Source organism: Pezoporus occidentalis, unplaced genomic scaffold (genome assembly GCF_034315485.1).
Source record: "Pezoporus occidentalis ecotype Australia unplaced genomic scaffold, CSIRO_AGI_Poc_V1 ctg4, whole genome shotgun sequence".
NCBI classification, from domain to species: Eukaryota; Metazoa; Chordata; class Aves; order Psittaciformes; family Psittacidae; genus Pezoporus; species Pezoporus occidentalis.
Genome location: NW_026915724.1, coordinates 8,080,304 through 8,149,958, shown reverse-complemented (window position 1 = coordinate 8,149,958; position 69,655 = coordinate 8,080,304). Strand labels below are relative to the sequence as shown.

The 69,655-nt window shown below is 40.8% G+C and overlaps 2 long non-coding RNA genes across 2 annotated transcripts; one reads left to right on the top strand and one right to left on the bottom strand.

Moving 5' to 3' along the window:
- Window positions 1-24,903: 24,903 nt before the first annotated feature.
- Window positions 24,904-30,801, top strand: LOC134171140 (uncharacterized). The gene is made up of 2 exons (XR_009967505.1): window positions 24,904-25,071; window positions 28,744-30,801. It is a non-coding gene; the product is annotated as an uncharacterized LOC134171140 (long non-coding RNA).
- A 2,660-nt stretch (window positions 30,802-33,461) lies between these two features.
- Window positions 33,462-40,296, bottom strand: LOC134171139 (uncharacterized). Its single transcript, XR_009967504.1, has 3 exons — window positions 40,253-40,296; window positions 33,785-33,865; window positions 33,462-33,692 (listed from the first exon to the last, which is right to left on the bottom strand). It is a non-coding gene; the product is annotated as an uncharacterized LOC134171139 (long non-coding RNA).
- Between the last annotated feature and the right edge of the window lie 29,359 nt (window positions 40,297-69,655).

Genomic DNA, 69,655 nt, shown 5'->3' with positions numbered 1-69,655 from the left:
GAAAAAAGGAGCACAGGGTTGGAACTTTGAGAACAGCTGTGTGTGCAGATGCTTTCAGACAAGATGTGGAGGTGGGTGGATAGTTTTGCTTTTTAAGAAATGAAGCTTTTAAAAGATCTTGTAATAAATTACCTACTTTTCAAGTATATTAATATTTTATGCATTCAGTCTTGCCATTCTGAACTGTAAAAGCTTTGCTACTCTCAGTACAGAGCATTTAGGAACGTGCTGGCAGTGATTGGGAGTGGCTTAACTAGCAGGATAAAAGGGTGCTTAGCTGAACGTGAACTTTATTTCACTAAAGTTTTGGAGGATGGTGGGTGTGTTCTTTATTCTGAATATGGAGGGGAGAGCAACAGAAAATTAACATAGTCTTATTTATTAGTGTTGGCCTGGAAATAAGACTGGGAAGTACAGGTTCTGTACTTGAAAATTACAGTGTTGGGTTTTGGCAAAGGCTTGATTTTCTTAATGTTTTGTATATCTTGGAGTGTATCAGCTTACATGTATCTGGCACAAATCTCACTCGTCCCATCTGAAAACACTTTTCTGCGAGCTTATGGGTTTGAATGCATCTGCTGAATTTTCTACAAGAGAGATATTGAGGTGCTGGAGCAGGTCCAGAGAAGAGCAACGAAGCTGGTGCAGGGTCTGGAGAAGAAGGCTCATGAGCAGCTGAGGGAACTGGGGGTGTTCAGCCTGGAGAGAAGGAGGCTCAGGGGTGACCTTGTCACTCTGCAGTTGCCTGTACTTCATACAGTTGAAGGGAGGTTGGAGTGAGGTGGGTTGGTTTGTTCCCCCAAGTAATAAGCAGTGGGACAAGAGGAAATGGCCTCAAGTTGCACCGGGGTAGCGGGGCAGGGGGGTAGATTGGATATGAAGAAAAATTTCTTCACCAAAAGGGTTGTCAGGCATGGATGAGGCTGCCCAGGGCAGTGGTGGAGTCCCCATCCCTGGAGGTATTTAAAAGACATACAGATATGGCATTTAGGGACATGGTTTAGTGGTGGACTTGGCTGTGCTGGAGTAATGGTAGGACTGGCTGATCTCAAAGGACTTTTCCAAGCTAAACGATTTGGTGATTCTGTGATCCTTTTGTGTGGAAGGACTCTGAACAAATAGCTGTCATAATGCTTTCCATTTCCTTCAGGTTTGTTTCTAGCATATTTAACCAATGAGACCTCTCAAACCTTCTCCTACGGACCAAGGGAAAATTTTGAGCGGGGCGGGCAGGATTTCACACACTGTCAGAGCTTAATACTTTACTCATTTGTGTGTAAGGCTCTTTAAGGTATTGTAGATCTCATGCTTTAGTTTTCTACTGCTTCCTGACCTATTCTTCTGTCTCCTCAGGATGCACAGGGGAGAAATCCCTCCAGGCACCACAGGTAGGAGCCTTGGGAGCAGTGAAACCTCACACAGGTGTGCAGTGATCCCTCCTTGCTTTCAGACACCCACAGCAGCATGGGTGGAACACCCCCTGTTTGCAGCCTGGCTTGGTTCAGGGGTTAAAAGACAGCATTTCTCTGACCTTGTTTATCTTCCTGGCTTGCAGGTGTGTCCCGTGGCAGACTCACACTTTTAGAAGTGCATTGGTCTCACCAAGATTGTGTCTAGTGAAGTGAGTCTCCGAAAGAGGCTGTTTCAGACCTTTGAGACCTTGCTGAAATGGGTGCCAGAGGACACAGCCCTGATCTAAACAGGGAAGCAGCTGCAAGGTCACTATCTCATCACTAAGTTTTCAATTACCTTTGCTGTGTTTACCCCCGGAAGAGTTGTGCAGTGTTCTACACTGAACTATCTTAATGCAAAACGTTTTTTTCTGCAGAATGTAGATCTGTGACCTGAGGCAAAGAAGAGGTTTGGGGAAACACAAAATACTATTACTGGTATGAGGAGAAGGTCAGGACCTACCTGTCCAGCACAGGATGTATCTCTTTACACATAGGTAGCACGCATTATAATTCGTTCTCGGGATTTTTATTGAACTGCTAATGAGCAGCTTATGGAAGACCTGGAAATGAATGAGCCATCAAGAATATTCTCATCAAGCCTTAGGAGTGCCCTTTCACTCATCTCTAATCATCAATGAGGTGTTTCAGGAGCAACATAACTGGTGTTATTTTAAAACAAATCTATCCTATCCCAAACTACAGTTATGTAATAAACTGCAAAGTGGTCAGATGTGGTATCAAAAGTCTTCATGGGAGGTTATTCAAGAGATCATTTCTGAGCTGTTCAGAGCGGACCCTGCTCCCTGGAGGTCACCGCTGATAGGTTTATACTTCTGCGGTTATCCTACTTCCAGCTCTGCTACAGAAGAGGGAGCAAGGGGAACACTTTGGGGCCCTATTTTGTCATATCCCCACCATGGACAAGACACTCCTGTGCTGTCAAGGCTGGGGGTTTAATACCATTTAAAAGTCAGCTTGGTTTAATACCCAAAGGCAGCTGTGGTGTGGAATTAGAGATTTCTCTAATGGGCTCATTCCCACGCAAGTACCACACAGATCTGCTGCTCAGGGATACGCTGGGTTTTCAGGTGGCTGCTGGGGGAACAGATGTGTAACACTGTGAAATTGAGAATGGGTTAAAAGTGTATGGAAAGGGGCTTCCTGGTGGTGTGTTCCACTGAATGAAAACCAGCATTTCACAATGGTGGAAATCATGGCAGAGCGCTCAGGTTTGGTAGATACAGGGCAAAAATCAGCAGATACCACATCGGTGGCACAGGGCCTCTCTCCCCTATCTGAAAAGGTTGTGCCAAGTACAGCTCCAAACTAGATTTAGATTAGATATTAGGAATAAATTCAACTAATTAAAACCAAAACACACTGAGGTTGTTCCTGACTGATGCTGGCTATAGCACGTCTTTCCCAACAGCTACAAGGAAGTTTTTAAACTCCAAAAATGTTACAGACTTGCTGTCTTTACAACCAATAAACAAGGAAGCAGGAGAGAGCATGACTTTTTAGAGCAACCTTGATGTTACTGTATCCTGCCCATGTCCTGTCTGGTGCGGGGGAGGGACAGCTGGGGGGACTGCTGCTTTAGCACATGGCCTGCAGGAGACCAGAAGGGGGGAGCAGAAATGTGACCTGAAAACAGTGTTAGCCGTGGTGGTGTGACCATGAGATCTTCCTCAGGAGCAGAGTGTTTAAATGAACAAGATTTTCAGAGTAGGGATGTGGGACAGCTTCACCGCTCAGTGCTTCCAAAACATCTGACCGACCACTGCCCTCAGTGCCAGCTCTTTAGTTTTTATTGCTGCTCTCACAGTACATCCCCACAGACTCATTTGTAATGCTTCTCTCATTCCCTTAAGTGGGGAATGCCAAGATAAGAACACTGGAGGTCTTTGTACTCACAGCAGAGACGAGAGCGATACGAAAGGTCCAGGAGTCCAGGAAATGGTCCTCTGCTGGTTCCCTTCAGAAACCACCCATCTAGGGGAGGCAATGCTGTGCAATAGCAGAGGAGGAGCTGCATCTTTAAAACATCTTGGAAAGGGATTACCAGGCTCTTTGAACAAGATGCTGATCCCAGGCTCCCTCGGAGCTTTTGAAAACAAATTGCCACTCTTTTCAGTCCTGCCCTGCATGACACCTCAAATATTTTTGTTGCTGTAAATAAGCAGTTTTCTACAGTGTTTTAGTAGGTGTGGGGGGAAATGGCACAAGAGCTGTGTCCTCATGTGTCCCTTCCCAGCGAGCTGCAGGAAGGTGCACTTCTGCAGAGCAAGGCTTCTTGCCTCAGTGTTTCCTCTGTGCTTCACCACTACTGCTTCTCTCCCAGACCCATGTTTCTGCATCAGCTGCTCAAGAGCTGAAGATCCTTTGCACTGGACCTCATCATGCTGATGTTGAGTGGTAAAGCCAGAAATCGGATCTGTAGCTGTTTGCAGCTTGGCTCATCCTTGAAATTTTTAGGAAACAGCCTGGGTCTCCATTTATGAGCAGCCACATGAAACTCCTTCCTGAACAATATCACTAAAATTTGAGTTTTCCTGGTGCTTTTTCATCCTGTAAGCTGAGGCCATTTATCTTTATTCCTTGATATTTTTAGTTTTGAGTTCCCCCCGTTTGAAGCATTTATTTCTCTAAGCAGTGGTTTCTGTATACTTTGAAATACAGGCTATTATTTGCTAACGGTATGGTACATGCAACCCTACTAAGCTATCTGTATGTATGTATTCATCCCATTGGATAAATATGCATTAGTGACCATGATGAAGGAACAGTAAATGCATGGGAAATTTTAGAACTAAACTTTTGAGAAGTAGTTTGGAGCAGTTCCAGTCTATCTGAGCACTGCAGATGTAATGTAACACGAGCTGCCTGCATTTGCAATGCACAGTAAAAATTATCAGAAGATTCTGATTAAGTAAATGGAATGTGTAATGTGCTCCCAGCAGACTCTTTTCCCATAAGAAATAACTCATTGTGAACCCTGTTTATTTTTCAAAAGTGCATAATAAAAGTGACGCTGAGGAAATTTTCTGTGGCACAGGGGAAATAAAAAGCAACATCCTTCAAGTTAGAGGAACTTCAAATAATTCAGCTGAAGCACTTCTGCATTATTTCTAGCAAAGAGTTTGATTGACAAGTGAGGTGTGAAAGAGCAGTAAATCTCTGCTTCCAGGGACCTGTGGTTTCTAAGGAGCTCAGGTCAGAAGGGCCCTACTGCTGCCTGCAGCCCATCCCCTCCTGCCCCAGCCACCACGCAAAGGCTGCTGCTCACAAGCAGAAGTAGCTCTGTCTTGAAAACAAGTAGGTATTTTGTACAAGTCACTGCTTTATGGTGGCTGCTGCTTTACCAAGTTCTCTTTGCCCTGCTTCCAAAAGACAAGTCTCCTTCAGAAAACACGAGCAGCTGCATGGTTGTCTCTCTTGGTGCAGCAATGTTTGGTTACATCCTGTTACCTTAGGAATATATTTCACTCCATCTTGGCAGCCCCTGTACCATCTCAAATTGCTTACATGGTCTATAAAAGCACATACTTTGCACAGTTTTGGGGTATTTTTACAATAGGATATCACAGCTGGGGATGGACAGTGAAACAGCTGGTATCCCCTGATGTACCAGTGTGCATCTGGCATGGAGTGCCTTGTGTCTGAGCTGGGTGGATAGTTGGAGACTGGAGAATTCATAGAATCACAGCACAGCACAGTTGAGGTCAGAAGGGACCACATGAGGTCATCTAATCCAACCTACCTGCTCAAGCACGCTCACCCAGAACACCTTGCTCAGGATTGTGTCCAGATGGCTCTGGAATTCATAGCCATGAAAATCAACATGTCCCATGGCCAGGTCACCTTGATGGGAAACACTGCGCTGAGGCCCTGCTTGCCTGCACCACAAACACTGGGGCTTTCTACTCTCTGCGAGCTTTCAAGATTTTTGTAAATTGAGTTTTGAGATCTCAGCCTTTTCTGGAGAGGATTCTTTCCTGGTTCAGGCTTGCGTTTGTCAGAATAGCTGCCAGCTGTTGATCTGGGCTAATCCATAAACTCAAACAGCCATTTGCAGCGGCTACAATCCCTTCTTTTTTTTCCATTTTTTTTTCCCAAGAAAAATCTGCAAAACCTGGAGATGTGTTCTCTGTAGCAAAATCTAGGAATAGACTATGGAAAATAATTAGGGAAAGTAACTATTTTGCTCCCTTCTTTTGGCTCTCCAGGAGTGCTCACCCCACCAAAAATGTGTCTATGTAAAATATGTACGTTTGTTACATGTAATTCACTGAAAGCTCTAAATGAAGGGAGACAACTGGTTTTTCTTTTCTCGGATTAGGCTTTCGGTTGCAGAACAGCTGCATGTGGGCAACCTCAGAGAGGTGGGATTGGACTGACTGCCTTCCCAAACGAAGTGCCACCTCAAAATGTGAGCGTGAGCATGAGCATCGAAATGCTGCATTTCAGCTTGGCAGTCAGCCCTGCTCAGGATTTGAACAGGACACTTCTCTGGTGTCCTTGGATACTGAGGGAAATGTCTCTGACAACTCTATGGGCACTGGAGTAACACATCAGTGTATCAAAATGCTGCAGGCTTTGTGGTATTTAGGACCCCATATTTTTCCGGCTGCTTCTGCACAGTAAGCATGCTGTAACTTTGCTATGAAGAAGGTTGTCTTTGCTTTGGAAACTTTATCCATTGTCTCTTTCACTTCACCTATTTTCTTTCATTTTATTAAAACCTCATCATGTTCCTTTTCATCAGTAGTTATATTTATGGGCTGGTAACAGTGATTCTTCACACATACTCTGCATTTTCATCCTGATTTTGAGTCCTTCTCAGAGATAGGCTATAAAAAACACCAAATCATTACTACTGAGGAATGCAAGTCTCTGATGTAACTCTGTACTGAAAAAGATCAGTGGCATTTCACTGTTTGTCTCACCCCTGACTTCAAGACGTCATCAGGTCTCAACCACTCAGCCAGTGTGTGCTGGGTTTTCTTCATTTCCAAAGAAATACCACAACTTGCAGAGCAGAAAATCTCCTGTATCCTTCTGTAAAACCCTGCAGAATGAGACACGCCTGTGGCTGAGAAAGGAGGAGAAAGCAGGTAAAGTTCTGACCCCCTGTAGCAGTGAAATTTCTGTCATTTCTGTCACTGAGGCTCTGATTTTGTCCAAGAATTGCACCTACTACTTCCTTTACAAAGTAGTTTGACTCCTTAAACAGTGTTTTTGAGAAATGCGGCACTATCACCCCAGGTATGAATTAGTGTCAGTGGAAAGTGATATGCCATTGTGAAACTCAATCCAGCAATTAATTCCTCCTGAGTGAGCTTTGTTATGTTGGGTTTTTTTTCCTTCTCCTTTTAAATAGACTCATTGATTTTTAGGCCAGATGAGATCACTGTAATGTTTTGTCTGACTTTCTCCATAACACCAATTATAACCAGGCATGAATTATTTCCCCTTCAAATTGCAGACTGTATTTCAGTAGAAAAATCCTATTTTGATTTGAACAAAGGCGGTGATGGAGAACCTATCACAGCATTTACTAAATCATTTCAGTGGCTAATAACCCCCTGCTTGGATAAATTGTAATCTCCTTTGCAGTCTGAATTTGTCCAGCTTCAAACAGCATCGCCGAGTTACTGATGTACATCTGCTTGACAGGCTGAAGGGCCCACTACCGCAGTTTTGCTTGCTGTGTAGGTGCAGAGACCGTGGTTGTGTTTGCCCTTAACTTTGTCTTGGGCAAACTAAACAGCTGTCAGGTGAACAGTTTTTCATCCTACCTGCTCCAACGTGTTCTAGCAGAACTGACTGGCATGATCAAGATGTTATCCATGCATACAACTTTGAGGTAGTGCTTATGATATTTGCTTGTTTAAGCAGTCTTCTCACATGCTGGAGCAATGGTTGAGCTTTACAATCTGTACCTGAAGTCACCCCCTGGCAGCCCAACTAGAGCTTCTTGTCCTTTCCTGCCACTGGCAAGGCAGTATCCCCAGATCTGTCAGTGCACCACCACACACCATCCCTCCATAACCCACTTCAGTCACAAGGATCCATGCTAAAAAAAAACAACCTAGAAAACAACAGAAAAACAGCAACACATTGTTCAGAGTGTTAAGGATAACCCAGATCATGGTGACAGAACGGGGCTGGAGAGTGGTGGTGGGGGCAGCTCCATTGGGTCACCTGCAGTCAGGACATGGTGTGCAAGCTCAGCCAAAAATTCCCTTTGCTTTATCCAAGGCTACCCATTCAGCACACGTTTCCATTAAACAGTCGTTATTAGGAACCTCTTTCTCCTAAATGTTTACACCTAACTTAGTACCCAACTGCGTGTTAGTCAAGGCCTCCCTCAAATGTGCATGGCCTTGGATTAATAGATGGTAATCTCACTGAACATCATTCGCCCCCCTCACCTTGCTGTGTGAGAGCCTGCAGCATTCATCAGGCTCTTTGCTTTCTCCAGAGGAAACAAAATCATTTTGCTTCATCTTTAGCTTTAGTTAATTCTTTTATTTGTTAAAAAGCCAAAGCTTCTTCAGAGTTCTTAAGCAACTGCCATTCTTAAGACTGATGATCTATTACTCATAATCTTGTAGAAGCTTCGCTTGCCATGTATTATTTTACAGTAAGTCCTGGTCAAATTGTTTGAGGGACACTAGTGGTACATGTGGTGGTAGAGCTGTGGCTGCCTCATGCCTGCAGGTGTTCAAGGCCAGGTTGGATGTAGCTTTGAGCAACTGCCCATGGCAGGGGAGTCGGAACTAGATGATCTTTAAGGTTCTTTCCAATCCAAACCATTCTATGATCTGTGGGAACAGTCGCATCTGTAGGCCTTGATGTTGTCTTCAGAGATCATTTCAGGATGACTAAAGTGTTCATCTCGACTCACCAATGGAATAGTTACTTTCTTCTCATACCTTCGTTTTCTTTTCAGTTCCCTCAGAAATGGAGCCCTGATGTCATGGTGCCTTGAACACAAGCTTTCAGAAGAGGTTAGGTCCTCTCTATGAACTGCCTCTTATAAAGAGCACCATAAAGTGTGGCGAAAATGTCAGCATAGTTGTGTCTTCCCTATCCTTTTGCCATCACATTTTAAACTTCCTCTGAGGTTCCTTGGGAATATATTAACTTTAAAAAAAAAGTGGTTTTCCACATAAAGGAGACAAAACATAGTGTTATATGTGCACAAGTATCTGGTTACTGTGGATGGGGCTCCCATCACCTCAAACAGCCTGATGTCTGCATGTCAGCTTTTTCCTGTTGAACTTTATTTGACTTGAAAGAGAGAAATTCATTTTTTTGCCTCTTACCTGTCTGGCTCATGTATCAGCCAAGAGCTGTCAGCTTTGCCAAGAGCAACTCATGCTCTGTTAACCCACAAACTTGTTCTCTAGAGTTCTTCCCATGTGGACTCACCACAATATACCAGCTTCTGGATGTGCTCAGGATTTCTCACCCCCACACAGCACAGAAGTAATATTAACAGCATCCACTTAAATCAACAGGACAGCTTTGGGACTCTGCTTACAACTGTTAGGCCAAAACATAAATGTTTCTGGAAACCTCAAGAATGTGTGTTTAAAGTGGGAGAAGACTTGAAAATTCACCTGATGCAGGCGCTATTGCACTTTCAGTGTCACGTAAGCATAAAGTAACCTTCGTTTTGACTTAGTGGGCTTCCTAATGGAATACCTTGTGACTGCTTTTGGTTTTATATTTACTACACTTTAATTCAGTAATTGGTTTATGACTGTAATTACCAGTCTTTCAGGCAACACTTACTAAAAACAAATTAGTTTGTTCCAAACTCTGGTGATTTTATGGTCACATAGATCAATATAAATCACAGATAATTAAGCTCCTTATCACTTAGCTTTTCCTTGTGTAATGTATTACAGCATTGCAATAACAAGCAATATTCCTAACTTTCCATGCCAATTTAGTCATATTAAACCAGAATTTGGTTTATAATTACTGAGGCTGAAAACCAGACTTAAGTTGCCTGCTGCACAGTAACAATGGTGTATGATGGTTTAAGTTGATCATGTTTACCTACAGAGAGAAGGAAAAAAAACCAGAAATGTGAGCAGAATCTGAAAAATGTTTTTTAAACAAAGCAAACCAAGTTAAAACTGCATTTGAATCTTTGTTTTCTTTCCAAATCTTATCAGAGTTGTTACAGGGTGTAATTCTGGCTGCACTATAATAAACAACAACAAAACCCCTTTAGCTAGTTAAGATTGCGAATATTCCTTAACATGTCCAAGCCAAAACATGCAAAACAAATATAGTCTGATCTTGTTTTCTTTCTTACAAGAACTGCTTGTAGTTTTCTCCTTAATTGTAGATTTCTCCTTAAATGTAGATTTCTCCTTAATGTCCACTAACACCCCAATTAAAGATTTCAGTATTAAACCAGGGTAAAATTTATCAGCAAGCAATGGTTTGAAATTTACCTCAGTGACCTCTAATTATCGTAGCATCATAGAATAGTTAGGGTTGCTATAGCGACCTTGCACTATAGAGCAATGCGGCGCTTGTTTCTAAGTAAATATAATGAACTGCAGGTTCTTTCAAATGCGTTTGACCAGCCTGAGTTCAGAGAGGTGCCTTCTATCCATCCCAGGGAGCATGTTGCTTCTTCTAAAGTCACTGAAGCTATGCTGCTGGTTTCAGTGGAGCTGGGGTTTCTCTCTCAATTTTGATGATACAGCCAGTGCATTGCGGTTTGTTGCTAGTCTCGTTTGCTGTTTATACCAGGCTGTATAACTTGTGTCCCTGCCCTAGGTTCTCCTTCTCAAATGTCCTTAGCCTCTGCCCTGTAGTGTCTGGACTACACTCAGTTTCATGCATGTCTATAAAATGTCTTCTGGGAGTAATACAATCAACAGGAGTTCAGGGAAACCTCTTCATATGTTATTTTATAATGCTGTAACACTTCTTACTACATTTTTCTTTACACCATTTACTTTCTCCCTAGCATGGGCTGGCAGGCTGGATACCGTTTGCAGCCCAGCCTCTGTTAGCCCAACCTCTCTTCTTGTTTTTCTCAAGGGGATCCCTGTTCCTATACACTCCAGCAACCCAGCCGTTGCTGTGGCATATTGGTAATTTGGGAATATTTATAAACAGATTAAGAACCATGTTTTCCTTAATATTTATTAATTCAGACCCTTCTTTCTTGCCTTGGGAAGTAGATGTTAGCCCCAGTTTGAAAAAGCAGAAGACTTTGTGAAATACTTGATTTTAAATGCTATTTTAGCAGGTGGGAGCAGCAGACTTATGCTGGCTAAGAAAAAGCCAAGAAAGGAAAGAAAGTCCCCCCTCAAATGTTACTAAAATGTCACATCACATAGAAATACTTTCAAAGAGGAAGATATGTTCTGTCCTGATGCACCATTTCATAATATTGTGACATTTACATTCTAATGATAACTAAACTTTGATCTTTGGGAAATTATAGCACACAGAGCCTGATTTGCTGTGATTTTGCCACCTCCCTGGGGGAACTAGATGCAGCCTGCAAACCTCACAGGGGTTATGCAAACAGAAAAGAAGACAGTAAAATACAGGAAAAATGGCTGTTTGGGTTATGTGTGCGGTTACGGAGATTAACCAGGTTGAACACTGGCGTTTGGGTTAAGGATAGCTACACAAAACCCATGTGAGCACACTCTTCCACTTAGGAGGGCAGTGAGCTAAAGACATAAACCTAAACCTATCTATCTTTTACTGAGAGTGCCTCTTGAGAAGCTGGGAAGCAATGGGCTAAAGGGATTGCTAACCTTCAGCTTTATTCCTGATCCAAGTTGCAGAATTAGCACTAACACAGGGAGGAAAGCCTGTAAAAACCCTCCTTAAGGAGGGACTACCTCTGCGTACAATTTAGCAGAGTACTGCTGGTGCTGCTCTCTGGGCAAGGCAGAAGCTACATTGTCTATGTACTTTTGTGTGCTCTCACGTGTCCTAATACAAATATCTACTTTAGCAATGAATCTCTGGCTTGACATGAGGTGCAGAAAATATTTGCCTTGCTGGTGAAATACTGGCATTTGGATGCTGCTGCAAGGCAAATCCTCATTGCACAGTGGGGCCGTTCTCTCTCCCTCAAAGCCTAGAAGAAAACATTTTTCCTTCACGAATCCTTCCTTTCAAGAGCACAGCAGTTGCTGAGTTTTAAGGGATTATTGTATTTGCTTTGGGACACTGGGAAATTGGCTGCATTTAGTGTGAGTGCGTTAGGAAAGAGCAGTAGTACCTGGGTTTGTACCCCTGGGTGCTGAATGCCGGCAGCTACATCCTGAAGCTTAATGGTATGTTATAGCAAGCAGGTTCCATGCAACAAGGGGATAGGAAAAAAAGGAATAGGCAACGCACAATAGCATGCAAACAAAGACGTTGTTTTGCTTTGGTAATCATCTGCTACTGTAACTGTCCTGTGTAATGTTGTGCTTCTCCAAACTGAAGAACCCTTTGGATTTCATTAAGGTCTCCCTGGCACAAGTACCTTCTGCCCCAAAGCAATTTTCAACAATTGCCCTTCAAAGTGCCATGTGGAACAGAGTCAATTAACTCGTAAGAATTAAAATCTGAGCAACATTTAATAAATCTAACTACTCCCTCCCGGGTGGAAATTTTCTGCAAGAAAGAACCTTCTTAGTGCCAGAGTGCTCAAGTTGACAGTCTCTGGTTTGGTTTTTCAGGCCCGGATTACCAAGTGATGTATGTTCCGTGTGTTCCAGTAGTTCAGTGATGCTGCTCATATGCATCTTTTCAATCTGTAGCAAATTATATGCAATGAGAGAAATACAGTTTTTACTGGTAGAATTCTTGCATAAGCTCTTCATACAATAATTCTGAACTTCAAAGAATATAATAATATTACATTGCATAAAGGACTGCAATTCTCACATCTGAAACTGAAAAATGCCTTTTGTGACTGGCATGAACTCCTTAAGGGTTAGAAGACAGTGTTCTCACATGCAGGGAAATTTCTGTAAAAGGAAATATAAACTTTGCAAACTGTTTCTGGTTTGCTTTGTTATTAATGCTCAGTTAATTAATGCTTTATATTTAATTACAATAGTTTGCAATTCATGATTTTAAATGGGTTTAAAACCTAATAAGCATCAGACTGCAGAACAAATACCTTTCCTTTGTACACAAAACCACATCCAGCTTCTCAGCCTTTTGTAATGTAAGTGCAGGAAAAAGAATTGAAAGTATGTACACAAAGGGAGGTACACTAGAACATTTTGTCTATTCACTGGAGCTGGATCATCAACATGACAAGAAAAATTAAACTGGGATTTAGAGGCACATTTTTTACCTTGTAGAATGAAGAGCTTTCAGAATTTTATTTTAATTACCTTCTTGTTCAGATTTTCCTTTGTTGTCTGAAATATCAATGAGACTTTTGTCTTCTATTTTCCACTGCTATAAATCTCTTGAGTGAAATTGCTGCCTTCAAGTAAAAACAGAATAGAAGTGGAGACAAAAGCGCAAGAATGTTTAAGCAACAGATTCCATTCAGGAAAGAGAAGAAAGGAAAGAGAAAGAAAGTACATCTGAATGAAGCAACATTTCTAAATGGTTTAATTTTTTTCTCCTGAAGAAACTTTCTGACCTCCTTCAGGAAAGTTTTCCAAATCTGCTGTGAAGACAGCAGGGTAGAAGATGGACTGAGACACTGATAGAGATGGACTGCTTCCGCTGCTGAGCTCTGCCAGAAGGCAATGCCAACACAGATCTGTCCCCTTCCAGTTCCCTTACCCACTTCTCACTGCTAACCTGTCCCAGACTAAACTTCTAAGTTGTCTTGGGAAGAAAAAGAGCTAGCAGAAGTGCACTGAGGAAGCATGCTGCCTGGCCCTAGGAACTGGGTACATTCAGGTCACTGCAGCTCACACAGTGCAGCTGCTGAAACACAGCAGCATCAGCTCAGGGCAGATGAGTCCTTCTTTCCCAAAAGGTTATTTGAGAGAGGCAGACACAGAAGATGATAGTGCCTTATTCCTAGGAAAGAAGTATCCCTCCCACCAAGGCCAGCTGAAACCAGCATGGGTTCCAACTTAAACCCAGAGTGGTCAGCCTTGAGCACAAGTACCAGACACAGTAGGCTGCTGTAAAACAAGGCCAGGCTAACTAGCATAAACCTCTCAGAGCAGAAGTGCTGTGGCAGAGCTGTGAACCTGCTTGCAAGACTTCACACAGAAGCCAGCACCCTGCTGTGAAAAGTTTCAGTTCTTAAGAAAGAGCATTGCTCTGCCAGTCAAATGTGCCCACAGAAAGCCTTTGATCAGCTGGAGGAAACAGGATACTTGTTAAGAGAGAGCTTCAGTTAGTCACAACCTAACACGGAGAAACAAAAAATGAATGGTGAGGTCTTTTTAATCTCTCAATTATATTTTTAAATAGTGTTTCTGCTAAAAGGTGGGGGGGGGGAACATGGTCTGGAAAACATCTTCAGCATGTATAAACCCCAGGAACTGAAGACTTCTTGATACTTAGTATGAATGCAAATGGTGCTTCCCTGGTCTTTGTTGTCCTTTTTGCCAGTTTTTAATGGGTTTGACCTCTGGGCCCTTTACTCACCAACAGCTCTAGTGTAGCAAATAACAGGTATTACTGCAGTTGTTCTGAGCCCCAGAAAAGGATTATATTCACTTGCAGCAATGCTTGCCATCTCCGTGAGCAGCCCTTGCTGATGTACTGTACTTAATTGCATGGCACTCAGCAGCAGGTGCAGGATGTGGCTCTTGGGTGCTCTTTCATTCAGCCAGTGTGTTATCCCAAGGTAATGTGTTTCTGGGATATCAACAATTTAGGTTCAGTATTGAGGTGTGTGGCAGAAATTATTTTATGTATGTAAAGCCATTTATTTTCTCTGCTCTTTACATCCGAAATGGGAAGAACCATGTTTTACCTGTAAGAGGCTAAGGTAGTATTAATTTACTGAGGTGTTCAGAGAATGATAGAACATCAGTGGCTAAAAGATATAGCAGAGTGCCATCCATACCTATGTAATGTCTGAGAGATTGTCACTGGGTAGACATTATGTAGGGATTTTAAACAGAGGTGGACCATGGTGTGTCTCTGCAAGCTTAGAACAGGTGTCACTCTGCAAGGTTGAAGCAGAACATTCTGTCAGTTCAGGGGGAAAGCCTTCCCCTTGCTTTGTCTGCCTCTGGATAGCTTAAAGGATTACAGAATACTTTTCCTCAGAAAAAAGTGCCTCTGCAGAAGACAAGATTTAAAAAGGTCAATTCTTATCAGACAACTGCAACCGAATTTTGAGCTAAAATTTAATAGCAGCTGCCTTAGCCTAATATATGGCTTGCAAAGTGAAAGGCTGCCAGACAAAATATCAGCATGTTTCTCTATCTGTCTCTCTATCTGGTGTTTATTCTATTTTATGGCCCAGTCAAGAAAGGAAACAATAAATACACAAGTATCTGTGAGCTACTTTGCCAGAAAAGTCAGTGTAAGCAGAAAGTCCCACTCCTCATGTTAAGACTAGCAATCTTTATAATTGACAGTTTTCTCTCCTTCTGGAGAGAGCTCCAAGACCCATTGCCCACAGGTCTCTGCTCTGCTGACAGCCTCAGGGATTGGCGTGCCCAGATGAGCAGGGATGTCTCTCCCCAGCTGTGCCCACATCCTTGATGGCACTGGCTGCTATGTCCCTCTCCCTCACCACATGGGAGGAGTGGTAGAATTTTAGGAAAGAAAATGCAATTCCAGACACAAAAGAGGGAGAATGGCTGAAGCCAGGTCTGCCTCAAATGCCCGCCTTTTTTGTCAGCAGTTGGGTTGCAACGGAAGACTCAGATCACCATGCTGCTCTCTAAAAACCATCTCTGTAATGAATTCTGACCCTTAGTGCTTGTTGCCTTCCAGAAACTTTTGTGAGAAGATGCATGAAGACAGGGAGGATGCATGAAGACAGCCACGACTGGACCCTGGTCAGCTCAGGTGGTGTGGTGGTATGTGTGAAGCCCCATGAGCCTGTCCAGTGAAAGTCCACAGAAAACACTGTGATTTGCTTTCCTTCTCCCATGTATGGCAATAGCCAGAGTATGGTAAATAGGGAAGCCAGACCACTGAACAGCTGCAGATCATCAATGTTTACACATATGGGAAATATAGATGTATAGAATCATGGAATAGTTTTGGTTGGAAGGGACCTTCAGAGGTCATCTAGTCCAACTCCCCTGCATGGTTGTTTTCATTCTGCTTTCATGTTGCCATGCTGCTTGCAAGGAAGAGCAACCCCTTCTGAAAGCAAAAGCAGTGACTAAGAGAGCCAGAAGAGCTATAAAATAATTTGAAACGCTTTGACTTGTTTGCCTATTATACCACAACTTCCCTGTAAATACGTGTTGTTGTAATCGTAGCACTGGTTCCTCTTCTATGCCAATAGTCTACTGATAAATCCCTCAGTGTGATGTGTGCAATAGTAAATTGTGCTGATTAGCCCTTCAAGAGGGGCTAATGAAAATCACTTAACACTGTTTAACTAAAAGGTAAATAAGGAAATCTGTTGGAAGTGGGCAAATATTTGGCATCAGTCATGTGTTTCTGTGAACAAACCTTCTTAGAGTGGCTGCTGTTGCTGCCACTGTGTATAAGGAGCCATGCTTGCAGGTGTGGAGTAACAACTGATGTTGCTAATATGGATAATGTCAATATTTTGGTTTACAGCTGATGAACTTGCTCATACAATACATACTGTGCAGTAATAATAATTTCAGGGTTATCAGGAATCGAGTCATTTTCAGAGCCATGAATACAGACCAGACACCTTGATAGAATCACCTAATTTCTAATGGCTTCATTAGGTAACTGTAATGCTTGACTAAAAAGAAAAGTGGTGAAGTTAAGGGATTGAATGAACACAGTTTCTAGAATACATTTATATGGCCATTCACCATAATAACCTGTGAAAGATTAAGTAAGGTTTTATACTCTGTTTGCTTTCACTAATATCATGATAAGAGCAAGCTATGTGACTGTTCCCTTGAAAACGTGCAGTTCTCTCTTGTTCTTGATAACTGCAGGCTAATCCAGCAAGGAGTTTTAGAGTAATTCCAAGGTTGAAGTTACTAGGGAAAGGACTTGTACCCAGAGATGGCTCTCCTTATGCTCGCGAGAGTACTTCCTGCTGGCAGCTCTCCAGCAAGAAGGAGTAGTTCTAGCAAGAAATGTATAGAGACATTGGGCTGGAATAATGGTCAAGCATCTTTGAAAAAGATCTGCATCTTACAACACACGTTTCTATAAGATGTAAATGTCCATACATTTAATTAAACAAAATGTGGTTGATTATCAGTAATAGTACTCTTTGATGATTCTTGAGTTTCTTGGCAGTACTATAGCCTTCACAGGCAGTATTAGCTTCTTTATTTCCATAAGAATTGATGGGTTTTTAAAATTGACTACAGCACCTATTGGCCTGGGTAACAGCAACTTCATTGCTTGAGCTACTTTTTCCAAGGTCAGAACGAAATTGCCTTCTCTCCACCTACAGTATTGCACTGTTGGCAAGGAGCATCAGTTATGGGTAGGTTTTGTAATTTCTCTCAGACACATGAATCACAGTCATGACCAAATGCAGCAGTGCTGATTGGAGGGCAGAGGGGTGGGATAGGAAGCCTGTTTGATCCGGCATAGCAAACCCTCTGTTTAAGTTGGTAATCCTCCAAATCTACATCATCTGTATCTCAATATCATTCCCGCGTATTCTCAGATGAAAGAAAACATACTGCATCTTTACATGTCTAGCTCAGAGGAATTGGTTTCAATCACTGGAGAGTTAAAATTGCCAATGTAGATAGTAACTTCAGTTGCAATTTGAATACTGGATTCAGAAAAGACTTTTCAAACCAACAGCTTCTTATCTCCTATCTTGGGATGCTGTAGGACGGCAGCAGAAACCAAACAGCTGGAGTATGTGGTTTTTCTCTGCACTTGAAAATCCTTTGATAGAAGAGGGAGGACAAAAGTGGAATTTCAGAATTCGTGTATCTGATGAGAGAAAGTATATTTGTGCTTAATCTTGAAAGAAATGAAAAATAATCCGTTCCTCTGGTAAAGGGTTTCTTCTGAACCTCTGCCAAGGTCATTGAATGCATAAATGCAGAGAGAGTGCAGACATTGAAAGAGAGGCAGCTCTGCTGTTCCCCCACAGCAACTCTCCTAGGACTCAGAAGGGTAAGAGAGTTTTCTTGCCAGTACAAAAGTCTTACATACAACTAAAAATGTTTTTCATTTTGAGGCAGATTAAGGTCTCACCAACCAATGGACCTGGCACTACCTGAGAGAGGCTGCAGACAGTCAGCATGTCCTTGCTCCTTTCCCAAGATCCTAGGTCTCCTTGCTTCAGAGATCCAACTGTGAGTTTCTGTGTTTCAGTCTTTCAACTACCAGGCTTGTTGTCAGGCTCTTTGAATTCAGGTCAGTCTGTTCTCTGTTTTTTTCCATTTCTGCCCTGCAAGGCAATACTATTGAGCAATTCAGAATGCATGCATGGGTAAAGCACTTCAAAGTAGTCCTTTCTTCAGCCCCTGAAGTAACCCATGTGATTTTAGAACTTTTACTGGAATAGACAGAAGAAAATTAAGATATCAAAACATAAAAGTTTGGTAAAAAAATAGTTCTGTTTCAATGCACTCAGGTTGCCTCTTATATGCAACTGCCTAAGTGCCTGTTGGTACACCTGGCTACCTGCTATAGATCCCTGAATCCCAGAGAGACCTTTGGAGATGAGAGCTGTGGTCTCATGGCACAGTCTCCTACCCCGAGTACCCTAAGTGCTTCAGCTTCACATCCAGAGACAAGCAGAAGTAGGGCTTTCAGGCTTTCCAAGTTGTTTGTTCATGGAGAAACCAAGGGCAATCCAGTGGAACATTATCAGAAGACTGAGAGATGAGGAGGATGTGTCTTGTAAGGAAAGGTGAGGCTTGTTTAGTCTGAAGATGAAGGCTAGGGCAAATCTAATAGCAGCCTGCAACTACTCAGAAGACAGTTGCAAAGATGATTGATAGAGTCAAATTCTTGGTAGTGTCAGACTATATGACAAGGGGCAACGTCTACAAACTCTTTGGGATGTTCAGGGCGGACATTAAAGAAGACCTCTTTATGAGGTGATAGAGCAGCACCAAAGCATGTTGTCCATAGAGGCTGTGTAATCTCCACCCTTGGAGGTTTTCAGTATTTAAAAAATATTAAACAAAGCCATGAATAATTTCATGCTGTGCTGTTGGTAAACATGCTTTTAGCAGGAGGTTGAAGTAGAGACCTCCAAAGAGTGCCTTCTGACCTACACTTCTATGAATCTGGGGTGATTTGAAAGCTTCTGGGAGTACCACTCTACCGATAAGCAGGATCACAGGCAGGAACAGCTTATTTATCTTTCAGAAAAGGATAAACAATCCCCACTTCTCCTCCCAGGACAGCCATATATTTTCCCTCCCCTTCCTCAGGCTGCATACTTACTGAATTTCCTCTCTGTGAGAACTTCTCTGTTCTGCCTTGTGATGGCAAGCATTTTGCTTCTGCAGGTTTCCTGCGGAACACATTAAGAATGGCAATCGGCTGCAGTAAATCACTGTCATAGCCGGGCAGGCAGTAAAGAGGTGCAGGTAGAGAGCTCACATCACCAGCACAAACCTGCTGTTCATAGCACTGTTTCAACAGATGGGCCAGCATTTCCAGGTATCTCCACTTCCAAACACTCCAGCTTGTGAGGTGGGATTGCTCTTACCTTCAGTGTACTGCGCTCTGACTAACAGGGAAGCTGGAGCCCTGATCTCTGTCTCCCCTTTTCTTGCTGCAGAAGCAGGTAGGGTTATCCCCAGAATCAGCCCTGCCATTAAAAGTATTTGCAATAAAATCTGCAAAGATGTCAGAAAACCTTTCTGTTGCCTGCACTTCAAACAAATTTAAAGGCTTGCCTTTGATTTTCTTTTAACTGCTCAGCAGCAACAGCAGCACAGGCTGAGCATGTAAAACAGCTCCACTGAGAACATCAGCTGAGTCACTGCTTTTTACCACAAACCCCTCACAGCAGAAGTGGGAGAAATCAATAATACTATGCAACTTAGTAAAAGTGCTGAAGCTCTTAAAGATTCTTATACAGAAATACCCCAAGCTTTCATAGCAGGAAAAGCAGCTCACCTCATTAACTCTTGAAAAAAGGCTTTAAGTATAATTTGCCAGACACACCAAGGTGCAACCTCCATGATGAGGGAAAGTGATGGGTGAGGAAAGATAAGAACAAAGTGGAATCAGTGATACCAGCACAGGGGAGAAAGATTAGTTTTCAAGCATTATCCCTAAGCCTTGGAAAACTGTTTATTGCACTCTGTGCAACTCTGTTTTGCATCTGAACACACAGCCTGCATAAATACACAGGTCCTGAACAGAGGTCAAAGATCTTCTTAAACTGTATGCTTGGTGGTCTGATGGCAGGGGTACCACTTCCTACCTGAATGACCTTGCAAGTCACCCTGTAAAGCCTGCTATTTCTGGGAGATTGTGCTTCCATTATCCTCTACAGAGGGGATAATAAGGTGCCAGATCCCATGGGAGTAGGTGAGACCATGCTACTCTCACCTTCTATGCAGAGACAGCTCTCAGCCTGTGGTGTTGCCAGTGGCAAGAGTCAAGACAGGCTAACAGCCTGTTCCAGTCTTCTTACGCATACACACACATACATGCACATGCTTGCATGCATTCTCCATTCCACATGTCTCCTCTAAGACAATTCCCTGTAAATATTGGCCAAGCATGCTGCTTCTATTTTGACAATGCTGCAAAAATCTGCATATAACAGTGATTTATTGTCTTACCATCAATAACACTTGGAAGGCCCACTGAACTTTTCACCAGGGTAAACATATTAAAGCGTAACACTAGCCATCCACTACACATTTCTTCCTTCCAGAGGTAAATTTATATGAAAATGGCCAAGTCAGTCTTTGCATACACAGTTCCTCTCTTTTCTGTCTTGCATCAAAGCCCCCACTCATCTCACTTTCTTCCCTCTTCTGTTTTTTCTTTAATCTGTGAACAGGCAGAGGTTTCATCCAAGAGTATAAGGCTTTCCACAGCCAAGAAGCAGATGTTCCTTGACATCACATCCCAGCACATACTCATTTCTTATCTGCTAGCATCTTGTGATTACAATCATAAGATTCTTCTAATTATTACAATATCTTCTTTATTCAGCTATGCACCTGGTCCACAGAAACTTGATTGAATTCCACAGGGCATTTGAGCTCTCTGACATTTCAAAGTCTGTAATTGCTGCAGCAGCAGTCATGACCTCCCCCTTGAAAACTTAGTGTTGAAGAAAGAAATTGTACCTGTCCAGGAAAACTAGCTATACCCAGTCTAAAGAAGTGTAACCAGTTATAGCTGTCCCTGGGTGAGCTGAAACATCGAGTCTCTTCCAAGAGGCTGCTGGAATGGCATCATGGCACCCCAGGGGCCACTGCTCTGTCTTTCTTCACTTTTCACTTCTCACTTCTCAGTTTAGCAGCTAGGATCTGAGGAATGTATGCAGTGTATCCTATATGCACACACAGGTCATAATAATATTGTTTTTTCTAGTGTTGAGCTGACCTTTTGAATTTGACATTTTTGGCTTGAAAAAAACAATGGTATTTGCCTTACATAACATGTAGATATCCGAAAACCATTCAGCTTCCCTACATCTTGGTGATATTGAATCTCTGGTCTGCAAAATACAACAATCTGTTGAGAATGAAGCTGTAAATGGTAAAGAATAGCCTGGTGGAATAATAGAGGGTAGGCTAAAGCAGAAATATCCCCAAACCTCCAGGTATCTGAATCTGAATGACTTTCCTTACTACCAATCACTGATAACTTTATTTTCTCTCAGATAATTGTATTACAAGAAGTCAAAGAGCTGGGCTAAGACCAAGATGTATGTAGTAAGACAGAAAGAGTGCAGGCATCTCACCTTATAAATAAATATTCCTTTAAGGAAAATGTTTATTTTATCATCTTTGGTGCAGCTAACATAACAAACACATAAAACCAAAACAGACCTGCAGTCACTCATCACATTATCTTCTATTTAAATCCTTTCTCTACAAAGAAACTAATAAGAAACCATCATGTAAGAAATGCAGCTGCACCCAAGAATCGTAGAATTACAGAATGGTTTGGGTTGGAAAGCACTTAAAGATCATCTGGTTCCAAACCCCCTGCCATGGGCAGGGACAACTTCCACTAGACCAGGTTGCTCAAAGCCCCATCCAACCTGATCTCCTGCCTCTCACCTCCAGTACTCCACTACCCCAAGGGTAACAGCAAGCATAACTCCTCCAGTTCTGAGGCCCAGCACCTGAAATTCTTTCCAAAGCAGGAAACCATTTTTAAGATTTTAGACTTTCTGCCCACCAGTAAGGGAGCCACTTCATGGTACTAGGTGTGGGGATTTCACTTCTGCTGCCTGAGTGACTGCTGCATGGGGTTGGTGGCTTACCTTCCAGCAGCATTGTCAGGGTGGGCACAGCTTGTTGCAAGGCCCAGCTAAGAAACTCCTGTGAGGCTAACATGTTTGCCATAGGATGACAACTCATCATAGCATGCACTTCATCCAATTTCAGTATGCTGAGCACATTTACAAGCTAGACTGGGCAGACCACCAGGAGAACCCAACCTGGTGAGGCTCAGAGTAAAGAGACCAACCTCCTGAGCCCTTCTTCCATTTCCATGCCCGAAACTGTAGTCAAAACTGCTTGGCATAAGCAGTGAAGGTATAATTCAAGATATCATTTTAGTGCCCTCTTTCTTGGTCAAAGGAAGATCTCTGGGATTTAATATGATTTATGCTACGTGGGGATAAAAAAGACAGCAAGGTGAGGTTTATCATTAAATATGTTAAGTTTGAAATTGTAACAGCTGATGTTCTCCAAGTGTTAGCATGAGGGTGCAGTGAGTCCTTAGCAATTCATTTTGTAAAGTTAGCTGTTTTGGGGTAACCATCCTCCACTGTGTATTTTCTCCTTTCACTCTTCTATCTTGCAGAGGAAAGAATACAGCGCTTCTCTGTTTTTGCTAGACTTTTCTTCATTTCTGCTTTAAAAGCACTCTCAGCTTCTTCTCCCCCTGCATACTCAAAGCCTCCTTTTTTTTACAGACAAAAAAAAGCAAACTTCTAGTACAAAGCTTCATTGTTTTGGGTTTTTAATGGCAAAGCTCTCAAAGTATAGGCAAGGTATCTGATGGTCCTATAGCCTTTCAGAGCTACTCAAAGGTAGCAATTACTTTAAGTTTTTGCCAATCCACATTTGTGCTGATTGACTGAACAAAGTTTCTTCTCTATTATTGTGCATTTGCCTTTGGAGAATCATCTCCAGGAGGGTTCTGCACTCTCCCTCTGAGCCTCTATACTGTACACCTCCAAATGCATAGTGTATGCCTCTTAGAGTCTCAGTGCCATTTGTTGCTACTACAACAGCACCACAGGACTGCAATGAAGCTCTAGATCCACATTGGCAGTCACTCTTGGCATACAGTACCAGGACTGGCTGCAGACTTAAGAGATACAAGTGGGTAAAACACAGGACACAGCATGGGATAACAGTGAAACAGCCACGGTTATCTTGTGGGTATCAATTCTGTCCTCAGGAGCAATCCTGCATGCAGGAGCAAGGCTTCTGTGAACTCATTCATCCCCATCTCCATACTGCCAGCATCATGTAGGTGTCCACAAAACCACATACACATAAGCACACAGGCTTGCAGAACATTATAGGCTTTGAGGTGATGGTTTTCACTAGGTCTCCTGGCAAATACCAGACTACAGTCATTTACACTGTGGTGAATGTCTAAGGATTAAAAGCTTCTGATTGAACAGTGGAGATTTCCCTGAAGAGAGGGATTGCCAGTCTCACAGCACTGGCTGTGGGCAAAAGCAGATCTAGTACACTATTCGGACACTTGTCCCTGTGACCACTGGGCCTTCACAAGAACAGTACTGGAATATAACTTGTAAGTAAAACTGTAAAGGACTGATTCACCAGTACAGAACTGAGCTGAGTTTGGTTTGGGGAGTATCAATTTAAATAAAAGCAAAATGAGCACTTCCTTTCTTCCTTGGTGAAATAAGTATTCATTTCAGATCAAATGAAATATTTTATTAAAATAAAAAGATTTAATTATGAAGGGACAATTTAAACCTTTTTAATGAATAAAATATTCAGCAAACCAACCATTGTTTTTCCAGTACTCCCTTAAATTGGACTATACAGAAATGCTGACAGGAACACCTAAATTAAATGTGCTTTTGACTAATGCTTTTACAGGTCAGTCTCACTAAGGAAGAAAACAACCAAACAATAATATTATAAAACTAAACTGTCAAGAGTAGAGATTTTCAGTATCACCTTCATTTATTTTCACAGAAAATTGTTTTAAAAATAGAAAAAATCTGAAAGCTGAAATTGTAGTGATTATGAAATGATTTTACATTAACTTGATAAACAGTAAAATAGTGGTATGAAGATTTTTCTGCCTTTTGAGGGCTGCACTCTTTATTCGGTTTAAAATTATAATAAACCATGGAGAGCTTACTGAGCTAGGTAATGAAAGTAATACAGCAATTTAAGTGTTAATTTCTGACTCTCTATAATAGTTTCCAGTTTTTTTTTATCTTAGTGGGTTTTTTATGGTCATGCAATTGTAGTAATTGAAAGTAGATTATAAAAATGATTCTCCTCCAGATGTTTTCACGGGGAAAAGAAAAGATGGAATCTGAATGATGTTTCATCCGGGAAAATATGGAAATATAATTTTCATATAACATAATAGCCAGTATGCCTGTACCTGCAATCTCATTATTATAGGGAGAACGCACAAAATTTAATTAAATCAGACATGCTCTCTTGGTTCTTTCCCCATGCCCACCAGCATAGGCAGTGCAGAGAAAGGTGTATCTGGCATGTGTGTGAGCAGAGAGAAGTGTTCACCAGCACAGGTTCACCAGCAGTACAAAGTGTTAATGTCCTCTTGAGAAGCATCAGCCCCTCTCCACCTAACAGGAGAAGCTGTACTGGCATCAAGACCTCTTCCAGGATATGGCCAGATCTAGCCTAGGCTTTGCGATGGGAATATATTGGGCTAGGTGCTCATGTACTAAATGGTGAAGAAAGTGCAGGATTTTCTGTGCATGCTGAGGGCTAGAAGAGAGGAAATACTTATAATTCAGGGGGCTAAAGAGTGCTTATAACAGATTTTACAAGATGGGAAGATGATACCAGAAGACTAGAGGAGGGTAGGACAGCTCTGAGAATCTCACACACAACAGAGGTGTTTTTCTGGGTCCTACTGTTGACTGGAGAAAGGTGGCAACACTAGAGGCAGAAGGTGCCTGTCTCTTGTTTACAGCCCTGACTGGAGCCACTGGACTTTGGAGAAATGGAGGCTTAGAATCTGAGAGTGTAAAATTGTCAAGATGGGAACAAAACTGGATTTTGGCAGAGAAATTTGAGATACTGTCTTAAGCAAGATGATACATAGCAAGTGAGAGAGGGCAGACTTAGCATCCTCACAGACACAAGAGGTGAGAACTGTGTTGAAAAACTAGAATGTGGAGCTTAAATAATATAAAAGCCCAAGAAAAAAGAAACATCCTGAGTGGTGACAGGTAGCCACAGCACCGAAGTTAGAAGGGCTGAAAGAGAGAGATATCTTGTATTTGGTGATATTACCCACCTGAGGCAGGAGGGCAGCATGTGAGCCAGAAAGGCAAGGACCCTGCAGGTGAAATAGCTGGAGAAGAATGAGATGGAAAGGTTGGAAAGCAAAAAAAAAACCTTACTTTTCTTATATGAGAATTTGATTAGATTCTCCAAACCCTTCTGCTTTTCAGCTGTGCTGGAAAAATAATTATATGCTATCATGTCTTGAAAATGCATAGTGTCATTAATGAGAAAAGCCTGTGTGATCTCAAGTGTGCTGTGTCCTATGAACATGCAGGAGCCTCATACTAAGCCCAGTATCTTGGCAATCTCTGAAGCAATGCACAGAAAATACATGAAGCCGAAAGAGATTATGCTGTGTAAGCACTCACCAAATTTCTCTCATCTTCTGTAAATAAAAATCTTGTTATCTGAGCCACAGTGACATCTGAAATGGAGGAGCAGGGATACTGATGCACTCAGAGAAAAAAACCTCAGATGCTACATATGCATGAAAGGACTTTGGCTGTATCAGCATTGTTAGTGGGGATAATAGGCTCTCGTGGCACAACAGAGCAGGGGTCACCTCGCTGAGAGCAGAATGGGGATGGAGTTGCCATCTGCACATTCCTGATTCTCTTCACGATAATCAGCCCATATTTTCAGAACATACTTTGCATGCAAATGCGTGTGCTTGGCATTTACATCAGCAACATATGTGGCATTGTTTGAGCCACAAGCTCATTAGCACGTCGATGGGACATGCTACCTGAACAGAATGAAGCTTGCAGGACAGAAATTAAAAGGTACATGGAGTTAGCTGAGGGCAGAGTAGATAGTGGCAAAAAATAATACTTTATCTAGCAGCAGGGAGAGTCATACTTTTTATTTACCATATCTTTTGATCGATGGCTCTAATAACCTTACATTTGAAGGCATACAAAGATCAGTCATGACCTAAAATGTAGCTTTGACAAGAGCTCTGAGAACCAGCCCACAGCTGACTAAAGGCAATGGCTGTAAGCAGACAGAAGGAGTCTGGACTAGGCTTAGATGGATCAAAAAATCAAATCAAGGAAAGAGCAGAAAAAAGAAGACAGATGAATTCCTGAAGCAGCACTGACATTTACCTGTGACAAGAAAGCAGGAGAGGTACTGGTAGGAATGCAACTACTACTGTAGATGATGATTATTAAATTGTTCAAGAGAGCAGACTGTATTTACAGTGCATCACTTGTGACTGGAAATCATGACAGGTCAGTATGGATTTTTCTAACCAGTCTAAAGCTCATCTCAGGGCAAGAAGGGAGAAAGAAAAATTTAGCTATACATTACAGAAAAGAAACAAGTTCAGAGCTTTGATATGAAGAAAAAGAAGAAAAACAAGCAGTTAGCTTTAGCATATGAGCTGGCACCTACTTCTGGGCTACAGGAAAATGAATCTTACTGATCAGTGAATAGCTTGGACTAAGACTAAAGTAAACCATGTGGATGACATTCCTAGCAGTATAGAGGACTTGATTGCACTAGTAAGTCTGGATATGGAGAGAATCCTCATCTATGACTACATCAGAATAAATAATATAACCAAGGAGAGACTGATTTCTTGCAGTGACTTTATCTCTATTTGAGGGTCCTCAGCAGGGGAACTGAGGGTGATTTAAATACTTAAATGCATGCACAAACCACCAAGAAAGGAGAAGAATAGTGCCAGGACTGATGATAGTTTCTGGAGCTGTAGGCTGCTTTTGTACTGAAAGCCTGGCTGGATTTCATCTGCGTGGTCCAAACAGAGCTTAATAGAGGGGTTTTGAATTAGATAAAAAAAGGGAAAAAAAGGACTTCTCAAAATAGTGTGTCACAATCCAACCTGCGGCAGAGCTTTCAGGTAGATCTGCTTACACCTTTTCCTTCTAGTGAGCCCATGAAAATTATTTTTGTCTCTTCAGTTCCATTTCACTACGACAAGCTAGAGTAAAGTTACTGTTGCAGCCAAGGAAACTCAAATCAGCTGCACCTGAAACAGATTAAACCAAAAAGTCTTGTAAATAAATCTTTTCCTCCCCACATCCTCAACCCCTGTTCTTCAGGGTAGGTCCTTTCCTTCAGTCTTGCTCCCAGGCCAGAAACTTTTAGTGGCCTCCTAATTGCAGGAAATTTTACACAGTACCTCTCCCTGAGAGAACTTTCTTTCCATCACCTTTGAGGTCTGGTTGCATCTCTGCCTTCCTGCCCTACTCAGGAGCCTTCAGCCCTGCTGCCATAGCAGGCTCCCTGCTGCAGGCATCCCTGAGCAGCCCAGCTCAGGCTCCACAAACACCCTTACCTGCTGTCGTCTCCTCTTCCCTGCTCCCTTTTCCTCCTCCCTGCCAGGGCTCTGCCCGCCTCAAGTGCAGCAGCCCAGACTAGTATATAGACAAAATATATAGTACCTACATTGTAAGTGGTGAACACATAAGTAAAACCCATCACCCTCTTGACAAATTTCAACTGATCTAGGAAGTTAAGTCAATGTAGAAACTCAGTTATCAGAAGGGTTATGAAGATGAATCTCCTTCCTCTGCAAAGCACTACATTGTATTGTATAATATAATAAAGAACAATATATTTAATATAATATATCACATAAACCAGGAAGCCCACTGCACACCTCATTCTGAGAACAAAAATAATTGAAGAACAAGTAAAATTATACCCCAGCACAAGAGCACATGGCAATGGGCAGAACTAGAGGAACAGAACTGCCAGAGGGTGGTAATGGAAGTGAGGGCTTGTCTTGTGAAGACACTAATCTTGACATTACTAATAAATGAGGGTAATGCAACATGGAATAATAAAGAGTGGATATAAACATGAAAAACAGTGGTGAGAACAGGTACCAATCAGTACATAAACCGGGATTAACACAAAAGCAGTCAGGATACTGAACTATGGGTACAACTGAGCTGGTTTCTGAGCCTAGCTAAACCTGAACTCAGTGCTACCTGGCACATGAACACAATATCAAAACCAGGTTGGCATCAGCTGATTCCTCCTCCTCCAGACAAATACACTGTTCATTACTTCAGGCATGCACACATGGATGTGTACATAAAAACACGCAGAAGAAAGTTATTTTGATTTAATCACCTCCTTTCACTTCTTTGCCATGATACTATCATCCCACCCACCCTGTAATACCTGTAATAAACTTAATGGCAGTCACCACAGGTGTTTGGTGGCCTTTAATGCACCTTTTGCATGCATCCAGGTTGCTTTGCAGTTGCACGGATAACTAGATCACCTTACAGTTGCAAGCTGGCTTTGTGAAGTTTGAAACCCATGAATTCTGACTGATTTTGATACCGTTATTATCTCGGCTGTACAGTCAGCATATCACAATACTGCCAAATTTAAGTGCAACATGGAAGTGTACCATAGCAATCTAAACATCTTACATCCCACTGTGACTTATTTATTTTTAACTTGCTTTATTTATGACATTTTTCCATTTCAATGCTTTGCTTTTTTTCCATTACATTTAATCAAATTTTATTTTATTTTTCATTTTGTAGATCTCATATGGGTGTTTTTGAAACTGAAGCCAATTGAGAAGCATCTGCAGACAACAGAATGCTGTCAAGTGTGAACAATGAAATTTCTTCTCAGAGAGGAGAGCAAGCAAAGCACACTCTCAAAAAATCAGGGAAAGCTTTGTCCAAACAAAAACCATGCTTATGTCTTCATTGGAGTTTCCAGTGTGTTGCAACCTAGCTCTGAAGAGCACTGTAAACCAAGACGGAGCTGACCCAGCCTTTACAGTCAGCAATACTAATTACTTTTAGACCACCATCAGCTAGTCTAGCTTAGGCCTATTGTACTTCAACAGTACAGGATCATAAAGCAATGATTGCTTTCTTATGAAGATGTTTTAGTTTAAAATGATTTTTTTCTCCTTTTTTTTTTTTTTAAATTCTCCAGATCTCAGTAGAAAGCCTCATAAATGTTATATGGAGACATTTTCCACATCTCTAACCTAAGTTAATTTCTTTTATGTTTTATCTGAAGTCACTGGGATTGTCATGTTTTTTTATGGGATAATTATAATATCCCTGTAAAGTTTTATTACCTTAACATACTGGTATATATTCTCAAACCTAGCTCTAGTTTAATATGTATTTCCAAATAATTAATATGTAGGATAGACAAGCACTTGGTGCAGCAGAGAAATTAGACATCAGGAGAGTCTCTGAGGGAGAGATGAATCCTGTCCACATTCCCGTCCTCCCTGTAAGGGTGGCCAAGAGAGGTTAAACTGAAAAAATTGGTACCAGCAGGTTGCCAGCACCTTCCTGGTGGTAGAACAGATTTAACACAGAGTTGTCAACCTGAAGAGGTAAAAATATATGAGATGAGGCTTCCACATCAAGAGTTTGATCATGCGAATGAAAAGAAATACTATGGGGAAAAGGGCTGGGGTTTTTTTTGTGTTTGCAAGTGTTAGGACAGGAAAGTGGGTTTGCCTTCTTCATGCAAGATGAGCTTCTCATAAATCTTATGTTTATTAAGAGTTGCATGTCTAAGGAATGAGAAAGAAATACTTTGGTAAGGTCTTGAAGGCTAATACTGCCTATGTCTGTGACACCATGAGTGCATCCAGAGTGGTAGCTCTGAGTCAGCTAGCTCTGTACTGCTGGTGCTCTGCCTGTCCCAGCAAAGGGTTCAGCACAGATGAATAGACAAATGTCTCAATACAGGTCTGAATGGGTTATTTTGCAGTAGACCGTGCAAAAGCCCTGCTATTACCCATCGCTTCATGTAGCTGGATGGATACATGCTGAGTACAGGGTGGCTCTAGGAGCTGCCATGCAAACCTGTCTGGAGGGAGATCACTGAAACCATCATCTGTGGCTTCACAATGAGCATGCTATCCATCCTTTTTCCTGAGCAGAGATGGGAAGACTTTACAGTTTGGTTGCAAACATAATTTTTTCTTTGTCAGAAACAACAGGTACTGGCATGACAGCTTTGTGCTCCACAGGCTTATTTTTCCTCAGGCAATGGTACCTGAGCTCTTGATCCCACAGGTATGGCCACAAAAGGAATCATTAACTATAACAGAAAACAAAACCAATAGTAGCTACTACTTACAGATAACGTAAGATGCAGGAAGACAAGTGAAGCAGATGCAGCAAACACCTGACGTTGGTATCTCAGAGTTACCTTTCAACACTTCCCAGGAGGGGAACAGCCTTTACCACATTACGGATTACCAGAGGCACGATCAGTGACAGAGGCCTCTGTCACGTAAATTGATCAGCAAGGCCTCTGATTATTTTGCAGAGAAAAAAAATATTTGTATTGGTTCAGTAAGAGTTGACGGTACAGAGAAATTTTGACATGGGATATCTCCAGATACCACAAAATCTGCACAATACCATCCAGGAATACCCATACATAAGCATGGGTGCCTTATGAACTAAGTAAATATCAGTGGATAAAAGTAATAGCCCGCTCCTTTTATTAATAGCCAGTACTTTTGTATTTTCCCCATTTCTCCTTGCCTGGTAGCTATGGGAAATGCCCATCCATACAGACATTAATTTTAATAAAAACTTCTTCCTTTTCTGTTCCACCGTATCTCCTTATGTCTTCTCTTGCAATCTTGCCATCTATGCAGAGAGCTTTTTCAAGCAGTTTCTAATTTTATCTTCAGCTGTGAAGTTTTTGAAGATTATCTGTTTGAAAAAGACTGCAAGAAAAAATAGGCTGAGCTGAATAAATAGTTCTAACATTTTGATATCTCATGGGTGAAAGAGCTGTTCAGAACATGGGGGTAGGATGAGGTTCTGAAAATGACGAGCGTATTAAAGATGCCTTGCTGCTTTTCTTTGGAAACACAGGGCTTTAGGTCATGCAACCTCCTTAACCCAGGTCAACTTTATTACAGATGTCTGATGCAGTCCTTGCAATGCAGCAGCTCAAGAAAGAAAAGAAACGGGGCAGAAAGAGATGAGTAAGAAGGACTGGGTAATAAGCTTCTGATCCACGTTACTGCAGCCATACGAACAACGGAAGTGTCTACAAAGTAGTAAGTCATAACTGTGCAACAAGTCATGTCCTGCTTTGCTGTGAAAGCTTTCAGGAAATAATTATACCACTTTTTGCCAGTATATATCTGCCTTTAGAATAAGAATAATACTTATCTGCATTTACAGAAACACTATGAAAGGCTTGGATAGAAAAGACTACATGGATATTATGCAGGGATATTCCTAAATTCCTTACCAATGTACATTGGATCAGTGCCTAATATTTGGAATGTCTAACTGAAGATAAATTTAAATAGGTAACACTGCTCAGTTATTTGCCAAAGTAAATTACGATGTGTTTTTTTAGACATAGGAGTTGCTCACTTAAAGATAGTGCTTTACTTTGCCACAAAATAATTGGCACAATGCAATATATTTAACATGGGAAAAAATAAATTGTAGGTTTTGTTCTGCTTGGCAGGCATTGTACCGAAACCTATATATTCTCAAAACCTGCAAACCCATTAAATAAAATCACTGCTTCTCAAGAAAACCTGATACAGCTTCAGACTATTTGGGGGATAAGTTGTTTCCTTTTCTCATATTTGAAGCATTTTTTTTCATTGTTTGTATTTGTCTTCACTTCCAGTGTTTTCCCCAAACACCTTTCTATGTTGTCTGTGGGAGTAGTCACAAAGCAATAGAAACATGCCAAACATATTGATTACCAAGTAAAATGGTTACCCAGGCAACAAAAAATCCTAGGAAAGCTCTTAAAACTTCCTTCCTTTCTCATGTGACTCCTTTCTTTCTTTTTTCTTTTTCTGGTGGTTTCAGAAATCATGGATATCGGATATAAAAGTACTTGCTCTGAATATGTAGCAATGGAGAAAAGGTGATTCATGCCTAGATTATCTCTACCACCAGGAATATAACTACCCACATTACTGCCTTAGCAATCCATCACTTGCAAAACGGGTAGGCAATTTTTTGTAATTTTGGGGGACAGAGGAACCCTCTCCCACCAATTTCTAAATCTATATTCAGAAGTGATCTGAGGAAAGAAATTCAAGGAATAGAATTTTCCCAAAGTGTCAAGGTGGGCAAGATGAACAATAGCATGTTCCCATCAATTGCAAGATGGGCAATATTCACATAGCAACTGAAAGTTTGCTCTGCTTTGCACAGAGCAAAGGAAATTAGTGTCCTTTCTCTGTGGGTGGTTTTTATCAAGCACTGACTACATGTGACAATAGTGACCTAACCAGAAGAGCAGCAGGGACCAGAGCTGGTGGTAGTAGGCTCATGCAGTTACTCAGCCTCCTTCTAGGCACAGCCTGGTTGTTCCAGTGTATTTAAAAGCATGTGCAATAGGAAATATGCATAAAGCTCACTTGGGAGCAACTTTAGATGGCTCGTTTCTGTCTCCTGCTTGGTTCAAGCCCCAGACACACAGAAAACTGCCTCCTTGCTGCTCGAGCGTGAATGCTCAACTTTTCAACCATTTGGGTATTTTGGAAGGAATTGCTTTGCAGGCATTAAGTAGATGCTTGCTAGTCCCTTCATTTGTAAGCAGGAACTGTAACTGGACTATGAGGAAAGAGGGAAACATGTAACAATGCTTACATTAGGGTTTGAGGTTTTGTTAGAGTAAGGGAATCTAAGCCAGCAATTCAGAAAACAGGGCACTACTGTTCAGGCTTTGATATGCTGATTTTTTCATCCCTGAACAAATGGTGGTAGGGTTTTTTTTGTCCTCCTATACTGGCTTTCCAAATAAAAATGGGTTTGAAAAGCCACAATTACAGAGGTTACAAATAACACGCAGCAACACAGCTGGCACTGGAACATTTCCAGAACATAATCACCTGTCGTGCGCACTAATTCCCGTCGTGATAAGGGCCCATTATTTCCAGTGGGGTCCGACAGATCTGTTGTCAAAAATGTCATCTCTTAATGGATCAGGTTTGGGATTGTCTGAGCCTTAGCCTGCTTTCCTATGTCAGCTTGTGTTAAGAAGGTACGTTATTCCTTTGAATGATGGCTTTTTATTTGTCCCAGGCTAGTATGGTTAATAGAAGGCTGAAGAAAATGTGATTAAGCTACATGGAACCATAAATTAGCTTGCTATGAAAAGAAATGTCACAAGCAAAACTTTCCAGTAAACATCATCCTAAAGGGAACTGAATAGCGTACAAAGCATGAGGAGAAACACAGTGGTTAATTTTTATAGGTGGAATATTACTTCAGTACAACAAAAGGCAGTTCTCTAACTCCCTTTATTTGAACAGATGTTTGCCTTGTGTTGTCTTTTATACTCTCAGCACTTGGCTGTCAGTCTTGTGTGGCAAAGCTCTGCTAATGCCCTTCTAATACATAGTCTCCTTTATTTTTTTTCTGATTGAAAAATGTAGACCCCTCAAGTGAGACAGCAGTATTTGTCTCACACACCAGAAGCTGGAATCACTGTCACTTCTATTAGCAGCCTTCTGCTGAGAAACACAAAGATGATAACAGTGAGCACTAACATTTTGACATGTACCAGTCACAGGACTTAATAGTAACATCAAATTGACATACCTACCTCATAGGGGAAAGAGTGAGTCCTCAAAGGAAATACAGTCCCACTTCCCTGTAACTGTCACCACTTTCCTTCCCATGACACCTATTTGGGGATGTTGGATCAAAACAGTGAAATCAGTTTTAGGATTACATCCCAACCTGACTGATTTTGCTGCACAAGCTGGTCAGAGTCTTTTCAATTGCACTCACAGTCATCTGCTGCTGTAACAGAGTCCAGTGCTCCCATTGAGACCTCTGCCTATCTCCCACAATTCTCAAGGGACCATTGTCCAGTTAAAATGGGAATACAAGGACTGTTCATCATTAAATACCAGAAGTTCATGTGATTTTTGCTATCAGTGCTTCCCAGCAGCCAAGCTTATTTTAATAAACCTCGTACCTTTTGAATTCTGGCATCTTTGAAGACGGGTGCACTCCCAAAAGCCAGGTGAGTTTTGTTTTCCTGCAGGGTGGGAAGGTCCTCCGATGCCACAAATATCCCATACCCCAGCAAGTCAGAATTTGCATGGAGGTATCCTAGTGCAGCAAGAACCTGTAACTCCATGTATGTATTTAGATTGCTTTTCGTTCTTTGTCGCTTTATTTCATTTCCTCTTTTCTGTATGGATTAATAACAGGTCTATGTGTGGCCAGGAGCTGTACCCTTGAAGAGCTGTACCCTGTAAGGCCCCCTGGGCTTGCATGGCAGCAGCTAGGACTGGCACATGCCCCACAGCGTGGGTCTCTTAAAAGAAGTACCTCCAGGGCAGTTATGGGGAAGGGATGCTCCTGCCTTTCACGTGTGCCTGTGTGAGGGTGCAGGCACATGTAGTAGTTGCTCTTATTACTCACTCCTTGGCAATTAACGGCATGTCTTACACAATGATTGATGAGGTATTAAGCATAGGCTGTGGTTTATTGGATGGTAAGCATGTTGGTGCTACATGGATATCATTGACTCAACAATCTCCTTCTGTGCTCCCAGCCCTTCTCATGTTGATGCTGGACCCAGGCTATTTTTTCATTGTTGAATATTTGCCTTTTAATTTTCTCTCATCTTTCTCTTCCCTTCTCTGTGCCTAGTAATTATCTGTTACTTATTATATGGACAGGACAATTTTCCTTCATTACTTGATCTGAGCCACTTAAGTGGATACTGTTACTGAAAGCCCTGGGAAGAAGGTAGGTCTGAGAAGACAGTGGTTATTGCTGGAGGCCACAATTAATTACAGATGCCAATATGGAAGTATGGAGAAGAGCAACAGGTGAAAGGAGGGAGCATTCAAAACAGCGTCATCAGCAGATGTGGCTTGTTATCAGGAGTGTTATAGCTAGCAGTACCACTAGTAAAGCCCTAGAGGTTTAGCCCTCCTTTACTACTTCCTAATAAAGTGATATAAAATAAAGTGTTATTTGATTTCATAAAGAAATTTAAAGGATAATATATTCACTATTCCCATGATATTTCCTTTCTAAGATTGTCTGTTCCACTTGACAAGTTTATGAGCTAACAAGTTAAGTTCTTATGCAGTCAGAAAGAAATTCAAAGCCTACAGGTAGCATGCAGACTATTTGTAAACTGGGGTCCCAGAGTGACACAAATCCTGCTTAGGATGAACAGAATGGCTTGCTCCTAACTTTATTTTCAAGTACATCGTTTTTTTTTCCAACTCCATCAGCTGATCTAACAAAAGACATTGACTCTTAAAACGAATGTTGTCTCAGTAGTCCTAAGCCACACACCTGAAATTGCCCCCCATCTCCACATGTGGCACTTAACAATTGCTCTATGGCAAAGAAAGTCACTTTTTTGCAAATACATCAGATGTGACAATAACAATGACTTGTTCTCTTAGGTAATAGCAAAATGACTAATTGAAGTAGGTAGCCAGAATTTGGGATCTTCCTGGGCTGAGATGGTTCCTGCACACATTGAATAATTCCCAGTAAATGTCCCAGTCTTGGTGATGTAGGAGAGGTCAGATAGGAAAAATGAAAGACACTCACCATCCTTCTAAGTTGTGCCTACAATAGAAAGTGAACTACATAGAAAGTGAACAATAATCAATAAGCCGGAAAGTGAAAGTTCTAAAATGAACAAACATCCTGTTAAGTTCAGCCTGGAGAAGCAGAAGAGCCAGATGAGCCTGGTGGACTCATGAGCCTGGGGTGCTGTTTCTTTACATTTGGTACAATGACTTTTAACAGAGCTAGGCACGCTGGTACCTCAACAGGTTCATGCAGAGCTAGATCGGGCATCTCTGTTGTGCCACAAATGCTTGTCTGAAGTTCTGGAGCAATTGGTCCTCGTAGTGACTCTGACGTACCCCAGAAAGCCTCTCTTCTGTTCATGCTTTCATAAAATATATACATATTGTTTCAGAAAAAGCACAGTTTATTATGTCTACAGCATTAGGCACATACACATGAACCCCTGTCTTACTAAGCTTTACAAATATTGAAGAAGGCAGGGTTTGCTACCCAGTATTTGCTTTTTACAAAGAAGTAGCTAAAGGTTGTTTATTGTTTTATTTTCCATTGTAAATAAAAAATCCAAATTATATGTTCCCTTAGGGTAAACAAAAATGAAAGAATCTAATTAAATTGGCACTTAAATTGATTCTTCTCTAGTCTATTCTATTGAAAGCTCAAACGCACAACACAGTTTGTATGTATAAAACACTAACACAGATAATTTCTTCTACTGTGATGGGTTGCAAATCCCTCCAGCAGAAATGACTGATTAACCTAGACTCCATTATCCATTGGGTTTTCCAGTCAGGCTTCAGTCTTGAGAAGATTTAATGTCCTTGAATACCTTTGTTTTGCAAGATTCAGACCTTCAATTTCAGCTCTACTGTCTAGTTCATTGTGGTGGTTTAAACCCAGCCACGCAGCTTGTTCACTCACTCCCCCTCTTCTTGCCCTCCCCCTACTCCCAGAGGAGCGGAGAGGAGAATCGAAAAGAATGCAACTCCCACAGGTTGAGATAAGAACAGTTTAGTAACTAAGGTATAACACAAATCACTACTGCTACCACCAGTAATAATAATGATACAGGAAGTAACAAGGGAAGAGAATACAACACCTCACCGCCAGCCAACTGATAACTCGCCCCCCCCAGCCCAACAAAGCACCGACCGATACCTCCTCCAACCCTGCAGTCTCCCAGCCCTTCCGGCTAACTCCCAGTTACATCCTGGACATGACGTGCTGTGGTATGGAATACCTCTTTGGTCAGTTTGGGTCAGGTGTCCTGTCTCTGCTTCCTCCTGGCTTCCCCTCCTCCCTGACAGAGCATGAGGCTCACAAAGTCCTTGGCCAAACCAGAACATCATTGTTATCAGCTCTGTTCCCAGGCCGAAAGTCAAAACACAGCACTGCACCAGCTACCAAGGAGAAAAATGACTGCTACTGCTGAACCCAGGGCATTCATATATACATGTAAGCTGCTGACTACAAGGAAAGTAGAAGACCTATACAGCCTTGGATTCAAATAATTTAACTGTAAACTCTGACAAATCAGAACTGCAAGTGGGGGATGCATTTTGTTCATTACTGTCACTCTGCAATAGGAGGTACCTCCATACAGTTATGATGTGTCATCTTTATAATTTTACACAATCACTAGAAATGTGAGTTGCATTTTAGGCACCTCCTCCTCCAGCTACATATGCTGTACACACCAGCACCTGAACGATGACAGTAGAAAATAAAGAAACATACAGAAATCACTGAAGGTGCTGTCAGCAGCCTGTGTTTTCTTGCATGTAAAAGGAGCTCCTTCATCTTTACTATTGATCTATCTTTTCCTTTAATGAAAGAAGCCAAGAGAGCAGGGGATCAAGAAATTAGGAGAGGAACACTTGGACTGAAGTGGAACAGTTTTAAAAATAAACCCAGCTGGAGGTTTGAAAACTGGGAATGAGATCAAATTCATGAAAATCAGCCAACGTTTCTGTTGGGTGACTACTAATTTCGAATTCTTCATTTTTCAGATCCCACAGCAGAATTCAAGAGTAGTCTGACAGTGCTCAGGATCAGACCTCTGGAAATCTGACCTTTTGTCAACATTAAACTGGGCACTCAGAATTTCTACTTGCTTTTGAGAAGTGTTAGTCTTTGGGAATGTGCCCTGCGGAAGGTAAATATTTCTCTTTTTATTCTTTTTCCCCTTCCTTCCTATGCTTCTGTAGTTATTTTGTCCCAGGCTACCAATCCACTGCAGCAAATGAATTCTTCTGTTGTGGTTTAGCATAGGAATATGCTTTAGGATGGAATAAACTGAAGGATTAGACCAGTAAAGGTATCTAGGAGTAACTTCATGTATGGAGGAAGTGTAATCCCATGAGTTTTCTCGCACATTATGGGTGAGCTGCAGATGGACCCAAAAATAAGAGCTAGCCCTTGTTTCAATTGTGATAGGGAATTGTATGTGTTGTCAGGTTAATTCAGGCTTTAGTGAAATCCATTAAAAAAAACATTTTCTTTGCACAAAAACCTGCTCATCTCCTTCTGCCACTTGAATCTGACAGATGTTCAAAACCCTCTGAAGATTAGTCTTGTGGAGAGAGAATACGTGTGAGTAAAACTGAAGGTAAAATCCTAATTTCGTAACATAAATGGAAAATGTCCCATTGACATCCACCGAACTAAGACTTTGCATTAAGTGGCTTTGTACAGAGCACTTCTCTTTCTAAAAGCAGTCTTTATGCATCGAAGCTTCCACAGCGAAGCTAATTTATAATCTGGTCAGGACCTGTGTACGGGTGTGTACATTTATATGTCTGACATGAAAATTTTCTACCAGCCAATCACCACTCCAGGGCAGACTGGAAACTGGCAGAGTAGCTAATTACTCTCACCAAGAGAAATCTGCTAGCTTGATTCATGCCTGTTTACCAATTGTCGCTGTTGTTTCAGCCGTATTCTCAGAAAAGGATTTGCTAGGGATGACTCTCCTGCAACTTTGTTTTTCAGTTTTGCTATGCTACAAGCCACGTCTCATTCTTCATTCCCAGAGGCACTTCCCTGGACTTCCACATAATGGTAGTGATAGCCATTGAGTAGGTAGTAATTAGGCTAATTACTGTATGGCACCATTCTCTTTCATGACACTATTCATCTGTAGATCTAAAACTACACCTGGAAGGCGATGTCACAGTCACTGCTTAAAGATTCCTTAACAGAATGCTGAGGTTAACACTGAGGCTTCAACCTTACTTAAAATCTTCCAACCGGGGTAAATAAGTACTAACTGTGCTAAAAGGCGCTGGTGTTGTCAGGGAGCACCTGACACAGTCTCACTGAAGTCAGCAGAAAAACTAACATTGATTTGGATCAGACTGACAAAGTAGGAAAAACAAAGAGGGTAACTCGAACACTGATACCGTTTTTTCCATTTCCTGCTTCACTGAATATAAAGAACTCTTCCACTATGCAGAAATTTACCTTAATCTCTAAGTGCATGTTATAAATAAAAGGTTTTTTTTTAATTGTTAGGAAAATAACAATGTTCACCCTTTGGCTCATGTGTATATCACTGTTACAGTGCAGGTTGTGGCCATGTAATGACTGCTCAGCAATGCCTGTTTTTTTTTCTGTGATATATCTTTCTGCCTCAAGAGGTTGCTTGTAAATGAGTGGATGGACAGTCACCACATCTGCTATTTTGATGACTCTTGTAGGTCAAGGCCTTCTTCTGTTTATGGCATATGTAGGACTGGGGGGTTGGAGTCACCTAGACAGTAGGAAAGTTCTCTTCCATTACAAAGGATCTGAAGTGAGCGAGATGTTAAAGAATATACCATCCAGCATGCTGTTCCAAGACCTAACAGCTACTAAATAGTATCTGGTCCTTCTAAAATGAAAATGGAAGAGCAATTGCCTCCTTTTGCAGAATTTCAAGTGCACTTTAAACAACAGAAGTGTTTGTCCACCTGCACAAGCCCTCTTACAGAAATAATTCACCCTGCCAAGTAGACTGTACTTGTAGTTCCTTGGGAAAATCAGGTTGTCTGAAAATGCTTCCTATCTTTTTTCTTGGGGAGCAGTATTCCTCAGCTCTCCCTATGAGATCATTCTGGGAGCGGGAGCCAGTACCAAGCTAAGCCTGCCAAGCCTTTTCTGAATTATACTGGTTGGCCAGGGCTCCCGCCAGGGCTCCCACCATGCCCTGGTGCAGTTACGGATGACCAGAGCACAGCTCACTCTCCCTTCTCATGGGAAGGAGGGCACTGACAAGGCTTGGCAGAGGGACAGCTTCTGAGACTCAGAATCCCCCAAATCCCCATAGAAGTAGTGCAGAGCCTGTCAGTTGGCCCTGGTATACCTCCTTTGTTAGAACATTTATTAAATGATATCTTTGCATTTCAGCAATTTGTCATGCCAAGGAAGACAAAAGCTTTGCCTGGTCCACTATCTGACTTCAAGAAGTGGCCAGAAGCAGCTGGCTTGAGAGGATATAGAACCAAGGCGAAGTTAGCAATACCTCCTGCTGCACTCCCTCAGCTTTGCCTCCACCAATCTCTGCCTACCACTTGACCAAAAGTGGTACCCTTGTATTTGCATGTGTGTCCAAAATAACAGGCCCATGTGCACAAAGAACTCTTGGTAGGTGGCAGTGTCCACTGCTGCCACCATCCCTCCTCCAGCATGTGACCCAATGTGCTCAGCAGCCGCCTGCATCCACTTACCGATGTCCTGCTTGCTCATAATGCAACGAATTCTAAGGACTGAAGCATGTGTCCAAACTGGCTCTGAGCAATGATGCTCCAGTCTAGATTTGTAACCAATTTGTTTTTCCTGAACCTGGCTATTTTCCAACTCTGTGCTCTGGTTTGGTCTAAAGCTATGGTTTGTGTCTGAACCTGAGCCCAGAGCCTGCTTGAATAGGATCTGTGTTCTCTTTTGAGGCTATTTAAGATAGCAGTGGTCCCAGAGGAGTAACTTTGTGCCTTTGGAAGCAGCTCTCCCTCCCAGTGAAGCCTTTCATGGCAATGACCTCAGAAACAACCATGTGAAACAGTCCCTTTTAACAGGAAACACATTCAGACTGAACACAGAACTCAGTATTTGTGAACTTCAAATGCTTTTTGCAAAAGTTTTAAATACAAAGGTGTAAAACATTCAAACACCCAAGAATCTGGCAAGCTCCAACTTACCTCCAAGCACAAGTAAAGGAGAGGAAAGGGAGGAAAAGTCTGGGAGGAGCACGCCTGGCTATGGGGTCCGGGGAGCTGCCACTGATTCAGTGCAGACCTCAGCAAGTCAGTGGGGCAGTTCATGCACATCTGGGAGCCAAAATGCGTCACTTGTATGTCATTAATCCAGCAGTATTTTATAAACCTTTTATCTATGCTTTTTGATGAAGCAGAGTACAAATGGGTTAGTAATGGACAGCAAAGACTCCAAGATCCACCCTCACAGACCATAGTACCTGCGTATGCAGCATACATGCTGCTGCGCATGAAGCACCGATGAAAGGAGCCGAGTACCTGTTTCAGCTTTGAAGGGTGAGAATGTTTCTCTGTAGTTAATAAATTTTGGGCTAAGGACACATGAACAGGACCTTTTCTATGAGAAAATCAGTGGGCCTTCTTAACCTTCAGATCTGCCCTCTCCCCCCCCACCCCTTTTTCACTTGTGCTGACAGGCAGGATTTCTGGAAATAGTTGCTCTCCCAGTGATATAAGGGTAATTTATTTGTTTAGGTTGATGCTGAAGTTTAAAACTAGCTGTTTCCATTGTCACTCCTTACCAATCCAAACAAACAAGTAAAACAAAATTAGTGCTCTGAGGACCTATTGGACATTTCATTGTCAACACATCAATAAGGAATGTCTGACAAAGCCTTAAGGCAGATGATTAAATTCTTTATCTGTCACACCAAGGAAAGGCTGCTCCTCTTGGTAATAAGGCTATATTTGTTGTCCCTCAAGGAGAAGGTGGCACATAAATTCATGACTAGAAGCCATAAAGCTTTACTGGTTGCATGGTCTATTTGAAGATAAAAATAGCTCCTTTGGGTTGGGTAACAGATATTCCTTAAGCGTCAGTTGTCATATTTATCACAGAGATTTCAGAAAGTTATGAATTCCTGCACTTAAACCAGTAGCGTTTCCCTTGGAAACACGAATGATGACAAAATCTGCAAAAGCAAACACAGTTAACATCATTTTCCTTTTCAGCCTCATAAAAGTTTGTCCCCATCAAATCTATTAGTTTAGGCTTTTCTACATCTGAGCAGTTTTTGAAAACATAATTTTCTTATTTTAAAATTAGCCCTCATCTTGGGAATTTATTAGAAACTCATAATGAAAATGCCCTGGAGACGATGTTGGCATGAGCAGAAAGATGACGAATCACAAGTTGCCATGAAAAAATCAGATTGTGTATCAAAGGCAGTAGCTTGGAGAAGAAAATGCTATTGACAGAAGAATAGCAATCATAATTGGGGAAATAATGAAGGAGTAGGAGTCACAAACCCCTTGAGCTTTTATTCCCCTAGCACAGGTCACATTTTCAGAGGTGAATGTGAATAACTTACACTTCTCATGTGGTATATAGGATAGGAAACACTAGGATTTAGTATTGGTATTTTATGTTAGAATAATTCATGGGCAGTGAACAAAAACATGTTGAATCATATTTAGTTGTGCTAGTGTTAAATAAAGGAATAGGAAAAAATTGAAGACGGGCATCATGGGTGGCAAAAGACTTAAGCAACAAGTGCCAAAGATGCTGTATTCCTGGAGAAAGGATCCTTCCAAAGCAGCACTGAGTGTGATTAAAGCTGCTATAGGATTTAGAAATGCTGCTTGATTTTAAGAGAGAAATATGTGACAATGAGCCAAACTGAGGTTTCTTCTTCATGTTCTGCCAGAATCATGATTAAAGAAGTCAGTGGTTTCTCTGCTTTGGTTGTATTATTAGCTGCTCACACTTGATCATAAAAAAACATTAAGCAAAAAGCTAGTTAATTAGTTTCCTATGCTTATGGCTTTTTTGAGGCCACTAAACCCACTAGTGGGTTTTATCCTGTCCACAATGCTGAGCTGCATGGCTGAGGCATAGAGAAGGTCTTGTCAAGGTATGCCTCTGCAAGCCCACTCCTGCCTGCTGCACCAGAAGACACATCTCTGCTTCATACTGTGACCAGAATCAATCTGCTGGTTTTAATGTCATCCTTGGACAATACTTGCTTATATTCTAGGAACAAACAAACAAATTCTAAGAAACCTAGAGAATATCTGGTGAGTAAAGAAAAAACGCAAAACCAAAAGACCAGAGAAGGAGAGGGAGCATGAGACATTGTTGCAGGTCAGGGGTAAGGTCAAGTGTAAGAGTGATGTGTAAGAACTTGTGGAGTATTTGCTGGAAGTAGGAAAGCCCTTGGCTGCCTTTTTTTGCTGGATGAGTTCCTAAATCCACTCATCTATTTCACAAAAGACAAGGCAATGCTTCTAAAGTTAATCATAACCAATTTATATTTCCGAAAGTGTCACAATGTATTTTATTGACTCACTTGTCCTGTTGAATACAATGGCTTATTATTGCTGTTTTCATTACAGTGTGCATATGGCTCATGTGATTGAAATGAATAATACCTTCCCTATTTACTTAAGCTATTCAAGACTGCATTTGTACTTGTTGAAGCCATCACTCTTCTTTCCTGCATTATCATGGCTGCACCTCTGCTCAGAGAAAAAGGTGGATAATTTATTAGAAGATGGTTGCCTAGTTGTGAATTAACCTACCTTCTGTGGGTGCTAACTAAATGTAGTGGCTGGCATCTTTGCTGCAACACCAATCTTGTCATTGCCTCCACAGCTGCACCAGCTAGATGGCTCAGTCCTGGAATTCTGGTATCTGCTCAGATGGCATACAGTAAGTGTAGATACTGTATAATGTGTGGAAATTATTTATGAGAACTTCCATTAAATGAATTTCATAAAAGTTATCCATGCTGCCTTTAAGGGATTTATTAAAACCATCTGCATGTTAAGCTTGCAACATACCAATGAAGTGCCTTTTGCACCATGCCTGTAAAATTTCAAAGCAGGTGCACCCCTTCTGCAGCACCAATCTGGTCTCCTCTGATGTATTTTGAAGCTGAACATTCAGGCCAGTATGGGGTATTTTTCCACATGCCAGAGTTCCCCAGTATTGCTCCTTAGCTTCTTCACAGACACACTTGCTTAGTGGTTGCACTCTGGGAATTCGGCTAGCAAACTTTCTAGCAGTCTGGATTGTAATGAGACCACCACTACTCAGTGTCTCTGGATTTCCAATTCTTCATAGACCAGCTACATACTGTTGAACTGGAAGCAATGGTTGCCTGTAATATTTTCATGTGTGGATTAAAAAAAAATAAACAACAGAATAATTCAGCACCTGGGAGTGTTACACACAGTAAAAGCTACTTTTCTGTGCAGGAAGACAAGCTGTAATGAATTGTAAGTACATAGCAAATCTCTTCCAGGGAAAGCTTGTGAAGTCTTCATCCTTGGAAATATCCAAACTCCAACTCACCACCTTGGGCACCTGCTCCAATAAAATGTGCTTTGAGCAAAGGGTCTGGACTAGATAATCTCCAGAGGTCCCATCCAACCTCAACTACTCCGTGAGGAAAAAAAACAGGTACTAAAAATCCAAAAGTGTATTGATCTTTCCAAAAATACATAACAGGGTTATAAAACTATGGCAGTGTTTCCTTGTATAGGAAAATACAGAGAAGCTGTCTGAGGAACAGTGGAGAAACTGAAAAGATAACACACATTGTGAGAACTCCTATACAACAGTAAGGACAGGCTCTTCCAAAGGCTTAACAGCCCAGTCTTCATTAGCTCATGCTTCAACCTGACATAATTTCATTGTTTTGCGAAATTATGTGTGCTCTTCCATATACCTGCAGTGTGAACAGCGTACTCTGCATTCTGCTTCTTTCATCTGTAAGCAAAATCAGAACATGCAAAAATGTGAACGGTGAGCACGCATTTGCACACACTCATATCCATGACAGATTTTCAGTGACCACAGGACCAGGATCACCAGACCAGTTCTCTGTCTAGAGACAGCTCAGCTGGACGATCTAACACACTACACAGCTATTTCTTCTATAGGATGGCTTGAAAGCAGCCCACACTGCTCTGGTCTCTCAGGCTTTCCTTGGAGAGACCTGGCACACCAACTTCTTCCACACGGTCTTTGTTTTTTAATTGCAAGTCCTGACAAAGTGACCTTCTGAAGTGCTTACAGCTCTGGGCAGCTTTTAAACTTGTTAGAATACAATTTGCAGATGTTGTACACTACCAGCTCCCAGCTCAGACCCTGGGAATCATGCTGAAACCTCTGGTAATCAGTGATGAAGGCATTTCAATTTAAACAGCATATACTGTAAATCACATTATTATGTGTCACTGAAGATGTAACAGTTTCATCCCTCCACTTTTTCTCCCAGTTTCTAGCTTTCTTAACATATGTATATCCCAGAGCTTTGCATTAAACTGAAATAATTTGTTCCTCTTCTAAAAGGGAACCTTTTGATGGATGTCTGATAAAGCCATCAAAAGCCCCTGTTATTAAAGTCTATAATGGCCCACAGGAGTGTTTGATTAGAGCATTTTACTTGTCATGCCGACAAGCTATGAGATATTAACTGCCTCAGGAGGCTAAATGGAAGACTTGAGGGATAAAAAGGTTTATTGTTATTACATGCATAATCTTGTGACTGAAAATACCACAGGGGATTAAGACAGCTCTCTGGATGTATGGAGTGAGACATTATATGTAAATTAGTTTTGTTTACCAACACCACTGTGTTGTAATTATTCTATCATTTAAACTTAGGTATAAACTAGGGAATATTCCAATTGTGATATGATTGCTTTCTTATTTATATCAAATGTTCTTTTCCTTACAATGAGAAGAAGGAACTGGTGTTGATAATGAGGTGTCTGTGTAGACCTTAACACAGACAGCTCAGTATTAAATATTAATCAAATATTAACATTACATCAAAGCTCCAGGCCTTGACATCCTCTAAGACTACTCACCTGCCTAAAATACCTGAGTCAGTAGGACAGATCTTCTGTGCAGGCAAATAGCACAAGAAATACAGGTACACCTGAAACAAAGAAGTTGATCTTGCTTCCTGTTAAACTTCATCAGCCCCATGTAATATTTTCTTTGGGTATTGCACTAGTAAAAAATAAATAGAAACATTAGAACTATGTGATGCTATGTAGAAATATTGCTGAATATACCTGGTTAAGTGCATATGAATATTCCTAGTTAAGTGCCAGTATCTGAAGGGGGCCTACAAGGATACCGGAGAGTAACTCTTCATCAGGGAATGTAGTGATAGGACAAGGGGCAATGGCTTCAAACTTGAGCAGGGTAGATTTAGGTTAGATATAAGAAAGAAGTTCTTCACTGGGAGAGTAGTGAGACACTGGCACAGGTTGCCCAGAGAAGCTGCGGCTGCCCCATACCTGGCAGTGTTCAAGGCCAGGTTGGGTTGGACTTTGAGCGCTGGTCTAGTAGAAGGTGTCCCTGCCCATGGCAGGGAGGTTGGAACTAGGTGGTCTTTAAGGTCCTTTCCAACCCTAACCATTCTGTGATTCTATATAATGTGAGGAAAATAAAAAAGAAGAATTGTGGCCCTGGGGGTGCTGGGACTTGTTATTGGCATGCTTCTTATTTTGCTTTTATTGTGGCCATACTGATGTAATTGCCGTCAGTCTTTGACAGTAATCCCCAAATATACAGTTATTTTTCCCAATGGATGTATCCCTTTAAGAAAATGCTGATTTTCGTGGTGCTAGAGCAGTTGTTATGGTGACTCCTCTTCTTCCCTCATTTAAAACAGGAAGCAGAACACTAAAATAAAAATAATTCCATTTACAGAATTTCTGAGAAACCCACTCTGAAGGTGTAACTTGAGAGATCTTTCAGAATAGTTAATGACAAATTTACTTCATGTTATGTGACTTTTCATTCTGAAACTTGAAATGTTGTGGAAAGATCTAGTAATGGGAAATATATGGAAAGAAATGCATTTTTCTATGGCATATACTATATAATTTGTTCATATATAATATTTATGCAGTACTGTGGGCACTGAATGCACAAGTACTTTTTTGCATGTTAAGTACCTCCTGAGTAAAGGTTACATAGGGTTCTTTTTGGAAGACCTCATTAGGAAATAAGCTGGATTTCTTTTTCCTTGATACTTCAATTTTTAACACCACTTTGTAGTTTATCCTGTGGATGCTAACTGCCGTCATATTGCTATTATATGAAACAATCCTGTAATTTCTTGATGGCACTTGCTCATAGATTTCACAGGCTGTAAGCAGCAGGAACCTCCAATATGCTTCTTTATTTTCAGTTTTTCTCTTAGCTCAAAGTTTTTTCTTAAGCTACCTTAGACATTATGTTCTCTATGACCATATAAATTTAACATTTTATGCCAGCTCACAGTTTTAAACCAATTTGCCCCAACATACCTTATAAGTGTTACATTTCTACTTTATAACTAAGAAGCTGAGGCAACCAGATGTGAAGGTTAAACCCACACCAAGATTATGTCCACAGCCAGTGCGGACATGATTTAACACAAGCTCACTTTATCTCCAAGCATTTGAGCTTGTCCTATATTGCTCAAATCTTCCAGGTAGTCACGAAGGATAGGCAGCTTTGTAGAGTGCTATTGCTATATCCAGTGGAGTTAATGCTCCTTTGAATGTATCTTCACCAACGCTAAAGAAGAATCTGCACTTCCATGGAGCAGGTGTGAAGGAGGCAGAATATAGAATTGTAGAATGGTTTGGGTTGGAAAGGACCTTAAGGTCATCAAGTTCCGATCCCCCTGCCATGGGAGGGACCCCTCACCTAGACCATGTTGCCCAAGGCTCTGTCCAGCCTGGCCTTGATCACTGCCAGGGATAGAGCATTTATCACTTCTTTGGGTAACCTGTTCCAGTGCCTCAGCATGCTCAGGAAGTGACAGCAGGAGATGATGGACAAGAGGGCTTAGGCACAAACAGGGAGAGAACCTGGGAAATTATTAACTGCTAATCTTTAGAACAGGGAAAAAAACATCAGAAAACCAGAAAATATCGTCAATTGCATACAAGTCAGGATGAAGCTGAGGATGTGCTCAGGGAAGAATGAGGGCCTGCCAATTGGCAAAAGTGAAATCAGTCACAGAAAATACACAATCAAATAATATTTCTTGTATGAAAACACTAAAACTTATCTGTGGTGAAGTCCTGCATTTGAATTACTGTGAGAGGATAATTTTCCCAGGAATAGTGTTATCATTTTATCAGCCTCCTACAAGAAAGTAGCAGCATCACAGTGGATGAGAATTGAGAAAGTTTATTAAGATCAATCTATCAGTGTAACCTTTTAATGAGTAATTTATCACCCTTATAAGCCCTGAGTTTTGTTAACCTCATCTGCAGCTGACGATGAATTACTTTCCCAACCTAGGGGCCTTCAGCCATGGAGCATCCCCCTATCAGCAGCAGGCCATTTGCTTAACAAGCAGTTCTCATGGCATGAGGGATCCATACTTCTTGGGGCTACTTCAGTATGGGACAGATGCAGTGCCAGTGCCACCTGCTGAAAGGCTGTAGGCACTCTTAGGACATACCAGGGTGTGCAAAAAGGATTTGCAGCCAGAATGTTTGCATACTTACCTGCTCAGATTCAGGCTGCACTTGAAGAGGTTTAGATTTGTCCCACCAAAACCAAATTTGTAAGTGCCCCTGCAAAGTTCTTCCCTGTCCAAGGGGACAGATAGAGCCAAAGTCAGACATACAAACCCAAGTCAGTCTAGATTCACTTCAGATTAAACTGATGACTGTACAGTTTAGGTTTGAAACACAACCAGAAATCGCCTGTTGGGTTTTTGAAGACTTAAAAAAAAAGTGCCCGAGAAGGGCAAGGAAGCTGGTGAAGGGCCTGGAGCACAAGTCTCACAGGGAACGGCTGAGGGAACTGGAGTTGTTTAGTCTGGAGAAAAGGAGGCTCAGAGGAGACCTTATCACTCTTTACATCTACCTGAAAGGAGAATTTTCTTCACCAGAAATGTTCTCAAGCATTAGAACAGGCTGCCCAAGTCAGTGGTGGAGTCCCCATCCCTGGAGTTATTTAAGAGACTTGTAGATGTGGCACTTATGGACATGGTTTAGTGGTGGACTTGACAGCATTAGGTTAATGGTTGGATTTGATGATCTTAAAAGTGTTTTCCAACATAAATGATTCTATGATTCTACTCTACGATAAATCAGGTGACTGTGGGTTTGGGGGGGCTGATTTTATTTGTCCATTAGTAACTTTGAACATACTCTTTGTAAAGCCCCTTAGCTGACACATAACAATCTATAGCTGGCAGGTTAAAACTGATTTACAGTGGTGATGCTCTCAGTGAGATATTTTAAAATTCTTCATTTAACGTCATTCAATTCAATTAGTTTGTGACATTCAAATCACACTATTGTAGTTACTTTGTGTAAACATTTAAATTGCATTCATGAAAATTTGATCTGTTAGTGATGTTGGGAAGTGAGGAAAGAAGATTATGTCTTGATGATTGACTATTTGATGAAAGCTGCCTCTGAAACCCAAGGACATGAATACCTGCAATGTCCCCATTCCACCTGATCTGTTCATTCCCACCCATTCTAGCAAGACTCACTAATCTATGGGCTTGCAGGAATGGAGAAACAAACCTATAACCCACCATGAGATATGGAATGCCAAAGCACATGCTTAATATAAACTCCACAAAAAGAAATTAACTGCTTTTGATGTGATTGAGTAGTCTCCAAGAAGCAGCAGCAGGGACTACAGAGAAGGCCAGACAAAAGGAGCCTCTAAATCATCAGATTGTAATAAATAATATTATTGTAATAGTTGCTGGAGGAGCAGAGCACTCAAAATGTCCACTATGATTTCAAATATCTTAACCAATAAAACCGAAGTAGGATGGTTCAGAATCTTAACACCACCAGTCATCCAACTGGAGTAGGTGAGTATCACAGTGGTATTAATAAAGAGATGAGAAGACATGCAAAGGCAAATTACCTGAAATTGAGTGAAATTATCCAAGTATAAAAGAAGGAGAGCAATTTCTTAAATAAGAAAAACATGACCCTTTTAAGGATATAAAAAAAATACAGAAATTTTTGTTCAGTGTTTGCTGCAATAGCAAACTAGGCAAGCACTATTACAGGATTTACCTGACCTAAACATGTATGAAAATGAACCCTTGAGAATCTGTATCCTATGTTATGGAAGGAAAATGACAAAATGTTTAAGAGTACAGATACAACTCAGTGCAACAAAAAAACGTGTCCCAACACATTGCCATTCTAGTGATATGTCAAACTGGGGAAATGAAATTCAACCTTCCCTCCTTCCATGTTGCTGCCAAGGGACAAAAATAAACCATAGGCTAAAGGTTCTTTTCCAGCCCCAGCCAGTTACAACATAACATACAATTAACTTTCACAGCTGGTCACAGGCTTTGCCAGAAGCCTGGGGAAAACAAAAAATCCTATGTTGAACCTGGTTGTGAATGTACTTTAAATATATCTCATTAAATCTGTCTGAGTTACACTTGCTGCTTGCGAGGTAGCTGGCTGATGATTTGCTTACAGGACCACATGGGAACAGTACAACATGATCTACATAGTCAATAAAAACCCTTAACTTCTGTGGTCTAAATTGCTTTTGTCATTACACTATATGCAGCCACAGTGAGATCACTGAAATCATGCTTTTTTTCCTAACTTTGGCTTCAATCCTGTCTGCAATTACACACATGCTCACAATTTACCAATGAGACTTATTCTACTAAAACATTTGGACCTTGCCTATTGACTCTCTATGGCCAAAGCTATTATTGTATTACATGTACCTATATGCGTGGCTATCACAGATTCTACTACTGCAATAGTTGCCCCTTATTGGATCCATGGAAACGTGGAGGGAACAGAGTTCCCACTTGCTATTCAGAAATACTAGCTTACACATTTTCAACTAGCAGACAGACACATATTGAATTTAAGCCATCCAGCAGATGACTTTCTCTCTTTATAGTCCTTGCACTCATACTTCAGAAGTTTGCCACAGTCCTCAGGAGTTTGTGGACAACTCTTTTGTCTGTCCTCAGAGTAAAATGGCCAAGATGCCTATGTGCACCATGCTGAAGTGATCATTTGGTTACTAGACTGGAACCTGACTGTGTGTGTGGGACTTGGGGCACTTGGACCATCCATATTGATTCGTATTGGTGTGATTTCAATACAGATTACCCAAACCAAATTTTTCAAAAGGGATGATCACCTAATGTTATTTAGGCTTCTGATCACTACAGTTATAAACCCAATCTAGAAGAAGTGGTAGCTATTCAGAATGATGAATGATACACTTCCTTTAGCTACATGGATTTATTTATTTTAATTAAAATGAACACTTCTAGTCTTCACCATTGAGTTCTACCATAAGATACAGTGGTGGATACTAACTGAGGTGAATCAAACCAGAGTTAATCATTTTAGTTGTGTTCTTGTAACTGTTACAAGGACTTTTCTGAGTCTCATGCTTGCAGGGCTCAGGTCTGGGGGAGAGCTCCCACCACTGACGATACCCGGCGTGAAAAGGACCAGTGAGACATCGCTGGATCCACGGGTGGTGTTTTTTCCCAGCTTCCCCTCCTCCCTGGCAGAGCATGAGACTCAGAAAAGTCCTTGGTCAGAATAAACATTACTGAGCAACAACTAAAATCATCGGTGTTATCAGCACTGTTCCCAGGCTGAAAGTCAAGAACACAGCACTGCATCAGCTACTAAGAAGGAGAAAAATGACTGCTACTGCTCAACACAGGACAGTATCCACCCCTTATTCCATACTATTCACGTCATGCTCAGATCTCACATTTTTCAATACACTATCACTCTTATTTCATATATACATATATATATATATATATATATACACACAACCACACACACAGAGAGAGAGAGAGAGATCATTCCTTAGTGCATGGAACAATCCCTACAAAGCTGCTGAGTTCATCCAGTCCATGTTGGGCTCTATCTCTTGTAACAGTCTTTCAGAGCAGGAGAGGCTCTGTGCAGTGTTGGATTGTTGCTTGCTGATGATACCGCAGAACTCGTCTGGTTTCTTCAAAGTTCATTCTTTGTTGGGATAATGGTCAGAGGGAAGTCAGGGCCAGTCGCTGGTGACCTGAAGACATCTAGTTGGTGGGCTGTAAAAGTGCTACATAGCAGGCAACAGCATACAATTGAGTTCATTGGCTGTTTTCCCCTAAAATCAAATCCCCTTGAGGTGCACATTGGACTTCCCCATCTTCCCGCATTACCCACCAAGTATATCCAGGTCCCTGAGTAAAAGCAATCCCACGAGTGGGTTTGCCTTTAACTGAAGCAGGAATAACCCAGACTGTCTTCCCCAGTAAATTATTTATGCTCACCACAGGAACTTTGTCCCCCTCTACAGTACGTAAAAGTTCTGACTGGGCTGGGCCAGCCCTGTTGGCAGATCCTCTGGTGTTGACCAACCAGGTGGCCTTTGGTAAGTGTATCCCAATGCTTGAAAGTTCCCCCACCCATTGCTCTCAGTGTAGTTTTTAACAGCCCATTGTACCGTTCAATTTTCCCAGAGGCTGGTGCATGGTAGGGGATGTGATATACCCACTCAATGCCATGCTCTTCGGCCCAAGTGTCTATAAGGTTGTTCCAGAATTGAGTCCAAATCCCTCTAAGAAGTTGGATGCCGACCACTCAGGGGTCGCGTAACTAGTTATCGGAATTAACCAGATAAATCGTTCCACCAACTAAGAACAGCCATGCATCACCACCCACAGAATAGAGAAAGAGCTCTCAATCTGCCAATCCTGTCTATGTCCAGGCCGGGTGAGGTTTCTCATGTTCTTCTGGTTTTGTAGCCAGGAAAACAAATGATTTCCTGGTTGGTGTATTTGCCCTAATGAAACTATTGGGAATTTTGCCATGGATTTGAGCAATACAGACACCAACACATGCTGCATATAGAAACATTTTTCATCTCCATGTCACGTCCTGAAAAATAACAAAGGTAACTTCAACCTGTCTTTGCAATGTACTGCCATAATTTAATGCCCCCAGTAGTGACTGAAGGACAAAGAGTGGGGTTTTTTGTCTACAATGTTGAAGCTGATTCAGAACAAGTACACCATAACTTCACACACCTAAGGACATGCTTAACTGTCTTAAATTTCTGTACAGAAAAATACAATTAAAATATATTGATACACAAAAGTAGGTGATTCACTTAAATATATCTTAGATATAAATGTATGCCTTTTCCTTAGTTTTATTTTTCATGTTATTTTCTAGGTGTGTCCAGAGAAAGCTTGATATTATGTGCACAGCAGCTCTATCTGAGCCATGTAGTTTCATATTCCATTTTAATTATGGTTTTACTTGTAATTCACAGCATGATGTTACTGCTAGCAAGGAATAACATCACAACCCTCCTGAGACTACTTTAACACATGTACATTCCTGTAGGAAAGATGTGAATCTAATGGATGAAGTGTCTATTTTGTTTGAGGATTCACAGCAGCTCACCTTTAGCTTTTCTTAAGGTTTATCCGTTTCCCTGTATCTACTACTAGGAAAAGTTAGGTTAGTTCTTAATTATATTTAATCTTGTTTCTTTTCTAAAGCGGATCTTCATCCAAGCTATGTTACACATAATGGAACCCAAGGCAACATGGAAAAAATAAACACAATAAGCTGAAACTGCTCCACAGATGAGCTAGGTTAGTACAAAGAAAAAGCTATCCCATTATGTATGCCCACCCATCTAATAGCAAGCACTATAAACTTCCCTTCAAAAACTGCATGGCATTAGCAAAATATGATAGTCTCTTTGCTAACAAAAGCCCCTACATCTGTTTGCACTTCCAGAAAACTTTAACTTACGAGGTAGGCTACAGTAGTAAACCATTTAAATAGTCACCCAGGCATGAAAAAGCTGTTCCAAGTTTAACTATATATGTTGTATGCAACCCCAGCCTCTCTTAGAAAGATACATTTATAGGTCATAAAAAATAAACTCATACATAGACTTCTAGTAAGTGAAATGACACTGTGAAGTGTTCCGAGGCACAGGAATAATCTACATTCTTAAACATTAGAAGGGTGTTTGACATGTTTTTGGTGTTGTCTGATCCACGCTTTCTTTCACTGCTGCCAGGCACTGTAGGGGAGATGGGACAAGCCAAGGACTATTCCCAACAGGCAGCTCACCCGTTTTATCTGGTAGTAGAGTATAACACGGGATATTTGGTTCCAGTTGTCACCACTGCCATAGAATGGGTCCAGGCAACTTTAATTTAGCAGTGTAATAAACTCTTAAAGAACCCAGCCCACAGTGAATGGAGCTAAGTTAGTTTTGCACTTATACTGCTTTGGGGGTGAAAGCAGCCTTTAGTTTACACTTCAGTATTTATACAAAGAACTCCTATTTCACTGCAGTGTGTTTGACTTAAGTAGAGAGAGATAATCCTTCTGCAGCCTTGGGACTTCAATGAAAACATCTGCTTATCTGCTCTGTTGGCAAGTTTCATCTCTGTGCAAACCCCTGGTAAAGGCGAGAAGTTTTTCACTCTTTTGATTACAAAACTGCATTAGATATAAAAGCTGATTTGATGCATCATTGTTGCCATGAGTTTCAAGAAAAACAAAAAACCAAAACCAAAACAAAACTGCCTAGCTGATTGCAACATCATGATTCATAGATGAGAAGGCCAGATGAACCATAAGGTTCATTGCAGTGCTCATGAACTAGCAGCTTCTCTCAGGATCCTGTTACCCAGCAAAAGCCTCATCTTTGGTTTCCTGAAACTGGATATTCAGCCATGTAGAAAACCAGCTCTCTTTCATGCCCATTTGCAATTTATATAATTTAGGAAAAGCTCATTTCTTCAGTTCAGCATACATTTTATGGTTCAGCTTCTAGATTCCATTGTCAAAATGATGTTCTCGTATCGTGGGAAGAAATAATCGCAGGCATTTCCAGGATGCCCAGTTGTTATTGAAGTACCCAGCTCACATACAGACAGCTAGCTGTGCTGTACTTATAGATAAATGCTTGGTGCTTACAGTTACATATAGGTCTGAGCTTCTAGGTCCTGGACCTGAGGACTGCTCTAATCCCACTCAACAATTTGCTTGCAATGTTTTCTACCTCGTGAAAGTCACACAGAAGGGAGTTTCGTTTCATTTCCAGTGGCTGCTTCCCTTCCCCAAATTGCTTTAACCCCACATGGCATCTTCTCAGACCTGCACAGCTTTATCTGTCCCAAATTAAGCTTCTTGGTGCTTCATTAGAACACTTAACCTCAGTCTGGAAGAGGAGACTTCACATAAAAGTTACCATGTGCTTCCAGATGGTATTAGTTAATCACCAGGATAAGTGCTTTTAAAAAGAGAGGAAGACAAAACATATTCTTTATACTTTTTAAAAAATTTCATTCTGGAGGGATGTATCTTTCCCCAGAACAGCTCCTAGCCAGATTTTTAATTATATGATCCTTTGCCTTGCACAGAGCAGGACAAGCTCTGCAAGGATAAATTATTTCCTAAGGAAGTCTGAGAGAATATAAAAACAACTGTCCCTCTGAGATCATAGTAAAGGTAAAAAGGAGCTTGTAATAGCACCACAACCTAATGGAGTCTTTCTGCTGGTCAAGAATAACCCTAAAGGCAATATTACAGATCACACTCAACAAGGACTGGTGTGGCCTGAAGCTGAACTTCCTCACATGATATCAAAATGCATTCCCCTTACCTTCACTGCAGCAGTATCTACTTTCAGTGGATTTAAACACAGCCAAAGTGGTAAAAGTAGAGTTTATACAAAAAGCAAATATTTACACAGTGGAAAAAATATTGCAGACATTGGCACCAGAGGAATTGCAGAAGGTTTTTAAGATGAATACTATGTGACTTTGTGCTAGTCAGTTTTGTACTAGTTTTGCCTGCAAAATGAAATGCATCAGACAACATCACTGAGAATGCTTGCTTTGAGTCATGGTTATGGTGTTGAACTCCCCCTGCTTTCCAGAAGGGCTAGGCAAGCAGATAGCTAAAGCTAACTTGGTCTTGGAAGAGCTTTTGCTTTTTTTGAATAATGCATATCTATAGGTCTTCACACACCAAAGAATGCCAAAATGCATTTTAATGATATACAACCTCTAGCATTGACATATAGCTAAGGGCGAAAAACTACAGATAGCTCATGTGGTATAAGATAGCTGCAGCATTTGGAGGCAAGAAAATCATGGTCAAGGACAGAAAGGTGAAGCTACTTCATATATTAGCCAGGAGATTCTTAATGTCTGTGCTGCTCAGACAGAAACACAGCTTTTGAAGTCTGGTCTTGAATATTCAGCATGTAGCAAGCTGAAGGGAATTCAATTTATCCAGTGCAGAAAGGAGAAGGGAAATGCAGTTTGTCACAGTAGTTTTAGCAACTGATGCTAGAAATGCTACCAGCTGTGATAGTTAAAGTTTCATCTGAAAGCCTGGAAATGCCACTACCCAATCCAGGCACTATCACCACCACAAGTAAAGCCTAACACTCCCTTTGAGCACACAAGTAAAGCCTAACACTCCCTTTGAGCACACTCCCATGACACTGTGAACTGCTTGAGACAGCATAAAGGGAATTTCATGCACCACTACAGGTGTGTTTTGACATTTCACCAATGCCACGCTTTCTCAGTCAGCAGAATAGCATCCACAGTGCCTTGACACATTGTCCTCTTCCCTCAACTTCCTTCCACTCCAAAGACTTCAACAAGGACCTTTGCGGAGGAGTAGGACGAGTCTACCCATTGTCTTTGAAAGCTGCTAGGCTTCTGAAGGCATGCCCTGGCCCCATGTTTTGCGTATAGTTACCCCACAGGCTGCTGCATCCTCCCGTGATCAGCGGAGCCATAGCACTTCCATCAAGCCACTACCCTCCATGGTGGACTGGTGGCCTCCTTTCTCACTGTCTGGGACAGGACACTCAACTTTGGAGCTGGAGGTAGAAGAATAACTCTTAAAGTCAGCGAGGCCTTTAATAAAGCCAGAGAGATGATAAAAAGAGGTAGCTAAATCTCAAAAATAGCAGGTGGTTGGCAGTCTGGAGAAGGAGGACATGTTAAGATCTGTGGAGTTGTGTGTGGAACTTTCCTGTGGGGGGAAAACAAAGTAAAATAAAGATGCAGGGAAAAAAGAAGAAAACACTGAAAGGTGGTGTTATATGATTTAGAACATCAAAAATCAGTAGTTATAGAATTGTCTGTGTTCTTCAGGAAAAAAAAAGATTCTTTTATTAATATTTAAAGGACTCATAGAAAAGTATTTATCACAGTATCAACAACTATCAACAATAAAACTGACAGCATGGGAGTACTAGGAAACAAAGGAAACAAAAAGACATCATAAATGAACAGAGGAAAAGCACCCCTAAGAGCATATACACAGCTTGTGCTACCTCTTGCATCAAGACACTCCTCATCAGAGATTAAATACAGTTTACAATGTAATTTTAGATGGCTAAAGAGAAAATTATGTCCTATGGAGAGCCAAGAGCTGTAGAATGCTTCACTCTTCTGTCTAATGAAACCATTAAAATGAAACACTTTTTTCCCCCAGCAACGGAGGATGTACATATCCACATGTGGACACAACCTGGGAAATCTCCCTGATTGATGAAGGCAATGACAGCTGCCTTCAACACACAGAATAGGAGCCTGCAAAAAGAAGGTGAATTAACTCTGGAAGGGTCAAGGGCTATGATTTTTAAATGGTGTGCCAGAGAAGACTTAGCTGATGTCCATCTTCAGCAGAAAGAAACTATCAGCTAGAGACTCCTGGCAAAAAGACTGTACTGGAAATACTTTACTTCAGTGATCTCAACGGACTGTGAGAGACGTTTGCAACCCCTGCAACATGCTGGAGCTGTTGTCAGCCTCACCCTTGCAAGGGTAACACTGTAATAACAACAGCCTGGAGTCTTATATCAAGCTCTTCTGAGAGGCTCTGAGACTGATGACTTCATGTGAATTTATCAAATTTTGGAGTCTGCTCCAAGCTGATTTGCAAGACTGAGCACACAGGAAAGAGGAAATTGATGGAGACAATATTCATCTGATCATTTCCCTCAGGATTTTTGTGGCTCAGATTTTCATGGGAAAGTTTTCTTTTCAAATTAAACTCATCTATACTTGATACCACAAAAGCAGGACTGTTTCCCAAGTGTCTCAGAGGCTTCTCAGCCAATGCACTTTACATGTTCACCATCCAAGCCATTGCCCAACAAGGCATTAAAGTACTGTCTTTCTGCCACACACAGCCATGTTATGGCAGAAATGAGAACATAATGATGTAAAGCTCTTAAATACTGGATATATTTTCAACCATAGTAAGCATTTCAGGAAAATGCAATCAGGGTTTCTCATTTTTATTGAGTTAGGGGGACTTTTGTTTCTTACTGAAATGTGCAGTTACTGGAGGTGTTAAAACATCGGGCAGCACTGCATATATTCTTAAGCCTTACTTCAGTCATGCACTGTGCTTTTAACGCATCAAACTGCCGTTGCACTTGTTCAGTGTGGAAGCAAGATATTCCTCCTGACCATCAACACTGCAGACCACTCATGACATTGTAATTCAGTGTGACTTTCCATCTGCTTTGTGCAGCCTCTGCTGTTACCTACATTTTCTCTAGACCTTTACCCTATTGGCCCCACAAGATACAGATTCTTTCAGAATGTGTTATTTTCACATTTTTTAATATGTTTTCAACACAGTAGCAATGTGCATACCTCAGCTTTGCTCAGAATGTTTTATGATCATTATTAAAACAAACCAGCACTGTATATCCTGCAACACAGGGCTCTAAGGTTCCTAAATAAATCAAGTGATTTATAGGTAAAGGACATGCAGGAGATGATTGATTTTGTTTACTTCTTTCAAGGAGAGCAATACAGAATGTTTACGTTTGTATGTACTCGATTTAACACAGAATTTCATCTATTTTTAGAAATCTGTGTTATAGATTCATACTATATGTCTATGAAAACCATCCTTTATTTGTATTCAGGGATAACAAGTAAGGTTTTTTTTTATCTTGAGAATATAATATGTGTGGTTTAAAATTCTACCATGTTGCCAGAACAGTGTTTGGGTATCAGTGTAAATGAGAATCAGGTGTTTAGAAACCCTGCATGCTTTTTCATAAAGGGCTTCCACATAAGAATACAGTACCTGTAGTACTTTACCTGAAAGGTATTAGTTTCCTAATAGCTATTAGGATAAGGAGACAGTATGAATCCTTTCTTACCCACTTCCCACAAGTACGAAATCTGAGAATTTGTTTTATGCATTACATGCATTCATGTGACCTAACAGTATGAGGAAGAAAATCAGTGTAGACAATTTGCCAGTGCCATGTCAGTTACATAATGCAAATGTTTTCTCATAGCATCAACCAGGAAATGCACACTAACATTAAAATCATTAATATTTCTAAGTTTAAACAGAGCCTGAACTCACAAAATTTACTAGTGGCTAATCAGAATGAAATCTATTCACTTTGCATCTGTTCATGTCAGTTGAAGGTAGGCAGCAGCTATTTGATTCTTCATGCAAGCAGTAAGCATGAGAATTTACTGAAAAGAAGGCAAGAGAAAGGATACTCTCCTGGCATCATTCTTATTTCTAAGGAAACCATCTCCTTTTACAACAGGCTACAACACCTATTATATCTCTGGTGCCTATTACATTTGCTCCAGCAAAGTTCATTTCATTACATGGCAGTAAAAAGAATTTAAAGTCCCGTCACTAGTAATGGATACATTTAAAAAGCATTGCCTGGTAACTCATTCAGTTTCTCCAAATTTCATTATACAACCTGTATATAATTTTTTTCTGACAGCTGTTCATAGGCTGATGTCTTGACATCTCTTTACATACTATTCAGTACCTGGGAACACATACAATATTTTTCAATACATGCAGTGCAGTGAGGAATAAGTCTCTTTTTTTTATTTCTTTCAGGCAACAATAGCATACACATCAATGTGTAACATGCTAAGTAGGATACTACAGTGCGATAAAGGTAGCAGATTATATGGGCTGGAATAACGTTATTGAATTGCTTTGTACTGCACAGTCAGGACTATAATGTTAAAAAACAGAGGGCATAGAAATGAATTTAGACACCAGAGCCCTGAGTGCCCAATCACTTATTTGTTAACTTGCTCTGTTTTGGACTGTTTCAATGTGGTCTCTCCAGGAAAAACCTGCTCTAGAGGAGCACTGTGGATACAAGCAAGTCAGTGCCACTTGGCCTCTTTCATACCCCAGTTTATATACAACTCACAGCATATCTACATCACAAAATGAAGATTTTTGCATGCATACTCAGAGTGTGTGAGTGGGTCAGTGCAGGCACTGCTGCTCAGTGTTACATGGGTTTTATCAGATATCAGCCAGATGCAGCCCAGATGTTGTGTGGCAGAGCCAACTGCAAAGTCAGACTGATTCTGGACCTGATGTGAGACATTACAAGTCAATGCCTTGTACCTTGTCACCCACAGAGATTGTTAAGTTACTGTAATTTGCCAGGAAAGGGGATCATCTTCTGTCAGTTAATCAGTATGGAAACCATGAGGAACCTTTTAAAAAGCTAGACCTCCTCACAATATCTACTTGATGTTTTGATTCATTTCTACTGCTGATCTTTCTATTCTGTATGTTGAATGTTGCTTAGAAAAGTCCCATGATATCATTTCCTTTAATCAAACTTTTTCTTTCTCAGCCTGGAAAAAAATAGAGGGGATAAGTCTTATCCTTTCTCCCCCTCAAAGCTCTTTGTTATCCTACCTTCAATCACTGCTTTGATATTTTTGGACACAACATGCAGCATGATCGTGACTAGCAAGTAGTGATTTAATCATATTGGCTTCCACAAGTATTTTATGTCTCCTAATGTTGTTTGCCTACAGACCTAATGATAACATTTTCTCCAGTCATCTCAGCTAAGTCTGCTCTATTACATGCAGCCCTGTTCAGTACGTAGCCACATGACATATTCTTGGAACAGAGTAGAATAGGCTGTTGTACGGGCTTTTAAGGTTTTACTGCCTTTAGTGAATCTCATTTTAAATATCTATGGGAAGAAGAGGCAAAAAAGTTACCTATTCTCTTCATCCTACTTTTTTAACACATGAAAAATTATCAGACTTAGCCTTAAGTTTATAAAATAAAAAGTTGCTAAAATGTCAAGGTTCAGTCATACCTTGGTTCTATCCTCAGACTAGCAAGATAAATTTGGCTTATAAAATAAACAATCATAATACTTAAAAAATAAATCCAAGTAGTATATGTGAAAGATCCCTTAGAGCATCAGGGTTCATTTGGTGCTTCATGGGACAAATCCCTCTGGCCTACCACATTTCACAAAGGAAATACAGGCAATACTGCTAGATGAAGCACTTAAGAGCTGAAATATTTATGCAGTATATATATATGCAGGGAAACATGAGGCTGCAGGAGTTTCTTCCTCATACACATTCGCATGGCCCAACACTTACTGTTACATCAACACAAAACATTGTGGGGGCCTCAAACTGTAGGCTGCCCACCTCAATCCAGCCATTATAGCTGACAAGGCTGGACCACCTGAAAAGCTTCATCGTGTTGTTTTCAAAGCTGTAATACTCACAGTGTAGGTAGGATATTTCCATTCTTCTCCAAAAATAACATCTCTCTCCAGCGGTTGGGGTTTTCAAGGGCAGCTGGGGGAATCAGGCCTTCTGCTGAGGGTTTGCAGGATATTAGATCCAAAATCCCTGGATGCTTAGAAGATGCCAGTAGCTGTACCTTATCCAGATATATCTTTTTTCCCAAATGTAGCCCAGACAATAACATGGCCAGACCTGCAGATTTGGCATGTTTTTTTTGATTTTCCCTCTGTCAGCAACACTAGCTCTCGCTGCCTCAGGATTTAACTAAGGAGGAAAATATGCTCCTGTATTCCCTTTCCATCCATTGGTACCTTCTCAAAGGAAGAGGCCCACCTATGCAATGTCCTGAGTCCTTCCCTTTGTAAAGAACTCCCCCATGCAGACGAAAACCCACAATTCTTTCCTTTCCCAAAGCCCTTTTGCCCAAAGCTTCACCTTTGGAGCACAGCCAGGTGCAATGGCTTCAGATAGCCCATTTTGACTGCAGTGGTGTGTGGATGCAGGGTTTTGCGTACCACTTACAGAGAATTCTTAACACTGCTGCTGATCCTGTTGTAAGAGAAGGCTATGGGGTTGTAAAACCACTAATTTTGTTCAATGAAAATGAGAATATCAGCATTTGGCTACCACCAGCAACAGATGGAGGTTAGAGAGAAAACAATAAGCAGAACACTACCAAAGCGCCAGCATAGTCAGGAGAGGCTGATGAAATGGCTTGTTCTTTCCCATTATTTCCTGAAGGTGTAGTTTCTCAGGACTTGCAAAATTCTCTTGTTAAATTTAAAGGGCCTTAGGTCAAGCCCATTGTAGTCCTGAGTGCCTTTCCCATATTCCTGGCAAATAAATCATGTTGCTTTTTGACACTTTCTGTGCTTGATAAGCAGTTGCTGTGTCTTACACAGTGGTGTGAGGCTTGTCAGACTGGTGTAGTCTGAATTAAAGAGCAATTTTAACACAAATGCCAGCTTTCTGCAAAAGCCTCCCTTCAAGGGAGATTTGTTCCCTTTATGTTCTCCACCCCTCTGAGGGGATCTGTTTATGTAGCCAAATACTAGTAGATTACGGAAAGTCCTGTTATTTGGATTTAAGCATTTTATTTTAACACTTCATGCTTATTTATAGAGTTCCAGGATTTCATATCTTTAAACCATTTAGACTGGTCTTTTGAAGTCTGGTGGGAACCATATTTGTCACTTCCTCAGAACAAAGTGAGGCAGATGCACAGCACTTTTCCAGCCTTGTTTTGTGTTCTACAGCCCACTAATGTTGTCTGGACAAAAGCATAAAGTCCAATAAAATTAGTATTGCACAGCCCACACTGAGTTTCCTGGATTTCTTCCTTTCTTATGTAAACTTGCATAGGATTAATTCTTTTATTTAGAGTATAACCTCCTTAGTGACACATATGTTGCACGCTCTTATTTCTTTCTCAGATATTTCTCTTCAGCAGTAACATGTTTCTTATCAAGTGAATTTTGGGACTCCCCACCACCCATTCAAGAAAATTGTAAACTGAAATGGCAAAATCAACAAAGTATCTGTAAGCATATTCTTCACTAAGTCATAGAGCTGCCAAAGCATCTGAGATGCCTCTAAAAATCAGGTCTCTCTCCACATGATTTCCCATGAGGTAGTCACCTAAATTCCTTTATCGTTCCATGTCTTAACAAACATAGTATCCTGGGGTCTATATAATTTTCAATTAGAATTGGGTTTTTCCTTCATTCCATGTTATGTTTATCCAGCCATAACTTTGTCTTATTTGTTGCTGAATCTAAAATCAATGAAGTAACACTTAGCTTTGTTGTTAATAGAGAGAAGTAATATTTCAGATTCTCTAGACGCTCTGCCCAAATTTTCACTTGGTAAAACATGCTGTGAAACAGATTTCTGGAACTTGGTAATTTCTTCTCATCCCCAAATTTATTACAGCAGTATATTTAATCAGTAAATCAAATTACAAATAGGTTACGCTGATTTAAACAGAAATATTAATGTCATGTGTATATTAATGCACTGCATTCCACGGTGCTAAATGCAAATAATTCCGTTTGCCAGTTTTTGTCTACTTAAAACAAATATATTTTAGAATTTTCTCAAAATAGTGTTCTATGCCCTTTTAAATGGATTTCTTATGCATTACATTGCAACAGAGCCATCATTCCACTTTCACTTTAGGTCATTTTGTGTCTGTGACCAATGGTTTAGAAAATTCTACTTTCTTTCAGCAGAAATATCTGCCTTCAAATTGTATCATAGTACAACCTCCAAGATGCCCACCAAGGGCACGAAAATTGGTAATGTACTCAGCTTCATAGCTTCCTTCAGAAATTTCTTTGGCATCAGATATGCTGTTTGCAGAAATGAGCATGGCTTCGGTTACTCTCGGATTGAATTCTTGAATTTTGAGCCTCTCTTAGGGACATACTGGTCTGTTTATAGTCACACTAATATCTACCCACCTCTCCCCATTTCCCTTTCACCACACTTACTGTTACTAAATATACATTTTTTTTTATCCTTCTCTGTATTTTTGCACATCTCTGGGCCAGTGCATTGACCTATCTGGAACTCTCACAGTCAGCAAGACTGGCTAAGGACTCTCTTATTTAATAGGTAACAGACTTGTCTTCCTATGTGTCTGGGCTCTGAACTACAGGAAAAATGGTTGTTGTGCCTTATTTTGGAAGAAAAAATACAATGAAAACAGTTTAATGTTTCTGAAGTAACATTTTTTCACCATTTCACTTTTGCCAGAACAATGCTATACTTCACTCAGAGTCTGAAAACAAATTCTCCTTGTAATTGTTGATATTTACAGAGTCAGAAAATTCTTCCTGTGGCAGAAAAAAGCATTGCTGACCCTGCCCAGTCATACTGCAGAGCATCACTGCCACAGCCTTGGTCTGGAAACCCTGGGCACTGGCCTGGGAGATGGGAGCGAGTGCTAGCAGCTGGATGGAGGGAGCAACCTCTCTTGTCCATTTGGAGGTATGCTCTGTTCTGGTGGCAGGGCTAAGCAATGGTGATTTACTCATTCACCACACAGCGAGGTGCCTGCATGGCGTATCAGCGTTAAAGGCATTAATGCCTTTTCAGCGTGTCATTCTCCTGTAACGCTGCAACTCAACTTAGCAGCCACAGTGCAAACCAGTGGCTCCCAGTGCCATGACCTCACCTGTCTTTGCAATGTTGTGACCCTTGGAGTTGACTCTGAAGCAAATGTAATAAGGTCATTCTTATTTCAGCTGCAGAATCACCACATAACTGCACATGGCACTGTGGCAGTAAGACCAGGGCATGGACATTACCTCTACATTCATACCACTGCTTCCACATATGTTGTATCAGTGAACTAAAGCTAAATCACTTTTCTAGGCACCTGCAATAATTGTTAAGATTTTCCAAAGTAAAACTAGTTGATAACAGCATAATAGGGGATGAGAGGGTAGCCATAGCCCTAGACATAGTCACTAAATCCTGCAGTATCAGCTCTATCAGATCTATATTATATAGCATAAAAGAATGATTCTATGATATCCAAGTAGTGCTTTGGTGTTTGTTCTGTTGAAGTGTATGCTATGCAACAGCAGACGAAAACACTCATTAAGTTTGCCTCATCTTTACCTGAAAAGGAATCACTTACTCTCAAATAATCACATAGGTTTCAGGATGTCACTCTATATAACAAAATGAGATTCTTCCCTGGCAAAAATCAATACGTTTTCTGTACATCATTTTGAGATAAACATCTCTTCGGTGGAACTGAAAATTTGTTTATTGTGAAGTTGAAATACCATATAAAACACTCCAGAATACTAAAGCATGATGAAACAGAAAGTCAGCTCTCAATGTATAGTCTTTCCTTATATCATGGAGACAACATATTTTATGAACATTTCACTTCTGGATTCTAGTGAAGAATATGTCCCTTTGTGTCATTTTAACATCTTGCACAAATCTCAGTAGACAGACTCTATAATCCAACAATCACAATCAATGCCTTGTTATGCCATTGAACAGAAAAAGGGTCCTTTGACAGGATGATTCGGTGTTATACATGCTAATGTGAGCCATAGCATCTGTAGAATAGCTCATGAATACCGCAAATACTGCTCAGCACTCTAGTCAGAGATGTATTTTACTTAGCCATAGTGCCAAGATGCTGTTTCATTAACCTTATTTCTCTTTCTTTTCTGGAAGGCATAATTCTGTTGTAGCTTAGACTCACCAGGATATGTCATGGATACCAAGTAAATAGTATTAACATAATATGCACAGTCTGTGCTTCCAATTTCCATGCTTCACACAGGAAGATGTGTAATGACTAAAGTCTGACAGTTTAATTTATTCAGCCCTATTAGACTGGTTTGTTAAAAAAAACCTTTAATTTGAGATTCATTTTCCTTTCCTTAAACCATGAAGAAGGAAGTAATTTACTTCCATCCTGCCTTAATTTTTAACTGACCTGTACTGCTGCATAGAGCTAATGGAAGAGCTCAGGTTTTTCAAATGTCAACAGGGACCCTGTCTCTAGTCTCTGTTTAAAATTCTGACCACTTCTTAGTATTGACCTCATGCCATGGTCTCTCAAAGTCAAAGAACAAATGAGTTAAATGTATATTCAGAAAATGAACAAAGTTAGAAAGCTATATTAGAAGTAAGTTTCCAGCATGCAATGAGGTAGCTTGTTAGAACAGGAAGGAAGCTGCTTCATCTTCAATCTTAGCAAAGTTAAAAGCAAAAGAAAAGAGAATCTTTACTATGTCAGAATTTGATGGAAATAAATTCATTGCAAAAACTTGCCAAAAGTTTTGGAACTGAACTTTTTCAGAGAGATCTTACCTAAAATCTCAGTTCAAGCTTCCATCACAGGTTTGCACTGTAATCCTAAGCAAATCACTTAGGACAAGATTTTTCAAAGTATTTAGACACCAAATCCCGCTAGACGTTTCTCTGTGTCTGTAGCCACTTAAGTAACTTCGAAAAAAATTAGTCTCCCTGTCTTAAAGTTCATTTCTATTACAGGGAGGACAGACATGCTCAGAGATGTGGTGGAAATACATTAAATACTGGAGTAACTGATAACTTTGTCAAATTAAAATACAAAAAAAGAAAGTTTACTTGTAAATCTCAACTTTCCAACATTCACAGAACTCAGATTTTTAATTTTGCTTTGTACAGTCTTTGATTGTTGATTTCAAGCAAACTTTTCCTTAAGTTGTAACAAAAGGTATAATTATTAACTAGGTTGGAACCTCTACCCTGTACAGATCACATTACAGCCTGAAAGCTCTTAAAGTTTGTCTACATGTGAAAAAGTTGTGGACTGTGTTACCAGCATAATTCCTCTGATGACTGAACCACTCCAGTTACATTATGCCTCTTTCAACACTCTTATTTTTAACCCCTTCAAAGGTATAGTAACCTAAATCAAAATCCCCAGTTTTCTTACTTGAACTTTCTGTAAGGTTACAATATTCACTTAAAGATGGGTAATGTAAGTCATGCTATTTCATTTTTGTCACACACTAAGAACACACATGAATACTTATCACTATGCAGTTGATGAGTAACAACTCATCAAATCACAAATCACATTCCTGAATCCTGTAATACATACTTCACCTTAAACCAGCACGCAGATTTCACATTATCAAGCCTCTAGACTCCATACAAATTCTACATAGTAGCCTCCTTGGTCAGCATAGAAAGCAGATTCTGATGAGTGAAATAATCCAGCAGTTCAGCTGTGCAATCCAATATTCTACTCACATTTGGACAAAAGTGCAGGAGTTTTGAAAATTAAGGTCATGTTTAGATAAGCAAATGCAGCTTAATGTCATTACTAATAAAAGAAATGCAGAAAGGTCCGTCAACGGCCAAAAATATGCTCATTTTGAATTACTTAATGCAGCAATATTCTGTTGGGTAAGTCACCATGATTCCTCTTTTCTTTCACAATAAAAATCAGTTCATTTGTTTCCTAATACAAATGTAGCATCTTACTGCTTCATGGACATGCTGTGCCAGTGGTGTCACTTCAGAATAAATCTCTCAGTTGATCAAAGATCTCTAGTTTGTTGCTGTTTCTTGCCCGGAAGTGGTATGCCTATAGAGCTCACCCCCGACATTTGCTCTGGCTCTGCGAGGACAACATCAATGTATCTGAAGGTGCTATGGCTTTCTAATATCTTCCATTCCTGGGCCAATGCTGGCTTCTCGGTGAAGGCAGCAATACTGCATGCAATGCCACAGTTACAAGAATAGAGATATATAAAAGTATCTCTTAACAACATATCAGTTTCTAATAGCGTCCAAACTTGCAAAGTCTTCACATTAAGTTGAATAAAGAATCCAACAGAATAAGCAACTCACACCATGTAATACCAAGTAATTTCTAACAAGGATAAAAATGACCTATAGTCACTGACTACTTGTGCAGCCACATGTGAGATTTGGACTATGCAAAATAATCCAGTAGGAAGAGTCTTTCCAGGGAGTTTGGCTCCATCACAACTGCACTGCCTCTGAATATCCATCTTGGGAAGGTTTTGCCTGTGCTCATCATGTAGCATTACACAGTAAACTGGGAAATTATGAGGGTTCAAGACCTCTTTTTTAAAGTGTTTTTCACATAAATCCAAAACAAGTCAGAGAGAGGAATCGAAGCTGATATAAACACACTAACGCAAATCCCCAACAACCTGCTTTTTGAAGGCAGACTGACCCATGAACCGCTAAATGGCAAATCAGTACAAAAACATGAGTAAATGCTTCAGCGATTCTTTTAATAATATAGATCCTGCTAATGTTCCTTGTCAGTGCTGCAGCAACCAGCACCTCTTCACCGATTAGTGGTGAATGAGTGGATGCCCAGCTTCATGCATCACCATACAAATCTCCCTCACTGTCCATCCTTTCATTAAGAGAGACCACAATTTGTTAACATATTTGACAAGAATATAATTTCGTGTCAGACAATCTGAGATGTACTACCACAGCAAGGCAAGATACTCAGAGGTGAGTTACTAGATTACTCGGGGAATTTGGAGAATCTCAAGACTAAGAAGAACACAAGAAGAACAATAAGGACTGCAGAATTGCCTAACCCTCCCCTATTATAAATGCAGTTGGGAAGAAATTTCCCACTCAAGTGATTTTTTGACTGCAAAATGCCAGATTCTCAGAACTGACATGTTAGTGAGGAAAGGGTTTTGGTTTCAACAAATATTTATTCCTGAAAATATTTTGCGGAATAAAACAACATATTTTCAACCTGTCAAAATATCTATTAGTATCATTATTAATTGGAAGATTCCAACTCTCCTCTTCTAAGTTACTTATTTTAAAATTCAAGCTACTTCAAGCTATCTAAACTAAACAATCAAGAAATCATTAAAAATGAATGACCTATTTAATTTTACTCATGAATATTTTTTAAGACTTTAATTTTTCATCCTGTGTTGAGCAAGGAACAAAAACTGATATTTCTGAAAAGGAAGTGAGTGGAAGGAAAACATTTTACTTCCAAAAACAAGTTGCAGTTGACTCCCAGCTGCTCTAGTTTGCAGAAACCTGCAAGCATCAACCTACTTTATACCACACCGAGTGACCTCACTTGGCATTCCCATGCTTTTGCTTTGTACAGAGCACTTCAAAGACTCCCTGGAGACATCTCTTTTCCAGGATTCTTTCTTTATAGACATTTTTCAGGTGATGTCTTTTTCCAAAGTTCACATACACTGAAATAGCACAGGTGGTTTTCATCATCTCTCAGCTTGCAAGGTGTGGCAGGTTCTAGGACTCCACTGTGGGCTGTCCCTGCTAATGCAGATTAATGGAAGGGTGATTTGTAGGCCCATCTTTCTATAATTTGTCTGTAAGTGCCTAGAATATACTGTTGTGGCTGCTGAGTAGCAACTAACAGCTGCCTCTTATTATTCACCACCTTTAATTCTTCTTTCCCTTCTCTTTGCTTCCATTTACTGTTTCAGTAATGAGGGAAGATTAAAGAATTGCTAAAAAATGCAAAATGCAGAAATGAAACGAAAGGCTGCATGG